At 26.8% G+C, this 72,089-nt stretch overlaps 3 protein-coding genes and 1 non-coding gene across 5 annotated transcripts in view; 2 read left to right on the top strand and 2 right to left on the bottom strand.

The window, feature by feature from the left end:
* The window catches only part of LOC145834206 (ethylmalonyl-CoA/methylmalonyl-CoA epimerase-like), an 8,192-nt gene extending 814 nt beyond the window's left edge, over positions 1 to 7,378 (top strand). The window contains exons 2-5 of the mRNA XM_082941583.1: positions 606 to 678; positions 5,529 to 5,644; positions 6,498 to 6,647; positions 7,114 to 7,378. Of these exons, the coding sequence (XP_082797709.1) occupies positions 606 to 678; positions 5,529 to 5,644; positions 6,498 to 6,647; positions 7,114 to 7,200 (426 nt within the window). The 3' untranslated portion in view covers positions 7,201 to 7,378. The remainder of the gene's footprint in view (positions 1 to 605; positions 679 to 5,528; positions 5,645 to 6,497; positions 6,648 to 7,113) is intronic.
* Positions 7,379 to 19,037: 11,659 nt separating this feature from the next.
* Positions 19,038 to 22,693, bottom strand: LOC145834935 (uncharacterized). The gene is made up of 3 exons (XM_082942467.1): positions 22,585 to 22,693; positions 21,135 to 21,292; positions 19,038 to 19,607 (listed from the first exon to the last, which is right to left on the bottom strand). The coding sequence occupies exons 1-3, from the start codon at positions 22,669 to 22,671 to the stop codon at positions 19,496 to 19,498; spliced, it is 357 nt and encodes a 118-aa protein (XP_082798593.1). The 5' UTR covers positions 22,672 to 22,693; the 3' UTR covers positions 19,038 to 19,495.
* Positions 22,694 to 30,494: 7,801 nt separating this feature from the next.
* On the top strand, positions 30,495 to 30,584 carry Trnai-uau (transfer RNA isoleucine (anticodon UAU)). The gene is given in 2 exon segments: positions 30,495 to 30,532; positions 30,549 to 30,584. It is a non-coding gene; the product is annotated as a tRNA-Ile (tRNA).
* A 6,461-nt stretch (positions 30,585 to 37,045) lies between these two features.
* Positions 37,046 to 70,470, bottom strand: LOC145834137 (uncharacterized). 2 transcript variants are annotated; one of them, XM_082941495.1, is made up of 18 exons: positions 70,217 to 70,470; positions 69,729 to 69,806; positions 69,201 to 69,365; positions 68,650 to 68,778; positions 68,008 to 68,146; positions 67,187 to 67,344; positions 62,602 to 62,807; positions 61,768 to 61,908; positions 61,217 to 61,338; positions 60,781 to 60,887; positions 57,930 to 58,088; positions 56,944 to 57,149; positions 45,015 to 45,086; positions 44,496 to 44,710; positions 40,719 to 40,912; positions 39,977 to 40,124; positions 39,497 to 39,664; positions 37,046 to 38,212 (listed from the first exon to the last, which is right to left on the bottom strand). In XM_082941495.1, the coding sequence occupies exons 1-18, from the start codon at positions 70,458 to 70,460 to the stop codon at positions 38,128 to 38,130; spliced, it is 2,736 nt and encodes a 911-aa protein (XP_082797621.1). In that variant the 5' UTR covers positions 70,461 to 70,470; the 3' UTR covers positions 37,046 to 38,127. The 2 variants fall into 2 exon arrangements, with proteins under 2 accessions (XP_082797621.1, XP_082797622.1); XM_082941496.1 differs by having other exon boundaries at positions 57,933 to 58,088.
* Between the last annotated feature and the right edge of the window lie 1,619 nt (positions 70,471 to 72,089).

Below are 72,089 nucleotides of genomic sequence, written 5' to 3'. Positions count from 1 at the left end.
TGGCCTGCGACTTATAAAAGGCTACCAAGCCCTGATTTATAATCTTACATTTGACTTAAATCACTAAATTTAAAAAAGTATGTATTTTCCAATTTGTTTAAAAGCTAAAAAAAATATTTTATTACCAACATATTTTAAGTTTATTATACAAGTTTATATTTCTATAAATTCTTCCAAAACTAAAATAAATTAATGATTAATAAGAATAATTAAAATCAGCAAGCTTTAAAAAAGCTCTTTTTGGCAGTTAATTTTTTTAAAAGCTTTTTTTTAATGTAAAGTTTTTTGTAATATTCTACATTGTATATTTTTTCAGATAAAAACATAAATAGCATATATTTATTGTCTTACAACATTATACTAGTCATATGTCCAGTTTTTTGTTAATTTCATATATTGATATTTAATATGAAACACTCTTGTAAAATTTACAAAGGACTGGGTAAAATTTAATAGTTTGTTTTTATATAAATCATAAATTTTTTTTTTTTAATTTGATGAAAAACTCTTAAGTTATGTCTTAAAGGACTTGGTTAATCCAACCATGTTTTGATTTCTGTCACTATATAAATAAATAATCTAATGACCTAAATTTAATTTTTCAGATAAAGTACTCAAGTTCAGTTTACAAAGGACTCGGTAAATTAAATCACGTTGCAATTGCTGTACCTGATCTGGGTTAGTAAAATAGTTTGATAAAAAGTATTCCAAATTTGTATGAGCAAAATCCTTGAATTTGAGAAATTCTGAAAAGAATCTGAAATTTTGAACAAAAATTATTAAAAACCTAGAAAATCTGGCATTTTAAACACTTTTATACATGAAAATAATGAAATTTTAACTTGAAACAAAAAATCTTTCATATAGACAAAAATTGTTTAATCATTAAAACTATTTTTTATTAAAACCAAGTTTAAAGCAGCTCAACAGCATCTTTCCAATGTTGTTATACTATGTAAAACAGTTTTTTTACTTAGTTTTAAACTAAAATAAAAAATAAAAACTTGTACTTTTGAAGACCTAAAAGTTATTTCTCAAAAACTTTGGGTACCCTGATAAGCATCAGACTAGCTATGTCAGGGTTGTTATATACTAATGATATATCAGCTCTGTTTGAAAATTTTGATCCAAAGGCTTGTTTGAGATTTTTTTTGCAAAACTCAGACTAGTATGAATATTTTTTCTTGTTTTGAAATTTAAAATGTTTTTTTGTTGTGGTTTTCTTTCTTCTTTGTATCTAGTAATTTTGATATTAAAATGATATTACAAGGTTTTTAAGCTTGTTTAATAGTTTTAACTATAACCTTTAAGATACACCCTGTTTTTTAATAGCTTTAAATTTAAGCTTTTTTTGTATCATCTATTTTTACATGGTTGTTCTTATAAAGTATCTTTTCTATATAAATTATATACAAGAAAGGTACTTAAGGGCATAGGGGAGTCCAACATTTTTTTTCACTAAAATAACATAAGATTTTATATAAAAGCTTGAAGTACAATCTACAGGCGAGTTTTTATAGAATTAAAAAATCTTATTTAATTTTTGGAATATTGTAATTTTTATAAAGAAATTTCTGATACAAACATACCGATTTTTCAAGGTCAATTTTCTCGGAAATTTAAAAAATCACTAAAAATCTATCTTCTTCTATTTTTGAGCTAGAAACCTTAAATTTTCATCAAACGTTCCTTTCATAGTTTAAAAGGCTTTAAATGTTGGAATTTTAAAAAGTTGAAAAATAAAAATTTTAGATAAAAAAACAAGAAAAATAGGTGGTCTTTTTTTTTAATTAAAAAAATTCTTGCATTAAATTTATTTTAAAATTTAGTAATACACTTTCAGTGAAAATTTGAAGAATATTGGTTGAAAAATGAAGGAGGAGATAGATTTTTAGTGAAATGGTCTTTTTTTTGCGTTTTTAGTTTGCGCCTTCCATAAGGAACCTATTGAAATCACCAACTTTGATTGCTCATATCTCAAATTTTTTTTGAATTTTTTCAAGCAGTTAAAAATTTCTGATAGCTCAGATAAGACTCTATAAAATAAGACCAACTTGTAAAAATCAAGGTGGTCCCCCTATGCCCTTAATATTTTGTTACAGTTTTATTTGTTTTAATTTTTAACGTTGTGTTAACATAATTCTTTTTTTTTAATGTTTATGTTAAGGCCTTAAGATTGTTTTAATTAAATAAGCGTTCAATTCTGATCAAAAACTTGATGTATAAGCTACAAGTCAGTTTTTTGTACTGTGAAAAGTTTAATTAGGTATTGAAATATATTAATTTGTTTAAATTATATGAATTTAATTAAATTAACATGTTTAGAAATATTGAAAGCTATTTACTTTTTTTTTGTAGTGTAATCAAAGAGGTCCTGTATATTGCAACCAAATGGCTTACTTGTTGTTTCAACTGTTTTGATATTCTTAATTACATATTTGAAATATTCTGGTCTGCAATCAATTGCATTAGTTTGACTTCTTTTCTCAAGAATGATTCAAGTTTCAAAGCAGTTCTGTCTGGGTTGGCAGAAGCATTTGCTTCTTTAATCGTTGATAACTTCTAATTTCTCAGTTTTAATAGTCTCTGTTTCGAGGTTATATCACTCAGTCTGATTATTACAGGTCTGTTTTTATATTTTGTGATCTTACCAACACAATAAAATTATTTAAACCAGGGTTTCTTTTTCTCATAAGGCCCCTTTAAAGAAGTAAATCAAGCTATGGCCTATCAAACAAGATTTTTAGAAAAGCCTCCCTTTAATAGGCATCCTGTTTTTTTTTTTGCTCTTCATTATCAACTCCAGAATACCTAGTGTAATTTTCTAATTATGGCCTTATAGGCCTCCTATGGCCCCATTAGTACTCATACAACCCCCTTTGGCCCCTTTGCAGTATATGGCCCAGTGTTGGAAACCATTGTTTAAGCTCTTCTTTTTTGTTAAGTTTTCTCTCAAAACTTCTTGGATAACTTGCAAAGTTTTCAACTGAACTACCAATATAGTTTCCCAATCAGTAAAGTTGAAAACAGATATGTTCAAAGCTTTGTTATCTTTTAGTTTTGGCACTTTCTCATCTTCTACTTTTTTCAGCTACATCACTAAGTTCAGTATCAATATTTGTGAAAAAGTCTGTTGTTTTGTATGCATCTCATCAGCATAATTTGAAAAACTTAATTTAAACCTATCAAAACATTTAAGTTTGGAAGTAAATTCAGTTTTAAGTTGTAGATAACATTTAAAAAAATTAATCAAAACTTTCGATAGGAAAAGCTTGAAGTTTTCATTGAATTTAAATTGTTTAAATTTTAAATTATGAAGTATAAGATTATTTCAAAATTGGCCAGATAAATATGGTTGCTTAACGTTTTTTGAATTACTGAACAATTTTCTCTTTCTAAAAGCTCATGTCAGAAAATTCTCTAAAGGGGAAATTTATATTTATATTAGGTTTTGTACAGATCAAGGGCATAAAAAGTTTAAGATGCATTTTTACATAAAGTAGTATTTGTTTTTTATGAAACCTTTATATGAACTATAAGTCTCTTTTTATATAACTTTTTATAAAACATTAAAGTTTAAATTATGTTTTGGGATGTTGTCAGCTTTCAAAAAAAAATAAGTGTATTTTGAAATTCTGTCTTTTTTTTTATCTATATATCTTAAACTTTTATAAAACGTTCAGTCTTGCAAAAATTTAATTTCTTAAATGAAAATTTATGATATAAAAATAAAGTGGTTTTACAGAGATAAGAAATTTCTATTAGTAGAGTTGTAGGACACTTATGCAAAATCTTATTTTGCCTTGTGTCCAAATTTTAATAACTTAAAGAAATTAATGTTAATCACTTGATATTATATTTTTCCTTTAAAAAAACAACAAATAAATATAGTAAAACTAATTCCCTAAAAAACTATTTTTCACAAACAAAATAAGTGCTAGTTAAAATGATTTTTGTCTTTGATTTCTTGATTGAACTGGAAATAGCTTGTTTATGGGTGTGGCTAAGGGAAAATGAGAGAATCAAATGATAGATCAAGTGATCTACAGTCCAAAGTCCAGGAAAATGAGAGAATCAAATGAGAGATCGCGTGATTATTGGAAATTCTAGAAAAAGAATCGAAAAACTATAAATACGCCCAATCAGAGCGTGAAGCAGGTCATTTACCTCGAAACAAGCACGAAGCGACACTCTGCTGCTCGCAAATTTGAGCGTTAGCCGCCATCTTGGAAAATCTAGCTAAACTTTGGAAAAACTTTCTCTTGGCGCTCTGAACATTAGTCGCCATCTTGGAATAGCTAGATAACACCCGAGAAAACCTTCTTATTCAACAACGTCGACGGGGCGAACAACTCGATTTGAGTTGTTAACGTGCCATACTCATAAGCCTACGCATACTGTAGCAGACAACTTCTTTGGATCAATTTGAACACTGAATTCCACGATTGAGTCCTCAGCGTTCAAGGAAACAAACTTGAACATTTATCTTATCGAGCAAGCCCACACAGACTGTGGCGTCAACCTTAGCTACACTTCTACGAACAAGTTGTTTTCGTACTTTTAAATAATTCTGTCGTAATATTTATACATATTTATACTATCGTATCTACTTACTATTGTACTTGTATTGTAATATTTATACATATTTATATCATCGTGCCTATTTATATTGTATTTTATCGCCACGCTCCGTTCACGGAAAGGAAACGAAAGAAGATCAAGCCACGTTCATCAAGATTCTGTAAACGAGACGGACCAACGTCGAGTGCCAGAAACTGAGCGACCGGAGACCAGTGACACGTCAAGGAGGGAATCCAGAGCACGTTTTCATTCTAATTGTTAACTTTAAGTGTTTAGACTTATTGTGAGCTGTCATTGCGTTTATTTGTACATAATAAAACAACATTACTTAGTTTTATTATATTTAGTTATATAAATTATATAGTTATGTCCTTAAAACCCCTAAAAAAGGCATTAGTCTTGAAAGTGCCACGCACACCTTCGTGCACCGAAATGAGTTGTTCCGAGATTACTGCTAACCTGGAATCTGATGAGATTGTCGAGCCTGAGACCGAGGCAATTTCGAAGGAAAACAGTGAGGCTCCTAGTCTGGGTAACAATAGAGTAATCAAATACATTAATAATGGAGTGATTGTAAAATAACATTAATGGTTGGTTAAAAAAATTAAGAAAGGATAGATTTTTATTGAGGTACTTTTTTTCACCTTCCTTAAAAACTTAATTGAATACAATGACTTTAATACTTTGAGTTTTGTTTGAAGAAAAATGTATCTGATAGCTAAAAACACTTCTACAAAATGATAACAACTAATAAGAAACAAGGTCGACCCCTTATGGCCTTAAACAGCTTTTTATTTCTAATTCTAATACCATTTTTTGTTTAAAACAGAAAAGACAACTAGTTCCTACAAAGTTGTAATAAAATTATTTCCTAAAAATTTACAAGTTTTATCGACAAAATCAATAAGTGATAATTTAGTTTATTTTAAGTTTTACTTATTTTACAGAAAAAGCAACAAGTTTATACAAAGACGTGTTGAAAGCAGATGTTAGCGCCGCCGAAGATTTGCCTGAACATGGAGTGACTACTGTGTTTATCAATCTTCCAAATACAAAGCTAGAAGTGAATATTGTTAACGTTATACAATAATATTTAAACTAAGTTACAAATTAAATTATTACTGTGTTTATTGATTTGCCAAACACAAAACTTGAGATTAAATTTATTTGTTATAATTTATAATACAAATTTTTGTTGAAGTTCTTTTGTTTGTTTATTATAACATACTTATATCAGGGTTGCAACACACTAATATCTCGAGCAAGTATGATTTTTTTTCAAAACTTAGGCTAGTTTGGAAGTTTTTCCTAAATTTTAGGTTAGTTTTCATAACTTCCAGTTTTTTATAAATTGTATTTTTATCGAGTCCATATATTATTATTTTAATTTCTTTAGTTACCTAAGCACAATTAACAGTTTTTTTTTTTTATTTAAACTCAGGCTAGTTTTTGGTCACTCAGACTGGCTTTTTTGCCTCAAAAACTGGCAACTCCTTTATATGGGCAAAATCTCAAGGTTTCGTGCAACAAAATAAAATTAAAACAAAATAAAATTACAAATCACTTACAGTTACAAATCGGATTTGAAACATATATATAATTATATAAACGTTGTAACTCTTAAAAACTGTTTGCAATACAAAAATTAAGCCAGTTTTAATCCGATTACTTACTAAATTTTAAACTTTAATTTAATTGTTTAAAGCTCAGGAATAAGGCAAAAAGAAAAAAATATTAAACTGATCTAAAAACAGTTGCTTCACCCCTTCAGAGAAAACAGCTCCATTCAAAGATTTTTGAATAAGAACATAGATTATTTTTCATCTTAAAAATTATTTTACCTTATCGTAACAGCATCATGTAAAATAGGTTTATAATAATAATATTTTTTTATTATTGTTGTTACTTTTTTGTAGCTTTTACACCCCTTTGGAGAAAACAGTCCCATCCAGGGGTTTCTTAATAAAAACAAAAATGGTGGACTTCACCACATTTGCATTGAAGTTGAAGACATAAATGCTGCCGTTGACAATTTGAAAGAAAAAGGTGTAAGGACATTAGGAGAGGTAAATATTTTTTTTATTATTTAAAAAAATTTTTTGTTTATAGTATTATTAATGGTATAAAAGTATTATTATGAAATAAAACCAGAGATGTTTATTTTATAATATTTATAAAAATACAGTATAAGATTGGTGCTCAAGGCGAACATATTTTGTTATAATTATCTTTTTACTAAAATAATTTAACAAATGAAATACATGTAAAACCAGTGATACTTTTTTATAATTATTTACTTTAAATAAATAAACTTAACAGATAAAAATTGGTTCCCACGGCAAACTAGTTTTATTTTTTTATAAATATTATCTTAATTTATTTAAATTATACAGATAAAATTATAGGAGCCCATATAGTCCAAGGGATATTTTATTGTGATTATTTTTAAACAATTTGTTTTAATAGATAATATAAAAGTAAAACTAGTGATGTTTTTTATATATATTTTTGAAAATTTATTTTATTAATCAGATAAAAATAGGAGCTCACGGCAAACCAGTGATATTTTGCCATCCAAAAGATTGCGGTGGAATTTTGCTTGAACTAGAAGAAGTTTAATAATTAAATAATATTAGTATTTTTATAAATTGGAACTATCTTAGCTAATTCAAAACTTTAATTTTTTTTAAGTGAATTGTTCTTTTAGCAATACATAGTCAATTACACTTTTTTCAGTACTGTAAAACATTTTTTTAAAGTTGACTTTTTAACAAATTAAAATGTCTACTTTTAATAATTTGGCTCTGTAAATTATTGTTTTAGTTCTACAAATGTGAATTTATTGTTTTGTAGGTTATTAGTATCTTGTTTAACAGAAAGTCTTTTAGAATTTATGTGTTTAGAATTACTCGAATATTCAATATTTTAAAACCGATTTAGGATTGTTGTTTATGTGTTACATTTAATTGCTGTGTTTATTTTATATTGTTTGGATAGAAAAAATGTTTTTAGTTGTTTTCAAATATCTTTAAAAATATCCTTGATTTAAAGTAATTTAAGGTGTGTACATAATATATGCATACTTTTTTTTAGTTTTAGTTATTTAATCATTTTTTTTTTCCTTTGCTAGTATGACATTGTTGATTTAAGATATATTTTTTTCAAAAAATATTGCTTCGTTTTTGTAGTTTACAGTTTGATAGCCTTGTTTTTAAAGTGTCTTTTGTAAATATGGTTTCAAATATCTATTTTAACAACGTTTTATTTTTATCTACAGTTAAATTAATCAGATGTCAATGAAAACTATTACATTATTAAAACTACTTCAATACTAATGTAAAATAATAAAAGTAGGTGTTTTTTAAATCCATAGACATATTTTTTAAGTTTTCTTTGATATCCTAGATAGTTATAATATCTTTGGTAAAAATTACTTCACCTGTAGTATTTTAAAATTCAATTTATAGTTATGTTTGAGCAATTTCAAATAAAGCTTTATTAGTTTAAAATATAAGTTAAAAATATAAGTTAGTACATTTTTAGTAATATTAAAAAATTATACAGTATCTTTATTTTATTACGCTAACACCTGTTTATGTGTGTTAACGGATTAACACACTTGAACTGAGTTCTGTGAAAAAAAAAAATACTGTAAGGAAAGAATAGAAGCTAAAGATGGTATAGAGATGTGTCCATTAAAAGTAGAAATAAATGTTATAGATTTTTATAGGTTAATATTAGATAAAATACTTAATGTTTAATCCGACTGTTATAAAACTATATACTTGTAATTATAAAGTCTAAATTAAGGTAAAAATAACAAATTATAATAAAAACTACTTATATGAAAATGAAGGAAGTCCTAACTCTAAATATTTACTGGTTACTAATCATTGAAAAAATATATTTAATATTTACGTCACAATACATATGAACATTACGACTAGCTAGTTAATTTATACTTCAAAGTTAAATAATTTATTCCCTAGGTTTGGAAAAAGTAGGAGAGCAATTTAATTTTAGAAAGTAATATGTAATCTATTGTAAAAAAAAATTAAAAAAAAACATACTTTAATTTCTGAGTTTATAAATTAAACAATAGTAAAGGCAATAAGAGCCACAGAAACTTGGTATAATGTATATTAATTTGTTATTATTACGTATTCCAGTGAACTTGTTTCGCTAGGATCTTTTGTTAACAAACACTTAAATTTATATTTTTAGTACCTTTTTTGAAACACGTCTTATTTACTATTACCGCGTTTCGTGTTCTAAATCTAATATAGTTTTGGCTTTTTTAAATTTATAGCATTAGTTTTGAAACTTTAAGATAATAGCTTTATCCATGAAGTTGGAAATTAAGATAAAATTAAACCCTTAAAATATAGCTCTTGTATTAAAACAGGTATTAATCAACTTATAAGTTTAATCTGGTTTAAAGTATCGTTCAATTGGAGAATGTTATACTATCAGGCAGCAAAGTTAAATGGGTAACTGGGGCGATTATAAAAATGAGTTTGGGAAACTTGCTAAAAACGTGCAAGTCCAATCAAACCTTAAAAACATGCGTGTAAGTTTTACTCTTCAAATTGAAATATTTTGAAAACTAGCATGTAAATATTCCGCTTAAATCTCCTAAAATTCTTCAAGATGTTACTTAAATATTTAAAAGCTACAAGTTTTTAGCAGCTATCTTAGTATAAAAAGTGATAAAATCCAATTTTATATCGCAATAAGTAGACAATTGTTTTGCTGAAACCATGTTGTTATAAGAACTTTAGTAGGTTTAATGTTTGTTTGTACTAACAGAATTAGAATCAATTAGGTTATTATTCGAATTTTTGCAATAAACTAAGCTAAATATTATGTATATCTAACCAAGTGATCAATGTTAAAGATTTTAAAAATAGCTTTGTTTTTACATTTGAAGTAAGTTTAAATCGAAAATAAAAGTTTGTTTTTCTTTATCAATGTATATATAAAATTATAAATGCTAAAAAATATACTTTTTTTAGCCATTATATACCTAAGTTTTTTTTTTTATCTAACAACTTAAGTATAAAAGGTTCGTAACTAACGGTTTGAAAAATAAACTTTTCTTGATTTCGGAGACCTTTTTAAAATCAAGAAGTTCAATAAACTAACTCAACTAAACAACTTTTTAATTTTGTTGATGACAAAGATCTAGTCTGACATGTACATGTTTACTGAGTCTAACATTTTTAAATAAAGCAGGTACCACGAATTACTGTTAAAACCGTATTTGTTCTTTAAAAAACTTTTTTATAAAATCTAAAACAAGAAGCAACTTTTGATATACTTAATTTTTCATCAAACTCTTGTTGCTGCTTATACTGAAAACTATTGAAGGTTTACTTCATTATACTTTTACAACTTAAAATATTTTAGACTTAAACATTTATATTAAAAGCCAATAACAAAAAACGTGTCAAAAAACAAACTAAATATCTAAGAAGTAAAGTTAGTTTTAAATAAAATAAGTAAAAGCAAATATTAAGACATGAATTTATCAAACCCTTTTTTTTTACATCTAATAATAAGGAAACCATCAATTGTTTACTAAAACATCTTTACAAAAAAATCTTTGTGTAATAATACTACAAGAGTTGTTACATAACTCGAGCTTTGAACTAAAAAACAATAACTGAAAAAAAGATATTGAAACTATCTAAAACAAACTATTTTATGCAACATACTTTGTCTATTTGTTCTGATGCATTTTCAATACTTTAATCGTTGTGTGTCAAACTTTGTAAAGACTTTTTTTCTTATGTGTTCGTAGGCAGGATATATTGAATAAATTCTGATAAATGTTTTCTTTAATCAGTTTTTTAGTCTTATCATAGCACAAGTTTAATACATGTTCTAGGTGATAAGCATTTCTTCAAATTTTTAATAATACAAGTAGTGAAAAACTAATCTCAAGAAGTTATTTAAATTAAAGTCTACAATAAAATAGGTTTATACTTATATTATTCAAAACAGTTTACCCATTTGTATTGATTTATAAAAAAAAACAATACTCAGAAGTCAGTCTGTTTTAATATTAATTAAATTAAATTCTTGTTGAAAAGAGGTCAAAAATTACAAAGTATTAGCTTTGCAGTTAGTTAAGTTGCATATGTTTGTAAGTTTTATGATATACAGATTAAAAACAAAAAATAGTTTTAAAACTATTTCTATTTTATGTAAAATTTAGTTATTTTATTAACATAAGCTTACTTACTATAAAATAATGTTATTCATCACAATAAAAATCGTTAATGATAAATAAAAACTTGTTAACTGAATATCTTCTTCATTCTCAGCAAAATAGTTATAAGAGCTGTGTTCAAAAAAAAGTTTATTTTATAGAATAATTTACACAAATAATAAAGACAGTATTCGTTGTTAATAAGTTTAAGTACTACTAATAAAGTAAATACTATCAAATAAATATTAAACTATATCTGTGGTAAACGATTTATTAACCGAAGCTTTTTTCTACACCAGATCCTTATACCAAACTTTTTGAGCGCTTTTTATTTTGTCGTTCAACAAACAGTAATACAATAAAAACTTGAAGTAAAACTTATCAAAATGTTTTCGATTTAAATATGTTTCAGAAAAAATAAAGCAAAACAAAAATTTATTTTCGTTACTTTACTTATTCTGTTGTGCAACATCTAATTAGTTTATAGAACTGTATATATATTTAAACATGAAAACAAACTAGCATTATATTTAGTCTTATTAACAATACTGAAGTTATATTTTTTAAGAATATTGCAATCACTAAGTCATATTGCTTAAGAAGAAATAAATCTATTTTCAAGAAAAAGTTTTAATTTTTTTTTTTAACTTTTTCTTTAAATAATATGAGAAAAAAACAACATAAAGATATTTAGACTTTTCTACATCCAAACATAAACTTATAATCATTACTGTCAAGTACTTTTTGAGTTTTGTGTAAAAATCACTTAAAACTTTTATTACGATCCTATCAAGTAGTTTTAGCTGTATATCTATTATATGTAACTTTTAAATTAGTATTTTAATTCGTAAATACCTTAACGAAACTTTTTTATTGTGTAAAACTAAGATTATTACAAACAGGCTATAAAAACAATATTTACTGTTGTTTTAATAGTTTGTAAAGTAAAGAAGTACTTACACTTACTTAAAAAAGGAATAAATTTTTTTGAATACTCAACTCATATATTATTCAAAATAAAATTCTTAGAGTTATAGAGGTTTTTTTTACTAACAAAAGTATACAACATGTAGTAAATTATGCATTTGAACGATTCCGCTTGTTATGAACAAACTGTCATTTTTTCTCAGACTAGACTTTCTGTGCATGTAATCAAAAACTAATCATTACAGACTTAATTTCATAAGAAGTCCTTAACAAGACATTAAAAGGTATTCGTGGTGTACGACTCAATAACTGAAAGCTTCCTTTGTGCACCAGGTCCTTAAAACAAATTTTTTCAGCGTTTTTCTTTTATCGTGCAATTAACAATAAAGCAGCCTTTACTATTGTTCTACAAATTTCATAACAGTTTAAACTGCTACTTTATAAATTATTTTAAAGATAACAATGCTCAAACAAACAGTGATTTTTTTTCTTGTTTGTACTTTGTAGTAGTTATAGTATTAATGGCTTTTCAAAATACTTCGTTTTACTTTCCAATTTTTACAAAATATTACACTTATTTCCAATAGTTTTGGGAGATTTTCTATAGACTTACAGGATAAAATTGTAAAATTAGCCACTACAACTCTAACAAACACTTAAGAACATTAATTGTTAACTTTTAATAACTCTGCAATTAATTAGTTCTGATCTTTGAAAGTTGGTTAAATATTAAAGTTTACTAAAATAAAATTTTACACCAAAATTACAGTTTAAACAAAAAAAACTACTGTGCAAATTCGTTTATTATAAAAATTACTGTGCTATACATATTACAGTATTTTGTTTTGTGTACTCATAGGTTTAAGAAATCAGTTCATCGAAAGTTTTTTTCGTAAACAAAAGGAAAACTTTTTAAAAGCGTTTATTTTCTATAAACATATCTAATTAGAAAATATTTTTAAGGTCTAATCTCAAAGTGAATCATGTTATGTATTTAAGATTAATTAACATAAAGTTAAAAGTTAATGCAAAGTTTCAAACTTAGCTTTAGATTAGATTACGTTTTTTTTTTACCAATGACAATCAATAGAACTTTCATCGTTCTAAGCTTATCATAAAAAATGTTAAACAAACATTATGAAATAACAAAATATTAGTACATAGTATAAGTTTTAAGATTACAGTATTTCTGAAAATAAAATAAGTTATTTTAATTCGCTTCTTATACAAAAAAAAGTTCAACAAACCTTTGAAAACTTAGAAGTGCATTCAAAAAATGCAAGTTTATAAAAGCAAAAATTTACTTAATTCCTGTAAATCTTAAATAGTATCTGCAACAGTATATTGGCTGGTAAAGACAAAACATCAGTTTATTTTAGCTGAACTGTCCTAGACAAGACATAAAACTATATTAGTGGTGTATGAATCTGTAACCAAAAGGTTTTTTCGTACACCAGGTTTTTAGACCAAGCTTTTTTTGTTTTATTTTTTTGTCGTTCAATAAAAAACAACTAGTTTTGCTTTACTAACTTAAGTAAAATGAGTAGAGCTTCGTTTAACAGTGTTCAATTGTAGTAAGTTGCAAAGTTTTAAAATAAAAGTTTTTGTTTATTTTGAAAGAATAAAAACTTTGATAAGCATAAAATACTAACAACTCTTACTTATTTTAAGAAATTATTCAACTTGTACTAAAAAGTATGTAGATTAAAACCTGATATTTATGTTTTTTAAAAGTGCAAACAAACTTTTTGTTATTCAACTTTTTTAATAGTATGTATAAGTTTGATTAACTATATCCTTTTCCTTTTATACATGGCTAATATATTGAAAAGTAAATTTTACAAATATATAATCGCAGACAAGTTGAATTTTAGGTTTGCCAGTAAATAAGTTGGAACCGAAGAATTAAGACAATATTTCTGTTTCTAGTGGCTAGAGATGCTAAAAAATAAACAACAAGAAGACTTTTTAAATCAAAACCTACAATTACTTATACTAATTTTAGCAATTGAAACCAGTTTTAAGATAAAAAATACCTAATACTAAGTTAGAAAAAAGCAAAGTTAAAAGACAGTTGTTGAAGTTATGATTAAATAAAAAGTCTTTTTAAACTTTCATATAAGTTTGTACAACACTAGCTGTATTTCATAAAAAGTTATGTAGTTTTTTTTCAATTTTTAAAATTTTGTAAAATCTAAAATTTAATACAGTCCTGGAAAAGATGTAAACTGTATTAAAGTGGTTTAGATTAAAGTATAGACATTAAAGTGTGGATTCGATAATCGAAAAGTTTTTTCGTACACAAGATCTTAGGACAAATTATTTTAAATGTTTTTTTTTTGTCGTCCAATAATAGTTCAATAAGAAGTTGTTTAAAAAGTAAAAAATTTCGATTATTTATGTTCTTTTTATAAGTAATCGAAAGTTCTTAACAGTATCTTAGAAGGGTTTTAGAAATATGTGTATATATTTTGTTTGGTGAAGTCTGTAGAAAGGGTTTATTTTGGGGTTAAAATTATCAATTTAGTACAATAAAATAAACTTTTACCCTGAAAAATTATTTCAGCATTTAATAGTCATTTTGAGTAAAAGTTTGTCTTTGTGTAACAAATTTATATATGTATACGTGAATTTACTACATACTTGCATATTAATATGTGCTTTGACTTTTTAATCACTTACAATTAATTTAAAAAATAATAAAACTTAAAACTTTTTAAAAGTAGTTGGTTGACTTAAGTTGTAGTGCTTCATATCACTTAAAATATTATTCATAATAAGAATAAGCGTTTATAATGTTTCTGAACAAAAAAGTAATCTTTTTAGTTTTATGTAGTTTTCAAGTAATATAATAGCAAACCAAGTACTAAAAGTAATAAAACTTTTAGAAGTTAGTTATTAAAAGCAAAAAAAAACAATTAGTAGTAATCAAATAAGCATTTGCACATAATTAAGTTGTAAGATATTAATGAGGTTTTACCATAAAATAATTTAGAACATCAAGTTTACAACAAATACTTTAACTAGTACTTAAAACTATCAAGATTTAGCCGACTTTCAAAGTTTTTAATGTAAAGGTGAGTGTTGTTTTTGAAATTAAATTACAGAAGTTTTCTAAGCTTTTAGTCAAACTGTACTCCATATATCTTTCCTAAATTATGAAACAATTTTTGTTGAGTTGTAGTATGTTTTATACTAAGACAATTGTATAAAATAATAAAAATTTTGTTGGACAAATTGTTTTGATAATTTGATCGATAAAAAAGTAAGCGCTCAAGAAGTTAAATCCAAGAACTTAAGGTAAGAAAAAAACTTTTCGGTACACATTTAAATATATGCACTTTTTAACTAAAAGTTTTCAAGGTAATTTTTCTACGAACTTCTTTTTAAAAATTATTAAAGTTTTATCTTTATAACTCTTAAAAGTTATTAAAATAAATCAATAAAATAGAACGATCTGAAAATACTTTTGATTGAATTTTACACTTGAAATAAAATCAAACGCCTGACAAAACTAAAATCCATAGCTTAAAACTTTATCCCTCGTTACTCTAGTAGTTTTATACTAGTTTTACAGGTTTGTTTTTAAATCTTGTATAAACAATTATTTCTTATAAACAAATTCAATTATCTTATAGGAAATATCGAGGCATATCAGTGCAAAGATTAATAGAAAAAGATATTATTTTGATTTTAAGGGGTTATAATTGACTTTATTTGACAATCTATCATTCAATACCCACAATCATTACTTTTATTTTTGCAGTTACTTTTATAGTCTTTGAAAAATTACTTTCAAAAACTAATAATTTTATTTTCTATTTATCCAATACAAAGTTTTAAATAAGTCTTAAAAAATTCTTAATGTGAAGTAATTTTAAAACTTCATATAAAATTAAACTATTGCTTGCTAGTTGAGTTTTAAAGCACTGATCAATTTAATCTTTATTAATTTTAAACTTACAACATATTTCAACTAAACTAGTAAGAAGCTAAATATTTTAGTAAATATTTTCAGTATAAGAACTACTGGTGTATTATTTTTTTTAAAGAATATTTTTTTTCTTACTTGTAGAAACAACTCTTATACTAAACAAAAATGTTAAAAAGTAGTTTAAGTCTTATATTAATTTTGTTATCCTGAAAAACACGATTTTTATTCTGATAAAAACTAATTTAAAAAAAGTTATGACTAAAAAAATTAGAATTGCTACATATTTGAAACAGCTAAAAGTAAAGCTTAGAATTGACAACAGTCTGCAATGTATTAGCTTGAGAACAACTTGTTGAAGCAAAAATAATCCTAAAACTTTAGTCGCACACTTTAAATTTTTTAATTATTAAAAAAATAGTACAAAGTAGTGCTTACTGTATGATTATTAGATTGCAATTTAATAATTTAAAATAGCGTTACAAGGCCGATTAAGACTTTGTTCTGGTAAATCTGGCCCGCTAAGAAATAAAATATGCCCACCTTAAAACTTACATTAAAAGGTATAAAACTAAGCTTACTAACATTCTAACGTAGGCTATAGTTTAATTGAATTTATACAGCTTATTTAAAAAGAAAAACTAATTGTAAAAAAATTATTAATAACTATTATCTTATAAAAAAGTGGTATTAAAGTTTAGTTTGCTTATGAACTTACTTACAGTGAAATTGTAAAACATATGAACACATCCTTTAAGTAGGAGTATTGTTTAAACCAGGGTTCTGTAGGCCAAAATGAAACATTTTAATTGATTACAATTTGTGCAAAACAACTAAAACTGAGTTTCACATACTTTAAAACTGTGATTTTGGTCAGATTTTAAGTAAACATTAGTGCTTGCTAAACTATCAGTTCATTATGGCATGGTTGCCACTGCTCAAGCTGAAAAAAAATTCCTGACTTTTCCTGACTTTTTCCTGACTTTTTACCAAAAGTTTCCTGACCTTTCTAAATCAAACTTTTAAATTAAACTTGTTCTAAAATACATAATCAAACACTTGAAACAATATAAAGCTTTCAATCTAATTTCAATACAGGTTAAAAACAACAGTTTTTTTACTGAATTCTATCATCAAACTTCCAGTACATCACTTAAACCATTTGTGTATGATTGACGTTTGTAATAAACAGCTCTATCAGCAAAGTACTTGTATTATTACCTTATAAACACAGCTTGTCTGAAAAAGACCCAATCTTTTAGGAATTCCTCGCATAAATGTATCTAGATAAACAAACGAAATATAAGGAGTTTTTACAATTAAAACCTTGAATCAATAATGAACTTCCACAACTTAAACCTTAAAACAATAATGAACTTTTACAGTTAAAACCTTAAAACAATAAAGAAAACTTAATCAAACACTGTTTTTTTAAATGTATGAACTAAAATTTATTTTCTCCGATTTTTTATTAGCACTTCAACCTCTTCATCTAATGAAGATATTGTTTCCTTCATCTGAACTGCATTCCGCTTCATTTTCTTAGTTAAAATCATTTGCCTCCTTTTATTTATATCGCTCTCATCTGCTGCCCCTACACTTGTTGAAGAGAATCTTTTCTCTAAATCAAGCCACAACTTGTGGGCTTCATTTTTTTTCTTTTGGCCTTCATTTATTTTTACTTTCATTTATAAAATATTTCCTCTATCATTTAGTATAAAATTTATAACAAAAAAATTTATTCTTATTTACTTTAAAAACTTAAGTTACTCTACAAAAAATATAAATAAACTTAATCTTGGAATATACCTCTCTTATAACTTATTTATAAGTTAAACTTTGAAAAAATTATAAAGAGGTAAAGTATACACAACTTGTTATATAAAATACTAAAGTAAGTACTTCGTTATAAAAAACTCAATTATTTACTTAAACAAAAAACACTTTAATTCTAAAACTACGCTAGATAAACTTTTGTGTATATATTGCAGTTTTACTATGGAAATGTCCTTGCTACAGATCATTAATACTAAAAAGCTTACAAAATCTGCTTGTTCAAAGTAGGGTACTTGTTCAATATGTTAATGAAAAAATTTGCAGTTTTATAAAGGATATTTTACTAATTTGTACCAGATGAAGGCATTGGAAATAAAATCAAATATTTTTGTAAATTTCTATGAAAATTTTGGAGTTTTTTTCGAACTTAAAAAGACTTTTAATTAGTTTTTACCATTTGAAGGCTTTGGAAAACGAGGAATTTTGTAAATTTAAACTGACAAAATCTGACTTTTTTTTTTAATTTTATCAAATTTCCTGACTTTTCCTGACTTTTTTTCAAAACCCCCATTTCTTCCTGACTCTTCCTGACTTTTGTAACTTTTTAAATTTTTTCCTGACTTTTCCTGATTTCCTGACTTTTCCTGACCGAGTGGCAACCCTGTTATGGTCTTGTTTTCAAGCTTTTATACAATGATTATAAATTATCACTGTCAAAATCTATTTTTGTCGTTAAATTTATTAACAATATAATTTTTTTTTATAGTTATACTGACAGTTAAACCATATAAGTCAGGTTTTGCCAAACTTTTTTTCATTAGACTACCTTTGCAATAATTAAAAAAGCAAGCTCCTATAATGTTTTTTAAAAATTTACCCCAAAACCTTTATTTGCACTTTATTTTCAAGACCAGATTAACTAGTGCAAGTTTCAAATTATTGCGTTGTGGCCCCCTATGGCTCCTTTACTGGTCACGGCTACTAGTCAACATTTGGCCCCTCTGCAGCTAACGGGTCTTATATTTCCGAAAAGCCCCTAAGGAGAACACTTTGTGGAACCTTGATGTAAGTAGTAGTTCTAGTTTAAAATATGAATATGCAAATTATATGAAGTAATAGGAGTCTAGAATAATGATAAACGTTTTTGTTTAAAATTGTGATCAGGTTTTATAGGTTTGAAGAAATAATTTTTAAGGAAATAAAATTCAAACTCATATTGTGCGCAAAAACATGTATAACTTTTAGATTTTTTAAAATAAAACCTTTTAATTATCTTATTCAACTCAATGCATAGTATAAAATATATATTTTCAGTGTTTTGTATAAGTAAATATGAAATACAAATATAGTTAGTTACAGTTTCTAAAACGACAATAAAATAAGTAAGTTATAGAACCGATTGGTCTTTATTCAAATAAAGAAAACAAAACTCGTGGAAACTATTAAAATAATAAAATTTTTACAAACAAAAACTAAACAATTTCAATTTCAAATACTAAAATAAGACTCATAAAGCTATAAAACATGAGTATCAGTAAAAGTTAAGTTAGTCTAAAATTTGTTTTTTATTAGTTTGCAATATATTTTTTATTAAATAAATAAGTGCTCTAAAAGCTTAAAAAAGTAAATGGCAAACAAAAGTCTTTGCAAACATTTAAACTAAAAAATATTTTTTTCAATAATATAGTCATGTTTAAAAAATGACTGAGATAAAATATACTTTTAATATTGCTTTACCAAGATTATTATCTATAAAGTAAGCACAAAATCAATATTTTGTAGTGAAAATTTCATGTGTTTATTTTTCAATTACTAAACATTAAGAGTCAAAAATATTTTAAATTATTTAGCAAAAATTTAAAACTTTATGTAAATAACCTTTGTGCTTATTAAACTGTTTAATAACAAAGTGATAAACTATACAAGTCTGGGCCTTTAAGTATAAAAGACACTAAAAAAATACTAGCTTCTGGACTTATTTCAATTAATTACTTTGCAGTTAAACTGTACGACCAGCTAAAAGACTTGTAGAACCACTGCATTGTGCAGAAAAGTATTGTAACTGCTTACAAGTTGTAGTATGCATACAATACACTGAGAAAAGTGTACTTCATCAACAAAACTCCTTTGAACCAGCTTTTAGCTTCTTCATCTGTAGCTTGGTGAGTCTCTTCCTCTCTGTTACAAAACAATGTGTAATTATTTACTAAAATATATTACTTTTACTTATATTATGTTTAAAAATTCATTATTTAAATATTTGAAATTAAAATGGGATGAAGGTAGTCTGCCTCTTTTGATTCTAAAGACCGGACAGGATTGAAAAATTTACTAAATAAAAAAAAAGAATAGGACAGGATTCTATTTGAATGAGAATTGAAAATCTTTGTTTTTTAATAAACGAGAGTTCTCTTCTAAGTGTGTGTATAAAAGTGAGACTGATTTTTTTGATGGTTCTAAGCATTTTATAATTTTTTTATTCTAATATTTGACTTTTTTTTTCTTTGTGTATATCAAGCTCAATATTATTTTTATAAATATATAAATGTTAGATCATAAACTATGATATTTGTATTGATCAGGGTTTCCCAAAGTTGGCCTTGGGGGATATCTTAGAAAATTAGGGGGCCATAAGCTGCAAAGGGGCCAAAGGGAGGCTGTGACTAGTAAGGAGATCACATGGCAATAACTTTAAACATACACTAGATATTATGGAATGAAGCGCTAAAAAGAAAAGGCTTATGCGTATTTAAGGGTATTTAAGGTTAGTTTTTTTTTTTTGAGAAATCTAAATGGGGGGGCCAATTGCTTTTTAATTTCTTTAAAAGGTGGTGTTATGAAAAAAAAAAGTTTGGTAAACCCTGGTATAGATAATTACTAAAATTGTGTGTAATTTAAATGTACTTTTATATTTTATTCTACAGAATATCCATTACAAACTGTGGCTGACACAACCATTTTCATTTTCGATCAACTAATTAAAATTCTTTTTTAAAAAATCTTTTTTATCTAGTACTTTAACCGTGTTACCTTATAGGTCCTTGTTTTCTCAAAAAAATCAGTGAAAGTTTAGTTTTTAAGCAAAAGTAGAGTGTTAATTTTTAAGTCTACAAACTTATTTGTTTGTATTTTTTTGTTCACTGAGTATTGGTTTTTCAAAATTAAGTATTAAGATTAAAGAAAAAATATATTAATGCCACTTGTTCAAAAGCTTTTTGACCATTTATTAGGAAAATGTATACTATGTAACTGACATAAATTATTAACTCAGTCTAAGAATGTTTTTTTTTTCTTCATAAGTTTTCCAAACTGAGTGGCAACTAAACTATATGTTTGAAAGCAATCTTACAAGACAAAATCTTATTATTATAAAAATGTATAAAATTTAAAGTATAAATTCAATAATAAAAATCAAATTGTTTTAATATATTTAAATTTATAAAAAATATTCAATTTATGCTAATTGTTTCAGAGCTATGTAGCTCATATGTTTATTTAATTATTAATATAAATTGATATTCTTTGAATGAAATTAAAAACTTTGCAACTAATTCAGTTACTGTATGAAAATTCAAAAAAAATAAACAATTCATCTGTAAGCTTAAAGTTATAATAACTTATTAACTAATTCTTTTCATAATGCTTATGAACTTGTAACTATCTTACAATTAAGTTCACTGTAAAAAATTACTGAACACTATTCACCTGTACATTTCTTCTTCATAATCCTGACATTCTTCCTCGTAGAAATCTTCTTCTTCAACTTTTAGTTCCTCCTCTGCAGTCAGATACATCTTCATCTTACTGTCAGTGTGCAAACTCGTATACTGTGTTTGTTGAGCTTGGACAGTTTTGCACAGTTTCTGTTGATTTTTTTTTTTATTTAGAGTTTTTTAGTTCAACACTTTATTATTTTACTTTTAGTTGTTACACAATGTTCATAACATCAAGACAATTATTTTGAGTAAGCATTTTTTTGATGCACACAGACAAATTCATTAAATTTAAAAATTGTGCAGACCTGTGTGTTGTGTTTGTGAGCTTGAAAGTTTTTGCAGAGTTTCACATGTAGGTTGAAAAGTGAAATTTGCAATTTTTAAACAAAACTTTAATTAAACTTTAAATAAAATCAAAGTTTCTCAATGACAATTTTCTCATTAGTTAAAAAATTGTTCAAACTTGTATATTGTGTTTGCTGAACAAATACTTTGCAAAACTTACAAAACTTTTGCAATACTTTACAAATTGAAAAAACTGAATATTTTAAGGGCATAGGGGGGGGGTAAACACCCTTTTTTGGTTTTTGATCTTATTTTATATAGTTTTTACTAAGTTACAAGATGCTTTTTACAGATTTTAAAAATTCAAAATAATTTTTGAGATATAGCCAGTCAAAGTCGGAGGCAACAATAGGTTTCTTATGGGAGGCACAAACTAAAACAGCAAAAATAGACTATTTCACTAAAAATCTATCTTCTCCTACGTTTTTTGAGATAACTACCTCAAACTTTCAGGAAACGTTCCTTGATATATTTAGAAAATTCTGTCGGAAGGAATTTTTAAAAAATTGAAAAATAAAAAATTTATAAAAAAAATAAACAAAAAAAACAGTTTTTTTTTAGTTTTTTTATTATAAAATTTTTATTTTTTAATTTTTTTAAATTCTGTTCCGACAGAATTTTCTAAATATTGCAAGGAACATTTCCTGAAAATTTGAGGTAGTTAGCTCAAAAAATGTAAGAGGAGATAGATTTTTAGTGATTTCTAGTTATTTGCCGTTTTAGTTTGCGCCTCCCATAAGAAACCTATTGTTGCCTCCGACTTTGACCGGCTATATCTCAAAAATTATTTTGAATTTTTAAAATCTGTAAAAAGCATCTTGTAGCTTAGTAAAAACTATATAAAATAAGATCAAAAACCAAAAAAGGGTGTTTACCCCCCCCTATGCCCTTAATACTTTAACTGTACGCAACATGGTATTATTATCACAGTAATCTTGAGTAAGTTTACTTGTGATGCATACAGCCAAAAACATTTTTTATGGCAAAAAACATCAGCCTTTTACTCCAGCAACCATAAATGTTGTATATGGGCAAAGGCAAGTGTGTTACAACATTTGTAAGTTTGCTAATTCCTTATCTAGTTTTTAAGAAACCTGCTGTGTTACTGGAACGTACGTTGTTGAATTGAGACTTTTCAAATGCCTCAAGCTTGTCAAGCAGCTGGATTTCAGGAGAACCATTTTTAATTACAAACTAGTTCCTGTGAATGAATATTTGTTTATTAAAAATATTCAATAGTACAAAATGTAAAAAAGCTTATGTATTTGAAAAAGCAATTTTAGAAGTGTTTCAAATGTTTAAATTTTTTCAAACTAGTTCCTGTTAGTTTAATTATATGTATCATTTAATAATACTAGTAGATATATGAAATGTTAAAAGCCTATGTACTTCAGAAAGCTATCAAAAAAGTTTTTCAGATGTTTAATATATCAGAAAATCAATCTTTAATTACAAGAGAACTTTTTTTTTCAAATAAATTTTGTGAGTAAATAATATTAATGAAACTATGTTTAAACATTAATGGAAAATACATAAATCATAAAAGTTTCCCATGTATATAGGAGAATATTTAAGAAGGTACTCAGATGTTTAGTATATTATAAAATCAATCTTAAATTCAGTAAAACCATTTTTTGTTTAAAAATATATCCAAGCTTATGGATAACCCAAATTTTTGTAATAAGATTAATCTGAAACTTCATAAACTTATTAAACTTTAATTATGTTTTTTATATTTTAAAAATGTTTAATTCATTAGCACATTCTAATAGTAATGATTTTAAATTTAGAATAAAATCTTGCTAGGTAAAGTAAATTACAACTGAGTGTGACTTCTATAATATACATTTAAACACACTTTGCTTCAAAGAGCTTAAAAATGTTTAAAAATTTGATTACAGTGTCATTTTTTAAGTTTTCAAATTTTGTAAAGTCCCTATGTAAAATTTGAAAACTTAAAAAATGACACTGTAATCAATTTTTTAAACATTTTTAAGCTCTTTGAAGCAAAGTGTGTTTAAATGTATATTATAGAAGTCACACTCAGTTGTAATTTACTTTACCTAGCAAGATTTTATTCTAAATTTAAAATCATTACTATTAGAATGTGCTAATGAATTAAACATTTTTAAAATATAAAAAACATAATTAAAGTTTAATAAGTTTATGAAGTTTCAGATTAATCTTATTACAAAAATTTGGGTTATCCATTAGCTTGGATATATTTTTTTACAAAACTTACCATTATTTCAAAAATTGAAAACCTTCAATTCTTTAAAATGTGACTTATAACTCATACTTAAAAACAAGCATTACAAATTTTCTATGAAACTTTTCATTCAAAGATAAAGTTAAAGTTAAAATTTTTTTAAAAAGAAATAGTTATTTTTGATAATTAAAGATACTTTAAACTACAATAATATAATACTAAAATTTCATCAAGATTTAAAGTTGATTCACCTTGTTTTTTATTAATTAAAGCCATAGAGGGGTAATCACTTTTTTTATTAGTGTTAATTTCTACATAAAAAACTAAGATACCAGTTTTTTTTTTAATTCAAAGTAAATTTTAAGATACAAGCGTGAAAAGATAGAGATTTAAATAGGAGGCAAAAATTTATGGGAGGCAGAAACTAAAAAGGAAAAAAAAACAGACTATTTCACAAAAAATCTATCTCCATCAGTTTTTGAGAAATTGTTTTAAACTTAATCAACATAACTTTTAATGAACTTTAGACAGCTTAGAGAAAACAAATTAAAAAATTTTTTTTTATAAAAAAACTGACAAAAACACGATTTTTTTAGTTTGGGTATTTTTTAATCCATTTCCTACAAGCTGTTTGTTATGTTTAAAAGAATATTTCCTAAAAGTTTAAAGCAATTTTTTTTAAGTTGGAGGAGAAAGATTTTTAACAAATTTTTCAAAGTTTTTTAGAAGTTTGGCCTTTAAAATTTTCTGTTCCATACAATTGTATCGGAATTTTTTAAAGCTAGTTGCATCTCACAAGTTAATTGATTTATTTGCTATATAGAAGGTATCTTATAGTATATACTTTAAAGATCTAAATAAGAGCCTATTTAAATTTTGTAGTAAAATGACTTTAATCTTATGTTTATAATTTTATCGACCTACTTATAACTTTTTACAACTTTACATAACTAAAAGTTTCTTATAACATACTAGCAACCAATTTGATGTGTTCAATAGGTTCGTTTTGGAAAGCACAAAATAAAACAACAAAATATACTGGTTCACCAACAATAAATTTATCATTAATTCTTTTATTAATTTTAAATTTAGTTTGTTACTGATACTTAAACAATTCCCCTTAAAATTATTTATAGAATTTATTTAAGTTAAATAAATAAATTTAATAATCTTCTGCATGTAACTCTTTTACAAATTATTTAAGATATGTTTCCTAAAAATTTGAGGACATTTAAACATGAAATATTCAAAAAATTAAAATTAAGTTTTATTTTCTTAAAATCTATTTACTTTAAAAATAGACATATGTAGACGTATAACATATGAAAGCTTGTATTTTATTAATTAAATAGTTAACACTAAAATAAAATTAATATTTGCTTTTTAGTGAAAAAACATCAATATTCACTCTTCCACAACAAAAATTTTTTGATTTTATTTGTTGATTTCATACAGTTTATGTAATATTTATCTACATTTTTTAAAATACAAGTGTTCTAATCTCGTTTTAGTAGCAAACTAAACTTTAAAAAAATAATGCTTCTAACACTAAAAAAAAACTAAATATCCCCTAATTTTCTGAATATTTCTTGATTAATTTTGCTGTAACGGCATTTTTAATTTGTTTACAATAAATTAAAATCTGAAAATCGTAAAGGTTTTAATTCTATATAATACTTGTTTCACATTTAATTTTATTATTTTAAATAAAAAATGGTTAATAATTACATGTTTTGGATGTTTTTTTTTTGCTAAACTTTTAATTTTTAGATTTTACAGGTATAATTAAGTAAATTTGAGCTGTCTTTTTAAATAAAAAACCACTGGTTGCTTGCCATTTAATTAAGACTATTTAACGTTGATAAGTGTGGAAAACCCCATTGTACACAGAACCTATTAAATGATCAACTTTGAATTTGTCAAAAACAACTTCAAATTATGTTCAGAAAAGTTGCCACAGACAGATCAAGCTGAAAAAAACTTTCTGACTTTTCCTGACTTTTTTTAAATAAAATTCTTAACAGAAACAAAAACTAAACTCAATCTCTATCACATAGTAAATACACACTAAAATCACAAAAGATTTTAATTTAACCAAAAAATTCAATTAGACCCTGAAGTTTGCAAAAGCAGCGTTGCCACAGACTGATCTGTTAAAACTTTCTGACTTTTATAAAACAAATTTTGAATTAAAACTGATTCAAAACTTCATAACCAAAGACTTGAAATATTTAAATTTATTCAAAAAATTCAATTTGACCCTAAAAACGATGAATGGCAAATGAGATTTTTTTAGAAAATAACATTATTAAAATTCATTATTAGTGATGAGAAATTTTCTAATTAAGAGCATTTTTATTTTATATAAATTTTCCTGACTAATTTTATAAAATCTCCATTTTTCCTGACTTTTCCTAACTTATGTTTATTTTTTTTTTTTTCCTGACTTTCCTTACTTTGTAGCAAACTTAAAAGCAATTTTTTTTAGAAAACAAATTTGCAAACTTCAGTTTGTCGTGATGATAAACTTTTATATCAAGAGCATGTTTATATCAAATTTCCTGACTTTTGTCTTTTTATCCTAACTTTACCTGACTTCCCTGACTTTTTGGTAACCCTGGTCAAGTTGTAAACAGCATCTGAGTGTAAAAAACAAGTTAAATTTCATATATGGCTTTGATTTCAAAAACAGCAAAACAGTGATATGTTTAAAATAAAAGTAACAAATTGTTATGGGTTTGCAGCTCCTAAAATTAACAACTTGACATTGCTTTAAAATGTGTGACTTGATGGCTTAGGGATCCTAATGGCTGCTTTGATAACTCTTTGAGTTGAACCTTGCAAGATTGAAACCTAGTAGTCAAATTGTATACAAAAAAAATTTGGTTTTTTTATGAAAAAAATGTTATCTGGTGTAAAAAGATAACAAAAATAAGAAATGAAAAACAAGTTTGCAAGAGCAAAATTGTAATAAGTTAACTGAAATAAAAACTTTAATGTGGTGCCACAGTTTGCTAATCCCTGTAAATTGTTTATTTATTGTTCATTAAGGGCATAGGAGTGGGTCTGACATTTTTTTTACTAAAAATAACATTGGATCTTATATGAAAGCTTGAAGTACAAACTACAAGCCAAATTTTATTGAAAAAAAATCTTAACTAGCTTTTGAAATATTGTAGTTTATATAAAAAGTTTCCAATATAAACATATAGACAGCAAATTTTTCAGGTCAATTTTCTCAGAAATTTAAAAAAGCACTATATATCTATCTTCTCCTTCATTTTTTGAGCTAGAGACCTCAAACTTTTAGGAACATTCCATTTATTATTTAAAAGACTTTGAATTTTGCAATTTAAAAAATTACACACAATTCACTTTAAGTAAATATTTTGTGATACATGAGCCAAAGATATTTTAATTACTTTTTTTTCAGATTAAAAAGACAAAACTGCATCAAATCAGTAAAAAGTAAAACGAGCATTAAAAAAAAGCTATGCCTATTTGTTTATATTTTACTTTAACTATTTTCCACTATAAAAAATTTCCATAAAGTCATACCTATAAGTTTTACAAGAAAACAGGCTTAACATCTTACAGCATTTACTAAAGTACAGTTAATAGAGTTGAGTAACATTAAATTGAGCAATAAAATGCTGCATTGCAAAATTGTTTGCTTATCTGATGAGAATTTTTCTACTGAAGATTTTAAGCCAATCAAAATTTAGTCATTATGAAACAGGTTTTTGGAAACACCCTAAAACAGTCTCTACTTTAAGGTTTAACTTATGCAGCCTGGTTCTAATTCTATTCACTTAAGATGTTTTAAAATTTATTTTAAGGTTTATAAATGTTTGTTAAAAACATTTTAAAATATTAATCAAACTTAGCAGTCAAATTTCATTTAAGGTTCAAATTAGTAGAACAGCAAATTAAACTAGACTAAATTTTTAAAAAAAGTTTAACATTTTTAGAGTCTAAAAAATAGAATTAGAACCTTACTTTAGGGTACATTGAAAAACAAGCAACGAATTTGCATATAATAAAATATTTCTAACTATACCCGTAACCATCTTAACACAAACATATAACAAGTAATTCGTACAAAATACAAAATAGTAACTAAAAATAATAAAAAAAAAACAAACATTGCTTTGATAAATGCTAGTTTTTTACATGTTTTTAAATGCATTACTTGATTTCAATTTGTTCAAATAAGGAAAAAACTTACTATTACCCGTTTTATAAACTTATTAAAAATCACTTTAAATGACTTTATTAACTGCATTTACAACTTGTAGTGTTGGCTTGATCAAAGTAAAATAGATTAAGTAAATAAAATAGATAAAGTAAATAAAACTAACTTGAAAATTAACTGCAAACGCTTTTTGCCTATTTTTGTAGCTTATCGAAGTGCAAAACCATTAGATTCAAAATACATTGGGAGGTGCTAAAACTAACATAGCCGAAAGGAGTCTTTTTGTTGATGTGACGGAAAACCACCAACATTTGCTGAGTCAGCATTTAAAAAATTATAAAAATTTTATGTTTTTACTAGTTTTTAACACATTTGATTAAGGTGGGTTAGGGTTAAGGGTACAAATGTTTTAAAAAAGTAAAAAAAAATATTTACTTGATGACTCAGCAAATATTAGGGAAACAATATTGCTTAAAAATCGGACCCAGCCGGAAGCCAACCAATGGTAACAAACCAATCCAGTGTGTAAGTAGACTGTGTTTAAAAGATGCTACCAACCAACGTTTACGTTATTAGATTGTCAAAAAAAGTTAAGCAGTATTCCAAAATAACAAAATTTTGCTTACTTATAAGCATACTATAAAATAACTTTGTAACTTTATTTCGTTTTAAATTTTTCAATTACGTTTTCACACTTCCTTGCTTAAAAGTATTAATTTTTAAGTTACTTCTATAAGAAATATTTTCATAAAACGATAGTTCCATTTTTTTAAGCAACTCATTAAAAGTATTTAAGATTACGTGTGAATCCTATCAAAAATTATAAAAATAACCTTAATATTAAATATGAAAATAAAAAATAAAAATAATAAAGTGTATATCAACATTACTAAACCAAAATACATTTAATTAAGTTTTTATTTAAAGTACTTCACCATCAAAAAACAATCAAGTAACCCTTATAATTTTTCACTAACTACACTTTTTATTAAGCAAAACTTGCTTTACAAAACAATAAGCACTTAAACGCTTAGTAATTAGTAAAGTTTAAAAATTTGATTGTATTTAAAGTCACATTAAATGTTTTGTTTATACATAGTTATATGAATTTGTTCTTTCAGGAATTTATTTTGAAATCTAAATTTCGGTCAAAAACCTCGTCACTCGTCAGTGCTTATATAAATCTAAAAGATATGTGACAGTCATGGAAAAAAGCGTTTAAACAATTATATAAAAATAAAAATAAAGTTATACTCAAATTTTTTACTTAAACTAAACAATTAAATTTTTATATCTTGATTGAGTTTAAGGTAAAGTTTAAATATTAGTTAAGTTTTAAATTAAATATAACAACAACAATAATAATAAAAGCTGTTTGTAGCTTTCTTTTTTCTTCTAGTTAATTTACAGAGTAAACACTGCTTTAGCAAAAATTTAATTAATAAAGTGAGCTGAAAGTTGAGGTACATTTTAAGGTAGCCTATTTTAATTGTGACGTAACTATTGAAAATTTAAACAATTTTGTGCTTGTAATAGCTATGAAAATTTGAAATCCCGCCCGAATCATTTTAATTTAATTTCTAAATATTATTTTCCATGACTGTCACATATCTTTTTAGATTTATTTAAGCACTGACGAGGTCTTTGACCAAAACTTAATTTGCAAAATAAATTTCTGAAAGAATAAATTCATTATTTTTTCTTCAGTAGTTGAGATCTCTTAATTGATTTTGTTAAAACCAAAACATATAATACATAGTTATATTGTATTTATGTCACAGTGTTATAACTTTTATATAACTTTTGTGTTAATGCTAAGCAAGGTGCAATTCACTTCGAACCAACAGCTGATTATTAAAAATAGTATTTTTGTTTTTGTAAAACAAAAGTTCTGTTCTTTTTAACTTCGAACTTACTCAATAAATTAATTATATATATACGCTTATATTGTACTGAACGCCAATAGTTAAAATTCTCTAAAAGTTTTTCAGTTTGTGTTCAGTACAAAACTTAATTTTTACGTCATAATTTTTTTTTTTGTATAATTTGTATACATACTAATGTTATAAATTTTAAATATAAACAGCTGAAGATCATACCACGAAGCTATATGAAACATATTTACTGTTTATATTAAACTTTACATTTTGCAATAAAGTTTTAAGGCCCTTCTAGTAGGCTCTATTCCACTCAGCTAGTTTTTTCTGTTATATAATTCTTATGATCATATTGATTAAAAACTTTATATATTTGACAAGTATTTAGAATTTTTTTTTAAAGTTTTAAGTTGCATAGCTTTACACATAAGCTTTAACTCTTGACAAGAAAATATTGAATTATAAATTAATTAAAGTCTTTATGCCTAAATGTAAAAATACACAAACTAAAATATATAAAAAGTTCAAGTAGCTAACTAAAAATTAACTAAATAAATCAATTAAATAAAACTAAAATATTTTAACCATTAGAATTCAAATTTATTGTTTTATTTTCAACACAGATAAGCAAGTACTAAGTAAACAATCAAAAGTAGATTTAGTTATGTTTACACTACTTAAAAAGCTTAAGTTTATAATCTAAAATACAGCAATACTGGCGTAGCTCCCGTGGCGCAATCGGTTAGCGCGCCGTACTTATAAGATAGTATCGGAGAAATGCGGAGGTTGTGAGTTCGAGCCTCACCGGGAGCACCTTTTTTTATTATGCATAACTCTATTTTTTGAATTTATATAACTACTTGTTATACTTTTTTCATAACATTTATCATTTAACAAAATCAATAAAAAAGGTTTATTAAATATGCTTGGACTTTATTTTTGTTTGTTATGAAATGAATAAATAGTATAAAAACTGAACTAGTCAGTTAAGTTTATTAAATTAAATATTTTAAAGTAATTTTGACACCGTAACAAGGGCGTCTTTTGACTGGTTTCCTATTTCCTGTGCAACCCTTGAAAAGACTTGAATAAACGTAATAAAAAAGCAATTAAAAAAGTATTTCTTTTAAAATAATTAAATTAAAATTTATACCTGACTGTTGAATATTTGCTGTCAAGTAAATTTGTCAAGTATTGTTGCAAAAACTACGTAGTTTTATAACTTTTTTTTGCAAAAAAAAATACAAATCATTAAAACTTTCTATTTTATGCAAAAATGACGTAGTTTTAAAAGTTTTATTGTAAAAAAATGTACAAGGTATACAAATTTAATAATTTCAAAGCAAGCACAATTGAAACAAAAAAAAAATTGTTTAAATTAGCCAATTAAAAGTCTTTTTTAATTTTATTTTTGAATGATTTTACATTTCAAAAGGTTTCATTGTTAAATAGGAAACTATTGAGCAAATCGCATATTGTTTCTATTTTACAACATTAGAAAAACCGTAGTTTTATAATTTGTTGTTTTGACAAGTTGTAAAATGATTTTTGACGTCTGCTATTAGTTTATTTCAAATATGATTTTTTTATTTAAGTTTTACTTTTAATTAAACTATTTCAACTGGAACTGAAAAACTAAGTAATTTATCTAAATACCAATGAGTTATTTCTCTATTATATAGACAAAATAACTGATATTTTTTTATTAGTTCTTTGTTTTTAGTTTCTTTTGTATAAAAGTTTTCATGTTAGTTTAATTAAACACGTGAGGAAAATTTTTACATTGCCAATAATAACAAGGTTTGGTTTATGTTACAATTGTATACAATCACATAATATGTGTTTTATTTCAAACACAGAATATTTTTATAAAGCTAAACGTTGCTGAATTTTCTTACTGGTAAACAGTTGTAGTTTTCTAAATTAAACAACCAAAAATATTATGATTAAGAAAATACACTGCTTTAAAAAGAAATAAATTCTAAAAAAAACTTATAATTGATACAAAAGTCTGAAACTTTATTGATATTATTTTCAGATAGCATGAGATTTTCTAAAAACAAACTTATGAACTATTTGTTAAACAACAAGATTTCATTGAACAAAAATATAGAAAACGAGTTGTGCGAACAAACAGAAAATGATATAAGTGTTAGCAACACTGTTACAATATTTTCTTTCTCACAAAGTTTTAGGAGCTCAAATTTGAAATAGCTGCCACTTTTGAATTTAGAGCGTTTTTTTACAGTTGTTGCTGATTCAAAAGAGTTTTATAGATTAGACTTCTTATCTCCCAGAAATATATCGGCAAGTTGTGAGTTATACATAGATTCAAAACTTCAAGTATTAAAATTAGCAAGTAAATGGTTGTGCCGTAAAAGTCTTACTTAATCCTTACAAATACACGAAAAACTTTTCATTGAAAGTCCATCTTACTTTGTTTTTATTTCCTGCTTTGGACTTAATTTTAATAATTTATTAAAAATTTTAATGTCTTATCCTGGACAAGACATTAAAAGGTATCCGTGGTGTGCGACTCGATAACCGTAAGGTTCTTCGTGCACCAGGTCTTAGGACCTAATATTTTGAGCGTTTTTTTATCGTTTAATTAATTTTGTAAATTGAAAAAACCTTGCTTTACTACGAACGAAGAGTGTTGGTTTAACTAGAAGTTTATTGAATAGTAAAACACAAAACAACTCCAACAATCTAATGTTACAAGTAGGTATTGTAGCCAAACTATATTTCTATTTGAGGAAGTCTGTATTCTTCTATTTATGTTTCTGTTAATAATATTTTTACTATTCAAGTAGCAGTTTTTCTAATTTAAACAATTTCCGTAATTAAAAGAAGGCAGACAAGTTTCTGAAATAGTTTGCATTAAAGACTGACTTTCATTTTGTGGTTATAAAGTTGCTAACGTAAACTATATATTTACTAAGTCAGTTGGAAAGATTTTAATTGTTACTAAAAATAGAAAATTGTAGGTGATGTGATTTATAGTAGAACAAATTTGTTGCTGTTCTTTTATGGATAAAACTTTATTTGACAATAGGAATGTTAGAAGCTATTACGAATTTGTGCGTTGAATTTAAAACCAAATTTAATAATTGGAAAGTAATTGGTTGCTTGAATGAGGTAAAATACTTTGCATCTGCTGCAGTATTTGAAGATAAAAATATAGTATTTGGTGGGTATTATTTTAAATATGAAACTGTTGAGATATATGACTAGACCACGTGCTGATTATTGGACATACATGTCAAATATGGTTGAAGTAAAAAGTTGTCACAAGTCGGTTTTTAAGAAAAATAAGCTGTTTGTATTAGGAGGTTTTATTGCAAGTAATGAAGTATGAATTAAGATTGTTAAAAGTTTGTGTTACTCAAAAGACTAAAGTCCTGGGCAAGACATTAAGCTGTATCATTCGAGAAGGTGTATTTTTAAGAGGTATACAACCCGATAACCAAAAAGTTTTTCGTGCACCAGGTCCTTAGACGAAACTTTTTGAGCGCTTTGCGAGCAGCTTTTCGATTCCTTAGAAGCTAATTCATTTTAAAGCAAATAAACAAAAGCTGGTAATGGAAAAAACAAATTGTTTTTTGATCTTGATAAAAATGAATTGAAGGAAATATTTTATGAAGTAACATAAACATCTATTTGGTTCTCCTCAACTTAAATTTTTCTATTTAAAACTAAGTATTTATTATATATACTCAAAATACTAAAAATAGTTTAATGTTACTTACTGATTAAATTTGGGGTTGACAATAATTTTTCAATTAAAACAAATGTTTTCTAAAACGTTTTTTTGCTGTATGTTGTGTTAAAGTCTTTACGTTACTTAGTCAGACATTGTTTGTATAAAACAGATTTATTTGTTCATAAAAGTATGTTGAAATAATAAACTTGCGATGTTTTTTACGTTAAAAAAATATATCAATCAGAATATTACAGGATAACTATGAACAAATGAAATAACTTTAAATATATATTTTTTTTAGTTTTTAAATGCATTAGCTTGGATAATGGTTTTTTTTAGAGTTTTAAAAAGATATTTAAACTGTTTATCTTAACTAAATTGAAAAAAGAAATACTTTTTTTATGTTCTAAATAATATAAAAACTTATATAAAACTATATTTAAAACCTTTTTTTAAAGGAAATTAATAGAATATTTTGTTATTATTTAACTTATCCTAGGAATTTTTTTTATAATTTATAAAAACATTGTAGTTTTGTAAAACTGGAAATTACAATAGTCTAACTAAAAAATTCTTTTAATTTAGACTAAATCAAACTGACGTGCATAAAAAATCCTAACAAACTGATTATAGTTTGATTTATTACAGGGTGGTTATGTTTTCTAATTCAGTTTACATTTTTTTGAAAAAACTTAAAATACCAATTCTACCGTGGCAGATTATTGTATACTTATTCTTAAGCTATAACTTGGTAGTAAGAAAAAAATCTCATTTTTGATACTTTAACAGAAGTTTATACTTGATTTCTGGCCCATTTTGTAGAAAATTTTCCCACATTTAGTTACCTAACAATTATTTTTTAAATATTCTTAACAAACCTTAACTTATTTATTAAATAATGAACGTTACTACACAACGAACAACAACAATACGACCAATATAACTTATCTAGCAGGAATAGTTGCAAGAAACCGCTGTTGAGATCTAACTTTACGGTTTTAGTTTATATGTACTAAAGCTACCGTTTGTTGGTTAATTCCAAAAGATTTATTTAAAATACATAGAAGTCTTATTTTTACCAATCTACAGGATGGCTAATGTCTTTTTATATATCTTTTTCTTTAGAAATTTGGACCTTTTTGCGTGTTTTTATTTTTCAACTTTAGTAAAAATTCAACTAAGAAAAAAAGTTGTCTTATAAATAGTTTTAAATTTGTAAAAGAATACAGTATCGCTTTTTTTATTATTTTCACTTGTATTTCAAAACTGTTCCGAGCTAAGTTCTTTGAAAAGTTGGTCACAAGATTACTTCGAAACAATAGTACTGATACAGCGTTAACAACCTCTACTTACAATTTTAATGTCTGAAGTAAATCTTGGGCTAATATTATATAAAGCAAGTTTTATTGGAAGTCTTTGCGAGTAGCTGTAATTTTCATAAACTACGCTGTAAAGCTTTAAATACTGTGAGATTCTCTGTGAGCCTCATAAAACAACGTTACCACTTCTTTTTGAGAATTTTCTTCCAGGTTTTTTAAAGTACAAATTTTTAGATCTATTTTTACTTTAAAGTTAAGTTTGAAACTGTTTAAAGTATTAAAAGAACATTGAAAAGATACTGTTAAGCTACTTTGATTTCTATTTTAAAATAACAAATTTGATGATGACAAAAAAATATCTATATGATAGATATTTTGTGTCAAATCAATATTTTACTACTTAACATGTTAAAGTTCAGGTTTTTTAGTGATTCTTTTTCAAAACCAAATTGTCAAATTCCAGGTTTTGTGGCAACCCTGATAAGATCAAAATCACTTAAATACACTGCTGTTAAGTAGATTTAAGGTAATGTAACATTTCTTTTTAAATTGTCAAATATAACTTAATAAAGTTACTACAATACAGGTAAAGACTAAGTGAACTTACAGATATATTTCCAAGTTATTTAAATTGTACCTTTTATGTAAAAATTACAATTAACTTTGGGTTAGTTAATTTAATTATTGGTTATCTATGAAACTTAAAATATGGGTACAACAAATATCAGACAAAAGTCTACATCGTATTTTTTATTTGAAAAACCTTACCAAACCAAAAAATAGAGGTTTTAAAAGTGTGCTTCCTAGAAATTATGCTCTTAATTTGTCTTATCAATTTGGTAGTACCTATAAAACAATTACTGCATTACAATTTTGTTTAAATAGATCTTGAATAGTACTTTTTGAAAATACACAGCCGGCGAAGACTTATTTTACAGGTCAGGCATAGAAAATGTTGTACTAAAATAAAACCGCTGATTATATAATATGCATACTTATAATTTGCTTTATTAATAATATTTATTCATAATTTACTTCTAAAGAAAAGATTTAGTAATAAAACAGTATATTTTGAAATATTAGGTCTAAAGTTATTTTCAATTGAAATTATTATTTTCAATCATAAAAAAATTACAGTTGTAAAATACTTAGTAGTAGATATTATGTCTAAATTGTAGGAGTACATAAAACATTGTAAATTTATTTATACTTCTAATAAATAAAACTTTTAAAAAGGTTGCTATAAACAATTAGCTCTTTTATTTAATCATTATTTACTTTGTTTATTCGAGTTCTTCTGTAAATAGAAATTTAAAGCAAAATTTAATGGTCAAAAAAGTTAGAAATTTCTGACACTGAACTCGAATTACTTTAAAAATAATTGTGCTAAACATTTTTACTTTGAATACATTTATATATATATATACCTACTATAAAATTATACGTTTGGTTTTAACCCAACTATTTCTTTTAATTCTATTTTATTCTTATTATTTCATTTAGTAAGACCACCACAATTTTTTAAATCAAACATAATATATAACTTTTACTTGTATTTATACAACAACACAACAATTTTATTCCAGGTATAATTTATTCTATAAAAAAGAAAAACAGATGTTTATAAACGGATATTTAAGACAAGAATGTTAAAGTCAAATTCCGTATAGAGAACTAACAGACAATAAATAGGTAAAATTTTTATTTGCCACGGAAAAAAGCTAACTGCAAAAATCTGCATTATTTTCTTTATTTTAAAACATTGTAAGATTCAAGACTTTTTCAAACATCAAAACTTGCTGCTGACTTTACAATTATATTAGTTAAGAAAAAATTTATTTCATTCAATTTATACCCAAGGTAATAATTCATCATAATCTATTCTTAAAAATTTTCGAAGGCAAACAGCTTAAGAAATTTAAAAATTCATTTAAAAGTTTTGATGAAAATTAAGTGTAGAGCCTTACCAAAAACCAAAAATTAATCTAAAATATTTGGTATGTTTATTAAATAGGAGGAAATTTAAAAAACATTTAACAAGTGTTAGATAACGTAAAAAGTATACTATAAACTCAAAAAAACTATTTACGCAAAACTCCCAGAAGTACACCAATTATTTTAAATGAGAGTTTTTTAATTTTTCAACTAAGGCTTCAATTTAATACAATACTTATCTTTAAATCAAAAATGCAAAGAGGAACCTTAAATTTTACAACAATTATGTTCAAACTTTTTGCATTTTCTTTAAAAATTTCAACTATGGGTCAAAATATCCCAATAAAAACTTTCACTTAAAAATTTTTAAAATGGTACCAAAACTTTGTGTTTCTAGTATTTTTTACTTTTTTCAACTTGGGCCTAAAATATTAAACTTTTACTATTAAGAAAATATCCATATTCTTACTATGGATCAAAAAACTGCTCTTATTTTAGTACAACCTAAAAATAAGTGAGCGTCTAAAAGTAGAGGTATTTATGTTGAAAGATTTAAAGAGATTTTTTAAACTTGCGCGTACCAACTATAGTCGACGATATTTGTAAGTCGTTTTTTAAATAGTAAACAAGGAAAAATGCCTTCATATTAAACCTAAATGTTAGTAAGAGTGTTAGTTTTAAAACGTATACACATGTAGTGGAGGCTATAAACTTACTTAAAGTACGGAAATTCTCATTAACATAAAAGAAGAAACTAATTTATTGGAAAACGTATTCAGATAATCACAGCCACAATTTTAAATTGTTATTAAAAATAAATTTGAGAGTTAAGGCTTTTAAAATAAATTCATAAAAAAGCAAGAAATTATTTTTGGGTTTAGTATAATTCATGTGGCCCTTTTTATTAAGGACAATAACTTTACCAAAATACTTCATTTTTCTAGACTCATTTAAACTTATCTTAATTACAATGAGCATGTGATAAATTTTAAAACACAGAGTTTTTTTTTATTGTTTTTACTTTTTTTTAATTTTAAAACGGCCAAAACTACTTATTGCGCCTTTTTACCTTATTACTTTTTTTTTTTTGATAAGTCAACTCATTGGCATAATTGGTAAAAAAAAAAGATAAATAAAAACCAACATGATCTCGATAAGAAAGAAATACGAAAAAGAAAGAAAATAGAGAATGTTTCGAGTACAATTGAAGAAACTGTTAGGTTTTATTTCCGCGCGAAAAAAAGCACTAGTCGCCCTTGTTCCAATCAAAAAGCGCGGGAAAAAACGCGGGAAATTTTGTTTAGCAGCAATAACGCAAAATTGAAGCTTCGACTTGGTAAATATCCGACATTGTTTTAAAGTTAGTATCAGCAGCCAGCTTTGTTAGTGTTTTTCCTTGTTAGTATTGTTTAATTTCCTCCACTTCAATTTTCAGCCTCCTAATATCGCATGCCATTTTGAAAACGTGGTGGAAAGTGTCGGCCCTGGTGTCAAGGTTAGTTGTCGAATGTTAGTGAATGTCGAATGTTAAACACCAGAAGTTACGAGCTTATTAATTATGTTAAGGTTAATTGAATGGATATTATGTGTATTGTACAATCTAACAGTAATAAAAAGTAACTAGTCTTTAGTAATATTTGTTAATAAAAACAAACTGTCCATAAATTAATTAAGTTAATAACCAAAAGGTTAAATTACAAATTACACCAACAAGCTATTACTTTATGGTACAAGCTTGTTATTTTTAGGTTAATTAAATAACTGTTTAGTTTTATGATTAATAAATGTTTTGTTGTTTTATTAGATGAATACTATTTAAGTTTATTAGTGTACTTCATATACAATTTGTTAAGAGTTAAGTCTAATTAAAGGTCAAAACACTACAAAACATTTACTAACATATACAGACGTAAAAATATGAAATACATAATTTTGTATGGAATTTTTTATAATGATACTTGTTTGACTTTCTCAACTATGTTATTTAATAGTTTAAATTTAATTTTATCCAGTATATAAATTTCTTAAATATTGGAAATTCTATCATATGAAAAAAGTTAATTTTATCATTTATTGCGGTCAAATATTACGTAGTGACATTTACATACTGAACAAACTTATATGACATTGAAATTTAAAATGTTACTTTTTTCTCTTATTTATATAATTTCTTTTTTAGACTAAACATTTAAGTACGAATTTAAATTAATATACATAAATTAATTATTCCTTTGGTTAATATAAAATATTTTATAAATTCAAGGATATATATATACATATATATATATATTTAGCAACTAGTGAAATTAACTAGTTTTAAATAATTACTAATATTCTACTATATACCGCTAATACATAACAACAAATAAAACAGTTTAATTTAAAAACCCTGGTCCATGCCACCCTACTGTAAACATAATAAATACTATAAAAATTTAATATTTTACTAGCATACTAACTATTTTTAATAAATCACCAGTATTCTACTACCCACCACTAATATATATTAATACACCATATTATCAATAATTCGATTAATAAATTAAATTGATAAATTAAATTATCCTGGTATACACCACCCTGCTGCAAACATAATAATACACCATATAAAAAATACAGACAAATTATTTACATTATTACTTGTATTGGTATACAAAAATTTAATAATTTACTAGCATACTAACTAATTTTAATTATATCTAATATTCTACCCACCACTAATAAATATTAAATACACCATATAAATACATAAATACATGCAAACTAACAGTGATTGCAGTTCTTTCACGGTTTTTCCCCACACAAAAGCCCCGTGCCCGGCAACTAGCACGCAATGGGTGTCCGGGTTCTCGTGAAAGGCTTTTATGACCCTGTCCCTCAGTATGACCCGGTCCCCGGAGTTCTTCACCACGGGGATCTGAAGCGTGTCTGATGGGCTGTTTGAAAAAATTAATAATTACATGTGGAAAATAAAGATTGTACCGTTTATTACATAACTTTCAATAATGTTCCTGATTTGGGTATCTGTGACTTTTTGTGTTTAGTCTTATTGGAGGGAGTGTTTATAGGTTATAAAAATGACTTTATAACTGAGGAAAAATATAATTTAAAATGTTTAACTCCTATCTTAGTTAAGTTTTTAAACTGAGCGTGTTATATTAGCAAACAAGTATTTTGTTTGTTATAAACTTGCAGTCTCAACATAAAATCAATTACACTATAAAACTGTAAAACAAACAAACACAAACTTGAGGTAGAAGAGACCAGTTGCTTTCTTAACGCCCCTCAATATTTCCAAGTTGGAAATTTCGAACATTTTCGTCTCCTTGTTGACGTTGTCTGGCAGCAACGAGGCCTTCACTGCCCATTCGCTGTATGAATGCATCATACAGGTGGCTGGGGAGAATAATACTTATTATTTGAATATGAAAATTATATTTATTATAAATAAACATTTATGTAATCGTTTGTTAACTGACTCAAATTAATTTTATGGTTTAACTTAAATACAGATTCAGAGATAGTTAAATAAACTGTTTAGTTTTAAATTAAGTACTTTTAATGACCTTTGAATAATTATTTAAATGTTATAAGTAAAACATATAAGTAATACAGGTGGCTGGAGAAAATAATATTTATTATAAATTGTATTAAATTATATTATTTATTATAAATATACACATTTATGTACTCGTGTTCGTTAACTTAAAATTAACTAACTTTATTTAATTTATACGGCGTATTGGGACAAACTAAATTGTTTAACTTAATTCAGATTCAAGGATAGTTTGAGGAATTATTTAGTTTTTAATTAAGTGCTTTTAAATAACATTTATATAAATATTTAAATGTTATAAGTAAAATTTTTAACAAAAATTCTTTTAAGCAGATAAGATAAAATTCAGTATTAAAATTTTATAACTGACTAATAGTAATATAATTCTTACATCAAACAAATTAATTATTAGTTTAATTTAGTTAATTTCTCACCATTGTAATTAATATTATAAAACTGGGTGTGAATGCAGGTATCCATGGTTTCCTGCAAACCCCTGTTCACATGGCAACCGTCGTCATCGGGTATCTGTTGCTTGGCAACCAGGGAGCCGTCGTACGTCATAGTGACTACATTTTGTGACGTAACTTCTTCACGGATGACGTCAGCAGATGGAAGGTAGACGTTGCTGTAAAAAATTATTAATCAAATAAAATATATAATTAAATAAACTTACGTTTCAATAAAAACTATAATATAGTATAACTGAAGTAAATTTAGTTGTAAATTATTAACAAAACACATATTTAGGTATATAACTTTTTGTTTGACGTAGAACCAATAATAAAACTTAAATGGTTGTTAAGTGGTTTATGTCGACTGTTATTTGTATTTTATTTATTTTATGTTTGAATTAAAATAAACCATAATATAATTCATTACGTTAACATATTTTTACACTTAACTAGAACAATTCATCTTTTTTATTTACATTCACTTGTTTAGATACATTTATATAAACTAATGTAATTAGCATTTTATTTTTTTACTACTTGTAAACTTAAGGAACTAAAGATCTCTATGCAAACGAAATTGCATAAAAAAATTGAGAATAAAGTTTTAAAAGCCTTTGATGTTTCAAGTGAAACTAAACAGGCTTACAAAAATAAAAAGTTTCACACAAAAAAAAACCTGAAGCATTTCAATAGCAAATGTCAACAAAAAACCTGAAATGTTTCAAAATGTCAACAAAAAACGTGTTTATAAACTTGATATTTGTTTAATAATTAAGAAGGCGAACGACTTGGCTTTTTCAAGTGTTAAATTAGTAAACAAATATCTGCTTTAGCACAAAATTATGGTTCAAACTTGAAATTCTGAAATCAGAAAAGCTTTAAAAATATTAATAAATATAGTACTGAGATGCATAACGCGTATAACTGAACTTAAACGCGTTGCTACTTGTTTCTAATGGGAACTTATTGGCCTGTACTTTGAAAAGTAAATATTATAAAAAAACACCTTACAGGATTATAAAACTACTCTCCGGGAAACTTGTATACGAACAATTACAAAACACAGGTAAACGATATTTATGTCTAAATAATCTTTACTTTATGATCATTCGAATTCAATACTGTTTATGCTTAAAATACTTAATTTTTGTTCCTATAAACTACATTTAAAGGTCTTAATTAAACTGTAATTATTAAATGTATTAAGTGGCATATTGCATAATTTAGACACAACAAATTGAAAAGTTCCATTTTATTAATGAACTAAAGTTAATGAAAACTTTTTAACAATTATTGTATTTAGTAACACCAATATGTTTAAGCAGTTGAACTAAATAAAAGCAACAGATAGTTCCTAAAACAAAGTTTAAATATAATATTCAAAAAATTTAAGCAAATTTACAGCAAATTAACAAATTCTAGTTTCATCAAACTTTTAAAACAACAACTTTTAAACAGGTATATTTGACATCACTTCACATGTTATAAGCTAAAACCAAACAAAACACAGATTATTTGTTTAGTTACTGAGGTGACGTTTCACACACACACATGGTTACAATTTTGCTACATACAACTTTGTTACGCCTACATTTTCAATGACAAAACACTGATGTCAACTGAAACTTTAGTCAACGTAATTTACAGAACTTTGTAACTTTGTGTAATGGAATATTACAGAACTTTTTGTTAATTTATTTTCTGGAATACTATTTTGGAATACTATTACTTATTATTTTTTAATATTATTTATACTGTTTTGGTTTTTTATTCTTCATTTCCAATGACAAAACACTGATGTTAACTGAAACTTTGCTCAACTAAACTTCAACGTGTTACAGCTTTTACAGAACTTATTGTAACTTAAGAAAAGTGGAAAATTACATAAAGTGTTTTTGCTATCTTTGGTTTGGGTTTTTTTTGTTGATTTTTATATTTTATTTTTACATTTTCAATGACAAAACACTGATGTCAACTGAAATTTTACTCAACTTTATTTCAACGTGTTATAACTTTTACAGAACTTTATGTAACATGAATGTAATGGAAAATTACAGAAATTTTTGTAAATTTATATTCTTCAATAACGCTAGGTTTTGGTTTTTCATTTTTACATTTTCAATGACAAAACACTGATGTCAACTGATACTTGTTCAACGTAATTTACAGAAACTGTTTTTGATTTAGTGAAAGAAATATCACTAGTTTTGGGCTTTTTAGCTGTTTATTATATTTTATTTTTTACATTTTTCAATGGCAAAACTTGTCTTAAATCTTATGTTAAATGAAACTTGGAATTATACTCATGGAAAATTAAATAAGCTTTTGTGTTTGTGTTACATTTTTCAATGGCAAAACTTGTCTTAAATCTTATGTTAAATGAAACTTGGAATTATACTCATGGAAAATTAAATAAGCTTTTGTGTTTGTGTCAAATTGGACTTGGTTAGGGTTTTGTTCATGGTTTCTAAAATCAAGAACTGCTATTTTTTAACTTTTATTTTGTAAAATTATACAATGACAAAAGCTGTTGTAACAGAGCTTTGAAAAAACCTTACAAAATATTACTAAGTAAGTTATTTCATAACTTATTCTGCAACTTTGTGTAATAGGATTTTTGTGTGGTTTTTTAGCATTCCTTTTTAATGATAGTGTTTTCAGTTGTTACTGGTTTTTCATGCTTTTTTAATTAATCAACCAATTTTTGTTATAAATTCAATAAATATGTGGAACGGAAAACACAGAAACTTTTGCAAAAACTGGTCAAATACTACTTGGAATTCAATTACAGCTTAGAATATAGACTTTCAGTTATAAATGTTATTTCCCACTTTTAAATCTATTAAAAATATAGAAAATATTCTTACTTTCTGCATATCAAACTGCATACTTATTAAAAATTCTTAAATCTTAACACTGTCTTTATACTTCTTGTTAACATAAAGTAGGTTCTTGTATGAAAACTTATTTTCTGTGAAAAGCAGTTCACCTAATTACAACACTCATGACAAAACAGATATTTATACGTGTTTTGTGGTTATTTAATTGTTTTAATATGATGGTTGTCATAAGATAATATCCGTTGAAATTTCTTTAAAAAGTAAATAGTATTTTTAAATAAGCAAAACTAAATGATTTTAATACATATTTAACATAATTAACATCACGTATCAAGTTATTTTTAAACTTTTGTTTTCTTAATGTTATCTACTACTTTGCTCATATGATGTAGTTATAGTAAACAATATCATACCACACCTAATACATGTTGTTATTGCATTAATACTGTTGCTACTGCTACATATTTCAATATTTATAAGTTTTGTCCATACTTCAGTCATTTACACAGAGACCTTTTGTTATTGCAGTACTGATAAGTATTAAAGTTACTGGTTTTCATAATTAAACCTAATAAAAAACTAAATAATAATTATGGACCAATCAATTACCCATATTTTTCTGATTAAATAAACATCAACAAAAGGTCTAAGATATTTAAAAAATAATAATTTACTAAAAAAATAACAAATCAAGTTCCATGTTTTACTGCAAATAACATTCAGAAACTTTAAAAAAGAGTACTTAGGCCAGCTGTCTTTACTTCCTTTTATAATACATAATGTTTTTTAGTTTATTGATGTACTTATCACAAAACAATACATCAACCAACTTTCCATCTTTAATACTGACTCCCAGGTAAGCAACAGCCCAATTATACAAATACAAACAATAGATTAAAACTTTATATCCACTAACTTTCCATCCTTGATTGAAACAGTTCCCAGGCAAGCCACGGCCCACCCTTTGGAATACATCTTCCTGCTCAGCTTGGCCACCTGACTCTTCAGTCGGCAACTTTCGTCCTCGTCCGCCTCGCTGGACGTCTGTGACGTCACAAAGCCGTTCGTTCCGTTGATGACGTCGTTGTTCGTGTAGCTGAATTTCTGCTGCTTCGGTCCGTTCGACTCAACCTTTCAATTGTTATAAAATAAAATATAAAAATTATTCAGGCGTAACATTTAAAATCATAAGTGATTAAACATTTTAATTTTTTGCATTAAGTATTTATAATTAAGTTATTTTTTTTTTCTAAATAACTTTTTTTTTAATTGAATTGCAGAAAAATAAAAAGTGAATACTTTGTTTAGTTTATTTTTTATCATTAAGTTTTCAAACAAAATTCAACTAACTTTACATGGCAATTAAAACAAAAACTAGATGTAAAAGCTTTGCTGCATTTGACAAAATAAAACATAAATTAATAAAAATAAATACCTCATCTATTTTTCTCTTCTTGGCGCTATGGTTGATGATGTTGTTCAGCCAAGCAGGGTTGTTGTTTACAGTCTGTAAAAAAAAGTTTATTGAAAACACACGAATAAAACTTTTTAGGCCACGCAGGTTGTCATATTTTCTTAAACTAGCTTTATTATATAAACTGGTGGTTTTCAGATAAATACTCGTGTTTTAAAATTAATAGATTATCTATCTACTTATTTTAACTAAGTAAAAGAATATACAGCAAATAACTTTTCAAAATATAGATTTAAGTGTTTGCTAACAAAAGCTAATTTGTTTTTATATAGCAAATAATAATGACTTTAACTGCACACTTAACTTCAAGTCATTTACACTTAATCAAATTATTGTATTTTTTTGTTAAGTTTTCAACTTGTATTTATTCAAACTGAATTCTAAACGGTAGTTTTCTGGTCAAAATATTATTTCACTGCCGGTCACAATAGAAGTCAGCAAAAATTTGCTGAATAAAATTATTTAAATACCGATCACAATTTGCCTGCCATTCAATTAAAAAGAAAATAAAAAGAAAGATGTTTTTTAAAGAGAGCAGACATTTTAAAGAGGCAATTAAAAAGACGCCTCTCTGATTTAACAAGCGTTTTTAAAGATGTACAAGATTTTTAACGGATAAATGTTTTTTGGGAGAAATACATTTTACTTATGAAGCACAGTCACATTTAGCAAGGCATTTTAAGAAAAAGACGAATGGCAAGGCAAATTGTGATCGATATTTAAAATATTAAATTGTGACCGGCAGTGACTATTTAAAAATTAATAAAAAATTTACAACATTTATTTTCATTTCAATGCAACTAACTGTGAAAGGCCTCTTCAGGTTCAGAGAAGAAAAATCCCCGTTTCCGAAACCCGCGTGTCCGTTTGAACCATTCTGGACTTTGTCCAAACTGCCTTCGCGACGCTGGACATCGTTTTTGACGAAATCCTTGAACTTGCCAAAGCTGCCATCGAACCCAACATCGTTGCCAAAATTGCCTTCATAATCGCCACCGTAAAACTTGGCCTCCAGCTCGCAGTGCTTGGCCGAGTTGCCGTGCTTGCTCAAGCATGACCGGTGGGTGCTCAGGGTGATCTGGCAGATCTTGCAGTAGGGGACTTCCCGGTCCCCCTTCATCGTGCACGTGACCCACGGGAACGAGTCCTCCCACGCCCGGTTGTACTTGCGCGCGTTCCGCTTGGCCGGTTTCGGCGCGTTGCTGGGGAGGACGTTGCTAGGGGGCCGCTTGAGGGAGATGTTGTTGAGTTTGGGGTCCATTTGATTTTGAAATGTTGGGTTACATAAATAAAACTGAGGTACAAAATAAACAAGGTTAATTGTTTGTAATTTTTCTAAAAATATTTATATAACTGACTGTAACATTTAAAATTTTGTTGGAAGGTTGTTTCAGAATGACAACATCAATTTTTTATAATTTTCAATGATTTTTTTATTTTAACTTTGTTTAAAAAAGTAAGAAAATATGTTTAAGCAAAATAACAAGGTTAATTGTTTGTTATTTTCTAAAATTTTTGTTTTAAAATTGCTATTTATAGTAGTTTGATGTTGAGTTGTTTAAAATTAATTATTTTAAACATATTATAATTTTTAAAATATGATATTTTTTTAAATACGAAGGTTAAATTTATTTGAATTCATTATATCTGACTGGTTGTTCTAAAAACTGATTTGTGTACAACAGTTCTAACTCTAAATAGAATAACCTGAATGTAATGAACATAATAAACATATTTTACAAATAAAACATATGCTGGTAGTAATACACAAACTAAATAAAAAGTTTGTTGAAAATTATCTCATCTTGAATTTTAACAGTGTAACTTTACTAATTTTTATGATTGTCTTAATTACAGATGCTAATTTAATGTTTTTAAGCTTTAAAACAGCTGAACTTTACAAATTATTCGACTTCTGTACTACATAACTTAGTATATAACTTTTGTTGGATATTTTCTTTAATTTAAGTTCAGTTTTTTAATACTATTCTAAAAATATATCTTTCTAAAACTGACATGCTCTCATATAAGATCTAATTTTTACTAGCTTAAATCTAGTTGCTGAGATATAGTGTAATTTATTAATTCAAAATATATGTAATATTTTATGATTTTTTTTATAATTTGACTAAATGCAAAAATGAACTGTTTTACAACACAATTACAAATTAAAAGACTTTAGTTTTTAATTAATATCTACCATAAAATAGTTTTAAGTAATAAAATTCAAAGAAGTGAAAATAAAAAAATTAAAAAGTTTATATGTTATGCAAAACTTTAATTAGTTTTTCCAGACAAGTATTGAATTAAACTTTTTTGAAACTCGTGCCATTAAAACCGTAGACACATAAAATTTAACTGCTCAAGCAGTAATTAAATATAAAAAGGACATAGTTGGTTTATCAAAAAGACAAATGAAAAATCAGCACAAAAATGGCTGGACCAAGTCAGACAAGTTGATGTTCAAAAACTTCTTGCCAAATTTTTTATGTACTCAAACAAGATTTATCTCAGTGGTATCAAAATGTTGTATGTAAACAAAAAATCAACACAAAACTGCTGAATCAGCTCAGAAAAGTAGTTTTAAGGTTTAATGGAAACTTCATGCTTAACTTTTTTATACTTAATCTTCAGAGTGGTATCAAAATGTTTTATGTAAACAGAAACTTCAGTTATGAAAAATTAAACCAAAAAAATCAGTAAAAAATGGCTGGACCAAGTCAGAAAAGTTGACGTTTAAAAACTTCACGCTTAACTTTTTTATACTTAATCTTCAGAGTGGTATCAAAATGTTTTATGTAAACAGAAACTTCAGACTTAATGCGCAAGTGGCAGATGTCTGCGCGCATCAATTTAGAGATTTCAAGACATAAATTTTTAATTAGATGCCACAACACTGAGAATTACTGAAAATTTTTCTTCTGAATTATTGAAACACCTGAATTCGGTTTTTGCTTGTAGTTTTACTACAACTTACTTTCAAGTTATTTTCTAAGAAGTATGTGCTTACCAGCAAAAAAAATATTAAATGAATGTTACTATGTTTAAAATAAGTTAAAATTATACCAAACCAGACTTTTTAAATTCGAAACAATTTTAGATGTCAATCTATAAGTAGTTTTCAAGTTATTTTTTAAGAAGTATGATAACCAAAATAAAATATAAAATTTATGTTGGTATGTCTAAAACAATGAAACTTATACCAGTTCAGGTCTTTTAAGTTTAAAATGATTTAAAATGTCAGCATTTTAATTAAAATTTTCAGTTTAAAAAATGCTGATGGTATATAAAAAACTGTTTCACAATACTTTTCAAGCCAAACTTTCTAAAAATAAAAAGTGCTTTAACACTACAAAATGCCTGGCTAGTGAAAGAAAGCAGAAATTTAAAGAGAATATTCAGCATCTAATAGGCGCGTTTAGTTTAATTTTGAACTAAGTTTATCATGTTTTGAAAACAAAAATTGTTTTCAGCACCATATGACAACCTGACTAATTATTTTTACTGTGAAAAATAAAGAGATTATTCAGCAGTAAGTAATACGCGAGTGTAGTTTTAATTTCAACTAAATTTAACAAGCCTTAAATGCCACAATTGCTAGAAAACTAGGTATTTTTGAACAGCACAGAAAACTTGACAATTGCAGAAATTTTCAAGAAATTATTAAGCAGTTAGTAATATGCGCGTTTAGGTTAATTTTTTTTGTTAAAATCAAGTATATTTTAAGCATAGCAAAAAACCTGACTAATGAAAAGAGGCTGAATAATATCAGCAGCTATGCGCGTGGCTAGAACCCGGAAGTGACTTTTCAGAAGCAGCAACGCAGTAACAGAGCACTGAGCAACGCAATAAAGTTTAAAGTTAGAAGTGTGATAAATAGCCACTGTGCTGAATTGCCACTGAGCTGAGCGTTTTTAACTGAGCGCGCTGTAATGGTTACTTTCGAGCGAGTGCGAGCAATTTTGAAACTATTCAGGTTTAAAGTCGAGTTAACTTTTGTTTCTTTTTTGAAGTTAATTTTGTTAAAAGGCTATTTGCTATTTTAATATGATCATGGTGTAGTTCTTAACCACACTTTTACAATTTAGTAAACCTGTTAAAGCCTGTCAAAATTTGCCTTACACACAAATATAAAAACATCCTTCATCATACGTTTTTACATAAACTAGATTTACATTCAAGATTTAAACAAGTTGTAATATTTTACACCTAAATACAATAATTAATAGATAGTTAACTCAGGTATGCGATTTTTAAGTAAATAAATATTCGAAAAATCAAGTAGTTAATTCAGTGAAACTTACATTATTTAACGTGAGCAATTATCTATAATTTTTAGCGTGTAATTAGTGAATAAATACTAAAAACTTATACTCGTGAGTAACACTGAAATGTTAAACAGACGAAAAATTATTACTACTATGTGCGTAATACCTAGGCCATAAAGTTCGTATTGTTCAATCACGTAACTAGTTCACTGAATATTTCTATGCATAGGTTTCCTTATTCAAAACTGAAAACAACTTGTTTATTACATAAGTGCAAAGTACATGATATAAAAAATCATATCAATAGTTACATCATCTGCAGTATACATTGTTTATTAAAATTAAAACCTGTTGAAATTCTATGAGTATTTTTGCAGTAACACCAATCTAATTGCAGAAACTTATTCATTTCCATAGAAGTTTTGTTGTCTTAAAAACAAAGACTATCTTTAAGCTTATATATTTTAAAATTATTAAAAAAAAAATTAAATAAAGGAGAAAGTAATTAAAAATATATAAATGAGTATTTCAGTTCTTTTATTCATTTTAAACACTTAAATAAATATTATCAATGGTTTTTTTTTGCAAAAACTGCAACGTAAAATTTGTCTGAAAGTATTGGAATAGCAAACAGGAGCAAAAAGTAGCCACAGAAAAGTAACCAGAGAAAAGTCAAACAGAAAAGTTAGTACAGAGAAAAATTAGCAGTTGGAAATTCAGTATACAGCAGCAACGACACAAGCTTTCCTTATCTGAAGCACGCTAGATACGCTCTCATCAACCAATTGCGAGCCAGCGTTCGAGAGAAATCAACCAATAACAACCAAGCATTTCGAACGAGCAAAGTTCGTTGCGACGCGCCTTCAAAAGTTGCCAGTTTCTGATGACAATCGAGTGGAAAAGTACAGAGAACAATTCTCTCTCGTTTTTTGAAGCCTCTCTCGTTTTGTCTCCGGTTGCCCGTGTGGATGCGCCTTCTAGGCGGCCGCCTGCTTTTTCAGCGTGGTTGTTTTGCGAAGTGCGCCAATTGATGAATCGGTTTGTGCCAATAAAAATTGTTTATCAGACTGAATAGTGTTTTTTAGTGAACTTAATTTGAAAATATGTTTACGTTTGGTCACCAGAACTTTGATTTTAAAAGCAAAAATAATAAATAACTCTTTAACTTATTTGGTTTTTAATTTTTTCAATTTGTGATATGGCATCAGAGTTTGCTAACTATATAATTGGAAAATCAAAAATGAATTCATTCCTACCACTGAGTTTCAAAATAATGTTTAAATATTGTATATGCTTTCAAATTCAAAATTTTAAATGAAAATTTACGACCAATCTTTTTGTAACCACAGAGAAAATGTTCAAGTGCCTGAAAGCCCTTGAAAGGAACCTCAACAAAGCTTAAAGTCTTTTGTCTGTAAATATATTTTCTCAGGTTTTCAAGTTCTGCTTTTTAGTTACAAATACAGAAAAAGATCAAATACAAATATTGGTTTATAAATTTTACTTGTTGAAAACTTTAAACATGAAATTTTTTGCTGACAGATGTTTCTGATTAGTAAAAAAAAACCAAGTACAAAGTACAAAAGCTACTATTTTAAATAATCATGGAATTTGAAATATAATCATGTGCCTGGAAAGCTCACATGAATTTCCTTTATATTCAAAACTTGTGAGCTTTTTGTATAAAAATGTTTTTGTTAGTTCCTTGTGCAAGTTGTTGTTCAAAGTTTGACAAAGATGTTTTGTGACTTTTATACGTTGAACTTTAGCAAAAGATTTGGCTAATTTTGGTTTATTTTTTGAAAAGACAACTTACACCAACACTAAAACTTAGCTTATTAAATGTGGTAGAGATGAAAAATTAAAATTACCCGTCCTATTTTGAAACCATTATTTTATAAATAGAAATAAGAGAAAGAAAAAAACTCAAAAATAACTTTAGTTATGGTGAAATTTTAAACATCCGAATTTTGAATTTATGAGAAACATTTGGGTAAACGGTTTATAACGAAAGTTTTTGCAAATATTAAGGTTGTTATCTGAAAAAAATGAACTTTTACTATTGTTACTTATAAAGATAATATTTCAAAAGACTTTCATGATTGCATTAAACAATAAAACAATATGGCTGTGTTGTAAATCAATAAACTTTGTATAAAATTCAAGTTGCAAAAACAAGAAATAAACCCTACACTTTTAAATAAATTTAAAAAACTTTAACGCTTGGAATTATTAAAAATATTTTTTTCTTGTAAAAACTACTGCGAAAAGGCATATAATAGCAACAGTTTACAGAAAAACAGAAGTTGAAACGCCACAGAGCAATGTGTCTGTTTAAATGTTTGCTTTTGTAAACTAAGCAAACATACACTGTAAGGCAACTGGTATCTCCAATGGTAACATAAAAGAGAAAATGTTATCACAATAAGAAACATTTGAAGGTAATTGAGAGAAATAAGCTTTTCAGAGGTTATAGATAAAACTTGTGCAAATAGAACGTTATATGTTGATTTTATTTAACTGAACTACTGGTGTTAATGTTAGTTTTTAAAATGAGGACAGAACGATGTGCTTTCTTATTTATACAGATATAAGACAAAAGATATGGATATGCATTGACTAGAAATTTAAATATATATAATTATAACTTCAATAAGCTTCGTTTAAATTAAACATTACAACCCTTGAAAATTTTAAATTTAAACTAATGTTAAAATAGGTTTGAAAACTAAAAGTATAAAGTTTTTGAGATACCGATGCTTTATATTTGGTAAGTTGTTTGGTAACGAATAAAAACTGAATAATTAACAAACTTCAAAAAGGCAACGGCAACTCATTAGGTAAACAAAAGAAGCCTGAAATTTCCCATGCAACATAACAAAAGAGAAAAATAAAGGAAAACGGAGAGAAACATACAAATATAAGACAAAAGATACAGATATACATTGGCTAGAAATGTAAATATATACAATTATAACTTCAATAAGCTAAGTTAAATTAAACACTAAAACCCTGGAAATTTAAATTCAAACTAATGTTAAAAATGCAGCTTAAAAACTAAAAGTATAAAGTTTTTGAGATACCGATGCTTTACACTTGGTAATTTTTTTGGTAACAGGTAGACTGAATGAATAATAAATTTTTTAAAGGCAACGGCAACTCATTAGGCAAACAAAGGAAGCCTGACGACATAACAAAAGAGAAAATTAAAGGAAAACGGAGAGAAAACTTCATACAGGAAACGCTTTACAGAGCTGGCTGAAAAACTTTCAGTTATTTTGCTGCGTACGTGATGAAATGAGATAATGGAGATAAAACTTGAAACTATCAGTTTTCCATATAAAATTTTGATATATTCTGTTTTGTGCGTGGTTATTAAGTTCGATGATAAATAAATGAATAAATCAGAGTTTTGAAAAAAGTTTACTTAAACTTTATGCCCACTGTTCAAAAAGTAAGAATATTGGTTGAAACTTATTTAAACTGCGTGTTTAAAAATGAGCTAACAAGTAAATAATCAGAGGCTTGGTATCTAAATTAAATATAAGCTTAGTGTTCAATAAACTATAAAACAATTTTAATCAGCCAAAATTTATTCAAACAACCGTCTATAAAGCACTTTGTTTAAGAATAAAAAATATCAAGAAAATATGTCTGAAAATAAACGGTTTGACAAAAGAGAAAGAGAATAATAATGCCTGCAAACAGGATACGTTTGCCCCGTATAAAAACGTATTTTATTACGCAGTCGAGAGAAAAAACTGAAACACAGAATAGTTTGTGAGGTAAAAAATTTTAGTATCACCTTAAGTAGATGTTAGATTATGCAGAAAATTTATACGAGCGAATTTGAGCATGTTTGCTAAAAAATACAGTTTTCTTAATTTACTTACAACTAAATGTTTCTCTTAAACTTTAAAGGATCCAATTTGCAAAAAAAACTGAGTATAAAGTTCCATGCAAATATTAAGAGAAAGTTCCAAACAGGAAGCATAAATTTTTGAAAACGTTGAGAAATTAGCTCAGTATAACTGCAAAGTTGCCATAATTTACAGCTTTCTGTTACGCTTGTGTAACTTGTATGCTTATTCGCAAAAAAGCTGTACATTATGGTAACTATTACTGCAAAATATATTCTAATTGTTTTAAATAATCAAGTTCATAGTTGCAAAGTTGTCATAATATTTAGCTTTTTATTGCGCTAATGTTACTTTTGAGCTTGTTCACAGAAAAACTGTGATTGTGACTGCAAGATTTGTTGTTTAACTTTTAAGTAACTAAAAAAATGAAGTATTTCCTGTGAGATACTTGCATACTAGGCAAACATCAACAACAAAAACACAAAAGAGATAATACAGCAACAGGAAACGCGATGTGGCTCGTATGAACAGAAAAACACGCGCATTTGTGTTACCAGCAGCAGAGATAACAGATAATAGAATAAAATACATGCGAGTATGTGATTAAACTTATATGCTTATTCGCAAAAAGTTGCACATTATGGTAGTTATGACTGAAAGCATCGCCGTAGAAGGTTTATAAATTCTTCACTAGTTACCAAACATAAGGTTTAAAGTAATTAATTTTCTGTGAGATACTTGCATACTAAGCAAACATCAACGCCTGGAAATATCAACACAAAAGGAGAAGATACAGTAACAGGAAGTTTGTATGAACAGAAAAAAAACGCGCATTTGTGTGACCAGCAGAGATAACAGATAATAAATATAAACGAAATTTCTCATTGAAAAATAGATAATAAAATGGAATATACGCGCGTATATCTTGTATGTGATGATGGTTTCTCTGAGAAAGTCTGATAACAATAATAAACTTTAACTTAGAATTACAAGTGTTTGAAAACCAATTTTGTATGTAAAATAAATATGGTGTTTGAAATACTTTTTCGTTTCAGCCATCAAATCATAAAGCAATATAAAACTTTCTAAATTTCAGTTTTAGATACTTTTATAGAATGAAAGAACTCAGCTTTTTTTTTGAACGTATAATTTTAGATACGATAGTGTCAAAATGTAAAATCAATTTGTTAAAAACGTAATATGTACAATAAAATAAGAAAATACAGAAGCATGTACTTATTAGATAGTGAGAGATTGCTAACTTTTAAAACACCACTATACTTACATGGCAAAAATTTTGTTTAAAATTTGTACTAATACCGCCATTATAAACCGTCTAAGAATTTGTAACCAATTGTTGAAGGAACAGAGTATACGGAATCTACCAGAAAGAAACTTTTGTTTTTTAGGATGTTTTGTAAGATTAAGTTAAGCTTGTATGTATTGTTTCGGACGGAGGTAATAAATAATATAATGGTAAGAAATGTTGTGTGATTAAAACACTGTGTAAGTATTTTCCAGATTTTTAACATCACATACTGAAGCACTAAAAATACCTGAAAATATTTTGCAACAGAACAGTTATATAAATTCAAAAATTCGTTGCTAAAACACAGTGAGTATACTGATAACATTTTCGGTTAGATACGCGCGTAACATTATGCCATGTAGCATGAACGTATTGTTTCTTGCCCAGAGATAATAGATAATACAATGGAAACGAACGTAATTTTCTCGCATTTTCCTATCAAGTGATTGATTATTCCATTGTCGGAAACGACTGGCCCTTTTTATTAATATGCGTTTGTCTTTAAAATCCTATTTTGTCGTTTTGTAAATATCATTTAAATGTTTGTTAAGTAACATGGATTTGATATTTTGTGACTGTTTGAATTTTGGGTATTTCAAAAAATATTTCAAGTATTCCCGGAACAATTTAGAACAGTTTTAATCAACAGTAGTTCTAAATAAAAAATTGACATTAAATATTTTTTGTCGAATTATAGCTTAAAACTTGAATGTGTTACAAGACTGAATCAATGTAAACAATAAAATTAGGATTAAATGAATCTTCACAACTTTACATTCCAACTAACAGCTGTTGAACTCATTAGCTTATTTATAATCACCACTTTTTGTTTGGAAGTTTTCTGCTTTAAATAATTCAGTCTCTTTTTTTGAACTTTTTTGACAATTTAGACAAGTTAAAACGCGACCATAAAATTAGAAAACCGCCGAAAATTTTCAGTTATTCTTCAGCTTTTTTGTTTATTTCAATAGTTCAGTATTAACTAAAGTTGTGAGTGAAGATATATTAGAAACTTTTATAACAACAACATTGTTTTGGAAAATGTGTGTTGTTTTCATTTCTAATCTATTTTAAAACCATTTTATATAACATATATTCTTTTTATATAACTTTCCAAATAAAACTAAGCTGCAAAAGTTTAAATTATTATCTAAACATCAATTTATTTACACATGCATTATATCAAGTTGTAAAACTTTTAAGTAAACAAACTTAAAGTATGAACTTAAAAAGTTTTATCAGTTAATTACTTTTTAATTTTGATGCAAATACAACTTACTTTTTATAGCAATTACAATTCTTTGAAGTTAACTTCCTTTATCATAATTAAATATAGATTAAGACTTTTAAAAGTCTCAATTTTTTTTATAAATTTTTACAGCTCGATTATGAAAAGTAAACCAAAGGTTTTTTAAAAAAACTATTTACACATATCAGTATTAGTTTTTCAAGAACTTTTAAACTGAAAGTATATTCATACTATCACTTTATATAAGCGAAAGTAGAAACTTTTATATTTCGTGACTTCCTAAAGTAATTAATTTAACTTATATAAACTTTCTCTTTTGTTTCAGTAAACTATTTCAGTTTTACATTAAAATGAACATATTGTGCTCTCGTTTGTTAACAAACAAAATTGAATAATTTAATATGTAATTGACTCTTTTTTTCATTAGTTTTTAAACCACTAAAACACTTAACACATAGTACTTGAGGTTTTAGACTAATTCTATAAAAGTTTTTGAATAAAACAGGCAAATTAGCTTGGTAAAATTTGCACTTATTTCAAACTTTGTACACCCTTTCAATTTCAAACAAAAACCTTATGACTGGTAATTAGCTTCAAACCCATAATTCTTCCAACTTAATTTTATATAAATAGTAGCAGCTTAAACAAGTCTGTTTCCAAACAAACGTAATGCTCAAGAAGTTTGTTTACCTTTTAATTCTATAATGTATTCGAAACCAATTGCACATTGTATTTCGGTTATTTTTATTAATTTTCACCCATTTAACATCATTGAAATAATTTCAAACGGATACATTTAAAGCTTGAAACCCATACGAAACTAAATATAACCTCCGTATACTTGAAACTAATAACTTAATACTGTAAATCTGGTTGTCAGTGTTAAAATTAGTCTTGATTACAAAAGCCCTACGTAACCTACACCAATTTAGTTCCCAAAGTAACTGAAAATATGCTGTTGAAAATTGTTTTTTATAGAAGTTGGTTCTGATACAATTTTGTCTATCCAAAAGTGGGTAACATCAACCATTTTGAGGGACCTTTACCTAGTTATAATTTGAACAGTATTAAACCAATACCAGTAATACTTAATACCCCAAATGACCCACACAAGTGGTTCCCGAAACAAGGGTTAATAAAGGGCCTTTTGGTAAAACTTATAACCTTCAAAAGTTTACACTTATTCAACAACAACCATACTAACACTATTGGCAGCGTTGAAAGCTATGTTGCCGAGCAACGACGGAACCGCGACCATGGATGGGGAACTCCCGTTAGTGAAGAAGCTATTGTGATGAGCAGGGTTGCTGTTGGGTTGCGAAGTCGCTGCCATGTCCCCGTTTTGCGAGTTGTTGTCATGGTAATCTTGTTGGAGCTGCAACTCCTCCATGGCTTTGTTGTGCTGTTGGCCTGATGTTACAAAAATAATTTAATAAATATATTTATATGTTTATACCTTTGTATGTACTAGATTGTAGTATGTACTAGGTTCTCACAAACACAAAAAAAAATGAATGCAGATGAGTTTGTAAATTTATATTAATAAATTATTCGTAAACAAAAACAATCAAACTAAAAGACATTGTGGAGTTTTAGAAGATTAAATGATTGAAGAAAGTAAATGTGAGTAGGATTATTATTTAATCACAAACAATCATTTAAATAATCGAACATGCAGCTAAACACATTTTTTTCAGAATGATCAAAGTTATTTTGATTGAATAAATTAAAATGTTCATCTACGACTTCGTTGATTTCTATGTGCAAACCGAAAAATTTAAACCCATTTAATACCTCTTGCACGTCACAGAAAATAGTCTCCAAAATATTTGTTATCACTGCTTAATTAGAATTTAGGATCGAAAAATTTAAAATATTTGTTGTTTACTAGCAAACAATACTAACTACTTCTGAATCGTGTAGCAATCACACAACACTCTCAAAAAAGCAAATCGTTTCATAATATACTTTGTTTTTTAAGTACATTAAAAATGTAAAAGTAAAACTATTTTTTAACAAACCATGCGTGCCTCTACTTACTATCATTAGCATGATTCAACAAGTCACAAATAAAAAATAATAATTATCATCATACCAGCCAAACCTATTGTGTTACATGGCAAATTTCAAATAACTACATGATTATTTTTTTTTAAATCTTGTTAACAAACCATGCTCGCTTCTACTTACTACCTTTAGCATGACTCAGCAAGTCATGCTTCCTGGCCTTCAGGGTCTTCTTGCAAGCCCTGCACCAAACGTTGGTCACGTCCGAGGGGATTTCCTCGATCCAAGGGCCCAAGTTGGGGTCCTGTTGCCATTCGCGACGGTAACCGAGGTCCTTCGCTCCTGTTTGGGAGTGATAGGGGTTAGCATTAGTATTTTCTTGTTAATAAACTATAGATGGTTTGTTATGTGAAAAACATAAGTTATTTATGCTGACATCAAGACTCACTTAAAATTTACATATTGATGCATGCTTTACCCCTATACATATTCACACAAGAGCTTAAATTGTTAAGAACTCGCTTAACAAAAAACTTATTTTAATTTATCTAGACATATCACTACAAAATATTTTTTAAGACTTATATTCTAACATGTACTGATGTAAATACAACCCTTGACTATTAAAAAATAATCCCACATGAGCAGAAATCTTGTTAAACCTTATGTTTTTTAGATATATGTGTAATATACTCAGGCATTGATAAAATATAAATGACTACCTTTTTTTCATTTAAGCCAACTACCTATGTATTAGTGCTTTTGTCAAACCATAAGTCTATACTACACAAATAAATAAAGACGTGTTTTCAACTGGTAATGTTATAAAAGATTTGAATGTTATCTGTCTTCTTACTTTACTGTTATGAGGCCTAGCAGATAAAAGTTTTTATAAAATTGATGGGTGTATAAAAAGACAAGCTAAGATTTTAATGTGTTTGGGTTAAAATTTACTTTACAAAAGGCTTAGTGGAAACTCATGCAAATAGTTATAACAAATATTATTTATGCAAAAACTTTCTTTTGGGTAACAACTACAAGTTTTAAATGTGCTGAAGTACTGTTGTTTCACAATATTACAATTTATTAAAGCTATTAAAGACTATTTATCTAATTACATTTGTATAAAAACTTGTGTCGCCTAACTATTACCAACTCAGTATAAAGTGCCACTGAATGTAGAAATAATAAAAAACTTATTATTAAAGTTTATTTCAAAATTAAACTTCGTTCAGTTAATTGTTACCACAGCACACAGTATAATGTAGAAACAATAAAAATTTAAATGACTGATATATTATTTTTAAGTTTAATGTCGCCCAGTTAATTGTTACCACAGCATACAGTATAATGTAGAAACAATGAAAATTTAGATGACTGAAATATTATTTCAAAGTTTTAGATGTGATTACTTAATCAAATTTAAAGTTTAATGTCGCCTAGATAATTTTTACCACAGTATAATGTAGAAACAATAAAAATTTAAATGACTGAAATATTATTTTTAAGTTTTATGTCGCCCAGTTAATTGTTACCACAGCATACAGTATAATGTAGAAACAATGAAAATTAGATGCGTAGTTGGATGAGTCACAACAGCACCTGCTTATGTACAATGTGTAGTTTGTATACAAAAAACTTATGACTTACAGAACTTGTGATTTTTGAATGAAGATATATGAACATTTATTGCAACAATAAATTGTTACTTTATAATCAGTACTTTTACACCTGCTTTAATAAGTTTTGTACAATAACTTGTTGTTAAAATGCAAACATTTGTAGTAGAATTTAATGTATTGCAAATTATAAAACTTTTTTTAAACATTTTATTAATTTATAAGCATATTTAAATTTTTAAAGGAGTACTAAACGGAACTCTAAACTGCTTACTAAACTTTACAACTTAATTTGCACTTCAAGCAGAATAAAATAAATGCTTATTTAGCAAGTTTATAAAAGTAAGTCACAACTTTTACTATTAAGTAAGTGAGAATTAAACCAGGTCACAAGAAATTATAGCTTCTACTTGACATATCGCCTACTTCTATTTTTGATTTTCTTTAGATTTTAGAATGTCTTTCTAATTTTCAAAAATTTTCGTTTTAACTTTTTGTAAGCTTAGCTGTATTTTTTTACAGTCAGAGACTTATAAAATTGCCTGTAAATTTAATTACATCTAGGCGCCAACCGGTCTCTTAATTATTTTTTATTTTGAAAACTGACCTCGTGAAAAACTTTATAAAATGTAACTTTGGCTTAATAGTACATTTGTATTATATGATTTATTTAATTATTCTTTTTAAACATTTAAACCAAAGGTATTCAATTTTTTTCAAATACTTGACAACAATTTCTTCGAAATCTGGCATTCAATTGACCCTGTGTCTTTAAGAAACAACAAAAAAATATGATAGTTTACATAGATATATATGGACATAGCTCAATACAATATATTTAATTTAATTAATAATTCAACCATAAACTATTTCTACTCAATTTTCTTGCTCGTTATATTAAGCATATTAGTTTTTTTTTTTTATTTTATGGACAAACATCATTTTAATTGAGGTACTTGGTCATACTAACGTAAACAATTTGCTGTAATTTCATTGTAACTTAATTAACTTGTTAGAACTTCTTTTGGAGTATTATAAACCTTTTGGTTTGTAGTTAAATACTGACTAATTAATAATATATTATTGTTTGCCTAATACTTTTTTTTATGGTTTCAATAAATATTTCAATTAACTTGTTGATATTCCTATACTTTTACAAAAACTAGCTAGTGTGGAATATTTATTATTTTTCATTATTATGTACATGAGCAAAATAATGTAAAACAACATTTTTGATTAAGTTAAAAAACAGAAAACTTGTAGATTTCCCAGTGCTTCTATCTAGTATGGAATTTTTTCAAACCCATATAATTGTAAATATATTAAAGATATATTCTATCTAGTATGGAAAACATAGATTTATCTCACATTACATTTACTTTAAACAAGAATTTATGTAACTAGTTATAACTAACTGGTAGATTTCCCAGTGCTTCTACTTGAGCTAGCAGGAGTTGAAGTCTGATGGCCAAACCTTCTTTGCTGAACAGGTGTGTTCCTACTACTTGCCGGAGTGTTAAACCTAGAAAAATAATTTATTTGTTATCGATAAATATATCATAAGATGTATATTATTTTGTTTCGAGCTTATAAGTAAAAATGCTTTACTGCAAAAGCATTGGACGAAAAATTATGCTGCAAAACAAATTTAAAAAATTAAATAACAAATACAAAACTAGTATCATTATCTGTTTAAAAATTCAAGCTTGAAAGATTTTAATTTCGAAAGGTAGCTTTTCCTGTCTACTTTGTTTATTTTTTTCAGTTAAACTTTTTTTATAAATATGCAGATAGAACTTTTTTATTAATTTTTATCTTATTTCTGTATTAATGTCATATTAATTTTACTACCTGCTAGACGCAGACGGTACTTGCTGCTGTTGAGGTGTTTGATTCGTCCTCAACAAATCCCACTGGCCTGGTGAAAGGGTTGGTGGCACATTTGGATTCAATTGCATGTCATCGTCGTCACCCTGTATAAATAAATATATCTTAAATGATATTTGTACTATTTTATTAATGGTTTTTCAAGTCAAAATTTCATCTAAAATATGTACATATATAATTTTGGAAGTTATTTATGAATGGAATTAAAATTTATATATGGTGTGCTGCAGTGCTGTTATAATTTGAAAAACATTTCACATACAAATTAGTATTAATTTATTCTTTTAAGAATTTATTTTACAAACTAAGTTTCGGTCAAAGACCTCGTCAGTGCTTGAGATCTCTCTATCTATTTTCTTAAAACCAAAACATATAATACAAATTAGTATTGTATATAAAATAAACTATAACTGATTTTCAGCCCAATAAGAAAATGTCACATTTGGGAATTGACAACATATCATTGATAGTTATAAAAAACTAAAATACTACTTATGGTTAGGAACACTACTCACCCCAAACGAATTCAGATTCAATTGCAAATCAGAATTTGTCTGGTTGATTTCAAAATTCTGCTGGGGAGGCGGAGACTTATTCCTTTGCTTTTTCTTCTTGTCTTCAATGCTCAGTCTTGTCAGTTCTTCTAGCGTTGGAGGCTGATAATTTTACATTATTTAAATGAAATAAAAATTAATTTGTTAATACTATATGGATTTTTTATGGGAATAAAAGAGTATAAAAATATGTTTGTGAATACTTGTACGCATCCAAGTTATGTCTTCACATCTTATTCACCCAACCACACCCGAAACGAAAAACAACTTTCTAATTCAGAGTTGAACATAAAAATCACGGGGTCACTTGGGTGCATTTTATAAATTAATACTTACAGCAATGTTTATCTTCGTCAAACAAGCAACTTGATCAACAAAGATCAACAGTGGTATCAACTTTTTGGACCAAAGATTATTTTATTTATCTGACCACACTCGAAGAAAAAAACAGCTCTTTAACTCAAAAATAGTTCTGACAAAAATACTCACCGGGTCATCAGGGCTTAGCTTTGCCAGCCAGGCCTTATATAATTGTAAATAATCAACTTTTAAACCCTAACTTTATAACTTCCCCACACCCAAAACAAAAAACAACTCTCAACCATGAGCATGGAATAATTTTTAAAACTCACGGGGTCATCAGGTCCAATCTTGGCCAGCCCAGCAACTTGATCAACAAAGATCATCAGTATATTTAATTTGTAAATAATCAACTTTTTTAATAACTTCATAACTTCCCACATCCAATACAAAAAACTACTCTTCATTATAAAAAATGTTTAAAATTAAACTCACGGGGTCATCGGGTCCGATCTTGGCCAGATCGTTAATGTGCCCGCCGCCCCTGGAGTGGGTGATCAGGTCGTGCTTCCTCGCCCTCAGGAACTTGTTGCAGGGGCGACAGTAGATGTAGGAGGAGCAGACCGGATCCTCCATCATCCACCTCTTCATGTCGGCGTCCTGCAGCCATTCGGGGCGGAAGCGGCATTCGTTCTGGGTCTCTGTTGAGGAGAAAATATTTTAATCTTTAAGTCCTAGTTGTATGAATAATTAAATAACTTTAAATTATAAGTTACGCCACGTTTCTAAATAGACCAGAGTTTCCCTGAAGTGAGCCATACGGCCGCCTTAAGGGTCCATAAGCTGCGAAGAGGCCAAAGTAGAGGGGAGTGACTAGTGACTGGCTCTCTGATAAGGAAATATAATATATTTAAAGAAATTTAATAATGATTTGTTTGTGTTACAAAACTTTCTTTTTAAGTCTTTAAGTCTGCATTAATTTTGGCTCTCTGTTGTGGAAAAAGTATATAAATTTTGAAGTCCTAGTCATAAACACAATTAAATATCTTTAATTTTTAAGTTACGCCAGGTTTTACAGAGTTTCCCAAAGTGAGTCGTATGGTCCCTTTGGGTTCATAAGCTGCAAAGAGGCCAAATAGGGGGGCATGACTAGTAAATGGTCCATAACTTTAAACTTTTACAATTTGTTCTTGAATTGATGATAAAGAGAGAAAAAAGGTCTTAGATATATTCAAGGGTAGTTATGAAAATTTTTCTTAATATTCCAGAGTTAATGAAGAGCAAAAAAGGTCTCGAGCGTATTTGAGAGAAGGTTTTTCTAAAATTGGAGGGGCCATTACAAAATATGTTAAAAGGTAAATACCTGTAAATCAATGTTAAATGATAAATAAAAAGTTGTGAATCTTTATTTACTAATTATAACAAGAAGTATACCAGGTTTGCTACTGTTTGAAGCAAAAAAAAAAACAGAATAATGCTTGTCTGAGTCATCCTGATTTTGTGTGAAACTAGAAAAAGGTAATCAAAATTAAAGCTCTAAGTACATTCGGGGTTGCAAAATGTTTTCGGCAAATTTCTTCCAGGTTTTTGAATTACACGTTTTAGAGTCTATTTTTGGTTGAAAACTAAGTTTAAGGAAAACACTGTGTTAAATAGTATAACAACATTGAAAGATACTGTTAAGTTACTTTAAATGTGTTTTTAAACCAAAATTTTTTATGATGACAAAAAACTTTTACATATACAATAGATTTTTTGTGCCAAATCTAAATGTTATTATTCTACATGCAAAAGTTGTTTAAAACTCCAGGTTTCCCAATTTTTTTAGTGATTATTCAATATTCAAGGTTTTTAGTGGTTTTTGTTCAAAATTCCAGGTTTTTTTCAAAATTTACTCAAATTCCAGGTTTTTTTAGCCTTAATTGTCAAATTCAAGGTTTTTCCAGGATTCCAGGTCTTTTAGCAACCTAGCCGCAAGGCTAAAAAGTTTCTAAATAAGCATCTAAAAATAATTAAAATAAACTTTTTTCAACAAAATATTGAAACTAAATCTTATTTTAGATCAAAAAAAAATTTCCTTGGGATTTTTTTAAATATATTAAAATTCCTCAGAAATTTATAGAAAAATCCAAAACTGCCCTGAGTTTCCATGAGTTAAAAAAACGAATCAAAATTCCTTGAGTTTCCCTGAGATTTTTTATAACTTGAAAATTCCCTGAGTTTCCTTGAGTTCTCTAAGTGTGTGGCAACCCTGAAGTATGTATCCAATGAAAAATTATGACAAAATATAATCAATGTACATGTTGACTGACTTGTGGTAACAGGGTGGTGATGATTGAATTAGTTATTATGCAAGAGAAAACTTGCTAATAGTTTTAAATGAGAAATGTTAATTATCACAAGTAATCAACTATTTTTTACTGAAGTTATCAGCAAGGAATTACAACAACCCACACAACTTTTAACAGATTCGCTTGGTGAATGTGTCGTGAGCTTTTAAACAACTTTAATTACTTGGGGTAGGGGTAAGGGTAGGGAGTACAGCACATTTTATTGGTCATATTGTAATATTCATTCAAGTCCATATGATTTGATTGTGTTTTTGCTACATTAAGAAGAATCTGAAAAAAAATCAAAAAAAAAGTATGCTTACAGCCCAAAAAACTTATTTCAGCCCCAAAAAATCACCTACTTTTTGATTTCTTAATTTAAACAGTAATAAAATCACTTATACATATCCTAGACTTATAATTTATGTCTTATATGAAAGCTTATACTTATTAACATATATTTATAGACATACTATCTGCTTTTGATGTATTATGACGTCATAATCACCCTAAATGTGCAAATTTGTTTTTAAATTGTAGGGGTAGGTAGTACAGAAGATTTTTTTAACCATATTGTAAAATTTGAATAATTAAGTATGATTTGGATGTTTTTTTACTTAGTTAAACTGAATCTTAAAAAAATTATAATTTTGCAAAAAAAAAGTTGCTGCCAAAAAATCAAAAAATATGTGATATATGTGTTCCAAAATCAAAAAATATGTGATTTTTGGGGTTGAAACCAGTTTTTTGGGCAGCAACTTTTTTTTTGCATAATTTTTATCTTTATTTTTTGGTTCTTTTTAACTAAGCAAAAAGACATCCAAATCATATTTACTTATTTGAATTTTACAATATTACCAAAAAATGTGCTGTACTCCCTACCCCTATATTTTACAGACAAATTCTGCACGTTTAGGGTTATTATGGCATCATAATACATAGGCAGTTAATATGTCTCTAAATATATGTCAATAAGTATAAGCTTTCATTTAAGACATAAATTAAAAGTCTAGGACTTGTATAAGTAATTTTATTACTGTTTAAGTCAAAAAATTGAAAAGTTTTTGGGGTTGAAATAAGTTTTTTGTACTAAAAGCATACTTTTTTTCGATTTTTTTTTTCAAATTCTTCTTAACGAAGCTAAAACAAATCAAAATCGTAGGAACTCAAGTCCAACAAACATCACCAAAGTACTCCCTACCCCTACTTGGGGTTAACAAATGACATTTTTTCTAAATCAGTTAAATGATCAATTCCATAAACAAAAGTCTATGAAGTTTATAACTTGATGAAGGTTAATTAGAAAAAATTCTCTAAAAACCTTGACTGCATGTATGTTGGAACCTACAATATAAATCAGAACACACAGAGTTTATTTCAATACATGGTGTCTCAATACAACGTTCACATAATATTTATATTCAATGAAACATCACACTGCTTTTATGCCATGTACTGTTGGATGCAAAACCAATGATGCAGAACCAAAGCCTTAAATCCACTGTGGTGTACACCTCTAATGACCGTTTAACCCTGGTATTTTAGCTAGATGTTGAGCAATTTAGGAAATCCATAATAAAAGTTCTTATTAGTCAATCAAATGAACCTGCTAAAAAACACTACGAAATTAGTCTGGGTGATTAAAACCATGTTGTTTTAAAATGAATTAAAACAGCCTAGTGTAAACATGTCTGTAAAATTGTAAATTGACTGGAAGTGGAGCAAATACAAACTAATTTATAGAAACTAATTTTGGCGGAAACTTTTTATTATACAAGTAAATAAAATATTCTGTTGATTATCAAACTGCTCACTGCGCTTGCGTTTTTTTTTCTTGGGCTTCACTTGTTGCTTCCGGCCTGTTTTGTTCGTACAAAGATATTTGGTTTAATTATTGGTGTTTACATTTTTTTTTATTTTTGTCTTCTAAAAAAAATACTACTTTGTACAACATGCATGGTTGCCACTGATCAAGCTGAGAAAAATTTCCTGACTTTTCCTGACTTTTTCCTGACTTTTTACCAAAATTTTCCTGACTTTTCTACATTAAACTCTTAAATTAAACTTATACTAAAATACATAATCTAATTCTAATACTTGAAACTATATAAAGCTGTTCAATATGTTAATAGAAAATTTTTGCAGTTTTATAAAGGATATTTTACTAATTTATACCAGATGAAGGCATTGTAAACAAAATTTTAAATAAATGTAAATTTCTAGGAAAATTTTAAATTTTTTTTTGACTTTAAAGGATTTTTAATTAATTTTTACCATTTGAAGGCTTTGGAAAACAAGGAATTTTGTAAATTTAGACTGACAAAATCAGATTTTTTTTTAATTTAATCAAATTTCCTGACTTTTCGTGACTTTTTTTTAAAACCCCCCATTTTTTCCTGATTTTTCCTGACTTTTGTCATTTTTTAAAATTTTTCCTGACTTTTCCTGATTTCCTGACTTTTCCTGACCGAGTGGCAACCCTGAACATGTAGCAGTTGATAATGCTTACTTGACTAAATTGTAAATTATAATTCATTAACTTATATGAAACTCAAATGAAGCTTATATAAAGAGCAATTAACAGTAAAAACTAACTTAACATATTTTAGTAACTGAATTGTAAAAATCAAAAAAAAGTATTTACTTTCTATAACTACCAAAAATAATAAAAACAAAACTAACTGTATAAAACTAAAATAGATTAACATTATCTGTTTTTTTAAACCAAGAAAATAAAAAACAAAACTGACTGTAAACGTTTCTTCTGTTCGCGTTCGCCCTTGCAGGAGTGACAATATTGTGAGTCATCGACGCGGTTGGCTGGTCCTGGGGGCTCAACTGTGACGTCATAGGGAAATTCGAGTTAGGGGTGCTCGTCGGTCTCAGGCTTGGCGGGACGTTCCTCGGACTGTTGGTTATATACGGTCTCGTTTTTGAAATAATGTTGGGAGGGATCCGTGGGTTAAAAATTGGAGATAGCAGCGTGGGAGAGTTTAGAAATCTATACAGTTGGTACAAAAAGAAAAGGTTTAGTTATTTGCTAAAAACATTACATTAGTTTTAATAAAGGTTAATTCAAAATCTTGTTTACTCTGATAGCTTTGTGCGTAGCTTGTCATTTATTTATCTTAATTTATTGATCCGTGAGTACTTTATTATAAAATTTTATGCTTTTAAATATGTTTGTAATTTTTTTTTAAACTGCAAGTATAACTAGGTAAATTTGCCTGGTGTTTCTCATTAATTGCGACGCAGAAATTTTCGGAGGTTTTGAAATAATGTTGGGAGGGCTTCGTTGGAGGTTTAAAACTTGAGGTAGTTGCGGTAGAAGGCTATACAGTGTGTACAAAAGAAAAGGGTTTAATTATTTGTAATATGTTTGAAAATATCAATTCAATTAATGGTTTATTAATAATTTTTTTATTTGCATTTTAAGTATTATGTTTAGCTCATAATAGATAACTTAACGTGCTTTTGTTTACATACATCCAAAATTTTGTGCCTACAAACTAGCTTGTAGTTTTAGATTTAAAATTCTTCTATTAAAACATCAAGTATATTAGTATCGTACCTGTTGTTCCTCATAATTTGCTCCAACGCAGAAATATTCGGATTGTTTGGGCTTCCTGATGAAACATTCGGATTGGTTGGTGTGTTTGGGCTGCCTGCCACTGAACTTGCATTAGTATTGGGTGAAGTTGGGTTGGAAGCTGTGAAAAGTTATTAGTTTAATGAATTATTAGTTTAAATAATTTACTTTCAAATTAATTTTAGTTAGAAATTAGTATCAGTATCAGTTGAGGGTAGGTCCGAGGTTGTAATAAAACACAAAATTTTAAAAATTAATCAATTTTTTTGTTTTAATTTAAAATTTGTTTTAGAGTGAAGTCGTTTGAGGCTGTGCAAAACATGATGGTACAAAAATTGCTACAACAGTTCAACACATGTAAGTGATGTTGGACTTGTATTTTTATTTGAGATCACCATTGAAGGAACGCATTTGATAAGCATCACCCAATAATCAAATTTGTACTTCTAATTTTAATATAAATTCAAGTTTAATTAATGTAATGTATTGCATACCTGCATTGTGAGATGCCTTTGATTAGCAAATACATACATCCCCCAATAATCAAAAATGTACTTAAGGATTGTATCAATTTAAGCAAATCAACACATGTGAGTGGTGTTGAGCTTTATTATTTATACTTACCTGCATTTGAAGAGTTTGACGCACTCATTTCCCTTCTAATAACGTCAATGATTTCGGATGTTTTGGGGATTCTGCCGGGGCATTCAGACATTGCAATTCTCAAGTAGTCAGGCGAACCACCGTTGTTATCTGAAATAAAATATTTATAATAAATTGAAAATGTTTTTTTATTTTTGTTTTTATATTACAAATCAAACAAACACAATATTAAAGAACATAATTTACCAGTACAGACCAGACAATACAATAAGATGCTACTTTTGTGAATTGCTTGAAATGTATTTAGTTTTATTGAATTTGTGTGTCTTGGATATCCCATTTTATACTATATGTCAAAATATTACAATATAATGACATTAGGATTCTCAATTTTTGATTTAATTGGTATGTTTTCATTTACTTTAATTCTGATAGATAATCGATCTACTTTCGAATTCATTTAAAATGTTCAATTCTTTGCTTAAAACTTAAGGCATAATGTTGAAGATTTGTAATTTTAAAATTTAATGCAAATTTAAGTTGGGCCTACACTGAAATTAATAATAACTCACTTAAGTTAGCAGCAAATGTGTTAAGTGCGGTCAGGCTGGATACATCTTCATTTGTTTCTTTATTTTTTGTTAAATTTATCTGTGACTCTTTGATTTCACTGTTGTCTTCACAGTCCATTGAATCTGCTTCATTTTGGTTGATGCCAGAACTCTCATTGCTCTCATCTGGTAAAACATTTTACAATTTGACTAGCTTCTTATTATTGAGGTTTCGGACCAAAATAATAATGTCAAAGTTGTCACTCTTGTGATAAAACAAGTGGCCAAACACTAGCCTGGGTTATTCTGAGTAACCTGAGTGTGTGGCAACCCCGCAATAAATTTATGTTTGTTTCCAGAATGCACATGCAGTTTACTTTTGTAAAAAAAATAAAACTGATACTTTTAGGTCTCAATAAAAAAGTTATTAAGCCAATAATGAGTGAAGCAACATTTATTTAACTTTTACTTATGTACAAATTTAAGGTAATTATACACTTATTATAATTTATACTTATGTAAAAGATGTAAAACTTCAATTATCCAAACCTTGTGTGTTTTCTGCTTCATCAATTACAAGGGGGGAGTCTTGACTGTCACCATTTGTGTAGATTTCATTGTCTGCATCTGAAGCATCATCATGTTCTTCATTTAAGCATGATTAATGCATTTAAGTCAAAAATTGTCATTAGTGAGCTCTAACTATGGTTTAATTCAAAGAACAGAAACTAAAATTTGGTAAACATAATCAAAACTTTTATGAAAAACAAGAACCAGCTATGGCAAACAAGTACAGTTAAGTTTAACTTTTTACAGCTATAAAAGAATTAACCAGCTCAAAAAATACAATCAGTAAATGTATACCTTCCAAACTAAATTAAAACTCCAGGTTTTTTTTTGTAATTTTTGTTCAAAATTCCAGGTTTTTCCATGGTTTTTTCAACATTACCCAAATTCCAGGTTTTTCCATATTTTTCCTTGTTGAATAATAGTATACCTTCAAATATAATGTATAATTAATAAACTTAATGACAAACCTTCACTTTCTTGTGGTGATGTTGGACCTGTTCCATTGACTGGAGCTTTGGAAGGAATTCTTATCTTCATCTTCAGTCCTTCCTTCTGCTCAGCTACAGCATGGTTACCAACATGCTGGTTGGCGTGGGAATCACCTTCATGGTTGTCATGGTGATTCGAGGGTGGTGGGGTCTCTGACGAGGCTGGCATTTCAGATGGGTGTGTTGCTGTTGGCTCTGGAGTTAAATTATCTCTTCTTAGCATTGACTTATGTGTAAAATTAATCCTGGAAGTAAAAGAAATAATTTATTACTTATTCAAAAGTCTTAAAAAAACAATGTATACAAAACACAGGTTTCATCTGTTCATAACACTAAAATTTTGATTTAACCAAACAAGAAAAATTTATTTACTATCAACTTTTTCACTTAGCTGGGTTGTGATATTAATTATCAACCTTATTTGCAACTCAACTTATTATGGCTTAATAACCATTACATATTAATCATAAAACTGCTCTTTTAAATACAGCCATATTTAATGACTTTTATATTTGTAAATGAGTAATAAATTAAATTACTAGCATGCAATTCTATAAATAATTAGTTAAGCATTTTTACAACTAATTTTAAGTACAATGGTATTATCAAACTATTTGATGACTATGTAAATATTTAAATATTATTTGTAAATAAAACCTAAATTAGTTCTAATTAACATACAACATAAGTATGAACACTGATAGATGAGATGAGATGTAAAACAGCACTTATATTTGAAAAAGGACCTTTTGTTTACTGTGAGAAACACAAAAGTTTGAAAATAGATGGCAGTTAATTGTGTGCTTGTGCTTTGTGGTTTGCAACAAAAAACTTTGAGCCTCATGACTGTGTGTTTGCTTGAACAACAAAACAACTGCATGGAAATAATAATACGCTTGCAATTAGAAGCTAAAAATATTCACAATTAGTAGATATTGACAATAATTTTGAAAATACTATGGTGGTTAATATTATTCAATCTTTTTTTATACTAGTAAAAAATTATTTTCAATAGTGTGTACAAAACCTACTGTAATATTCCAATTACATAATTGAATTAAATTATTTTTAATTAAATCTCTTTTAAATATTATGCAATGGTTGCCAGAATTTTGTAAGTTATTGGACATTTCAAGGTGGATACAAGCAACTAAGATTATTATTAACAAAGTATTAGTTGCCTAATGCCCATTTATGCACTGAAGTGGTTTATAGGAAAGTTCTGGAAATTTGGAAAGTCTATTTTGATTGAACCTAACTTGATTTTTTTTTGCTGCCAATAAGAGCAAATGATGTAAATTTCAAGCAAATGTGTTTCAAAAAATCTAGAAACTCAAACTTAAGTTCCTTATATTTAATACTATTTTTTTATTTTGAAACAAACATAAAAAAGCTAATAAAACCTTTTTAGAACTTTGTTTTAAAATTTATAGTCAGATACAAACAACTATAACATATGACATTAGTTACAGCCAATTTTTTTTTCCAAAATTTAATTCAACCACATATACATTAAAATGTAACTGCTACATAAAATAAAGTGATAGATAACTTGAGGAATACATTTTTCTATTGTACGGTGTGCTGATACGTTTATATTTAATTAACAATTGTTATGCAACTTATTGTATTTTTAGTTGTTGGTGTTTTGCTCTGATGAAACTGATGCAATAATTATATGTCCAATTGTCAAGCTGTAAACTTGCTTCCAAAAAAATTTAATCATAATTCTCTAAATATTAGTAGAGCCAATGGCAAGGCAGAGAAACTTCTAGAAACAATAAAACAACTCTGTTTTAAATACAATTACAATTTTAACTGGAAAAAAAAATAACATGGTTTTTTGAAAATT

Source organism: Thalia democratica, chromosome 4 (assembly GCF_965202585.1).
Source record: "Thalia democratica chromosome 4, ktThaDemo2.hap1.1, whole genome shotgun sequence".
Taxonomy (NCBI): Eukaryota; Metazoa; Chordata; class Thaliacea; order Salpida; family Salpidae; genus Thalia; species Thalia democratica.
This window is presented reverse-complemented; position numbering and strand designations above follow the sequence as displayed.

Bases quoted from the DNA above. Each gene is read 5' to 3' on its own strand.
- LOC145834935 (XM_082942467.1), bottom strand. From the start codon at position 22,671: ATGGTTCTCCTGAAATCCAGCTGCTTGACAAGCTTGAGGCATTTGAAA. The intron at 21,293-22,584 runs GTTTCTTAAAAA...AAAAATCAACAG, and splicing joins ACGTTCCAGTAACACAGCAG to AAACTGTGCAAAACTGTCCA. The intron at 19,608-21,134 runs GTGAATAGTGTT...GTTTTGTAACAG, and splicing joins TATGAAGAAGAAATGTACAG to AGAGGAAGAGACTCACCAAG.
- LOC145834137 (XM_082941495.1), bottom strand. From the start codon at position 70,460: ATGCTAAGAAGAGATAATTTAACTCCAGAGCCAACAGCAACACACCCA. The intron at 61,909-62,601 runs GTGAGTTTAATT...TAAAATTATCAG, and splicing joins AGATCGGACCCGATGACCCC to CCTCCAACGCTAGAAGAACT. The intron at 61,339-61,767 runs GTGAGTAGTGTT...TTATTTATACAG, and splicing joins TGAATCTGAATTCGTTTGGG to GGTGACGACGATGACATGCA.